Genomic DNA, 72,089 nt, shown 5'->3' with positions numbered 1-72,089 from the left:
GCATGAATTAATTTCACTGTTCACCTTTCTTATATAAACATACCCATTTGGAAATCTTTCTTGATTCCAAAGGAAATGAAGCCAGATAAGCAAGCCAGCATATGTGATATGTCTTGTAATCCTTAGATGATTGGGTAAACACAAAACCTGAAGTGTTAATTACTTCTAAAACGATTAGGGAAAATAGAAGCACATGTAGCAACTCTCAGAAGGGAGTTGATCGGGTCTGCAGAACAGAATTTGAAATTCTTAAAAAGAGAACCTCATAAAAATGTTGCCTTGCAAGCTGAGGCATTTCAGTGGTACTGAAGTGAAGGGGAATTTCAGATTGTTCATTCTTCAGGCTTCCCACTCAAACCTGTGTGGTGTATTTTGCAATTTGGCTGAAATGGCCATACTTTCTTTTTTTAATTTTATTTATTTATTTATTTATTTATGGCTGTGTTGACTCTTCGTTTCTGTGCGAGGGCTTTCTCTAGTTGCGGCAAGTGGGGGCCACTCCTCATCGCGGTGCGCAGGCCTCTGACTATCGCGGCCTTTCTTGTTGCGGAGCACAGGCTCCAGACGCGCAGGCTCAGTAACTGTGGCTCACAGGGCTAGTTGCTCCGCGGCATGTGGGATCTTCCCAGACCAGGGCTCGAACCCGTGTCCCCTGCATTGGCAGGCAGATTCTCAACCACTGCGCCACCAGGGAAGCCCTGGCCATACTTTCTTAATAAGTACTCCTGCAAAGCAAAGCTTTACTCATGTGGAAGAAAAGGCAAAGGGGAATCACAGAACCATGTAATTTAAAGCTAGAAGAAAGGGAAGAAAGAGGACAGTACTTTTTTAGTTAACAACTTGAATTCTGGAAGATATTTAAATACATGTAATTTTATAAGTCTTAAGTACACTTTGCGAACTAAGATACAAGTAGACCTCAGTAAGAAAAGTGAGGCAAGGGAGAATGACATTTTACATGAAATATGATACCATAGTGTAATGAGATGCCAGAAGCTTCAGGAAATTTAAATAGCCATATATGACCTCTTGGGAAATATGTGCTTCTGGCATTTGAATATATTGCATTAACAATTACCTGCTTTCAGGTATCTCACCTATTGTACACAGACTCTTTGAAAGGTATGTCTTATTTATTTTTGTAACCACCCTGCCCAGACCTCTGATTAGTTCCCAAATTGTAATTGGTGTTCAACCAAAGTTTGCTGAAAGACTGAATGAATAATTGGATGGAGAGGATTTGTGTAGCCTGGTCAAAATCCATCATGCCTCTGTGCCTAAATTTTCCAAACTGTTGGTGGATAAAGTAATCAAATTAGGTATGAAAGTCAACCGAAGTTTCTGCATTTAGCACAAACTTGGAGTTAGTAGGGTCCAACTTAGAACTCTCTGCATTTACTCATTAGCATGGGACTGCATGAAGACAGAGTTGTAGACACACTCCTAAGTCCCTTGAGTCTTTCTCCACAGTGTGGATAACCTCAAGTCCTGGTGTGCCTGGGACAGTCTCAGCTTACACTCTTATCTAAGTGTCATTATTATTTGTGTCCCATTTCAAAAGTGTCTCTATTGGAAAATAAATTATATGGTCACCCTATTTATAGCATCTTTTACAACCCTATATTCCTGAATCTACATACCCTTCTAAATATTGGAGATTCTGTTATATTGGAATATTACTTTGTTCAACCAGGGTGAACTGTTTTCCCGTGCAGTTCTGCAGAAACGTCTTGGAGCTGTGGGAGAGTCAAATTTTACAGCTTTGGGAGATGACATCTTTGGTTGCCTTAACATGCTAGGATGGTTTTGAATTGAGCAAGACTCCAAGGGACCAAAATATCTTGGTGCAGTTTTTAACAAATCTGAGCCACTCTCTGTTTACTGCTTGACATTTGACCCATTGGAAAAAGAAGAAGTATCAGGTTTCTCTGAGGCTTTGAACATGAAATTCTTCCACACTCTGGCAAAACCCATTGTCAAGAGATTTGACAGAAAAGTGACGAAGGCAATGATGACAGCTTGGAGCTTCATATGATTTCAACTCCAAGTATCAGGTGTGTGGTAAAGGTGGGTTAGAGACCTGTAATGATGACTGCTTTATGCCCTGACCTTTTGTACCTACTTATTCTCCTTCCCACTCCCACCCATTCACCCAACCTGTCCTTATTGTCTGCTTGATAACACTCTTCCTATTAACCTGAGTCATAAACGTTGTTACAAAGTCAGATCTTTGTTCAATACACATTTATCAAATACTTGTCATGTGCTGACATTAGGAACATATAGATTTTTCAAAAGGTCCCTGCATTCTGGGAACTCATGTTCTAGAAAATGAGACTGAAACATAAGTAGATCATTAAATGGTAGTCTATCCATATGGTGGTCTATCCAAAGGGCTATGGAAACATTGAGGCAAGAATGATTGATTAGTAGTTACATTCTTTGAGGTTTTCTGTTTTGTAGTCAAGTACAGATGGCTTGTAGGTAGTTACGAATATGGACCTAGGACTCAAGAAAGAAACTGGTGCTAGAGCTGGAGAATTTTGTCATTGTCAAAGAGGTTGGAATTAGAGTCAACCAGAATGGCACACAGTGTAGCACAATGTTAAAACATCCAGTCTCTAGAGTTAGACTATTTGGAGTAAAATCCTTCTCTGGTAAGATACTAAAAGGAGCCTTTTGCTTCTCTTTTTGAACTGTCTTAATTATGGTTTATGTGAATTCATTTTTGTGGAGGTGTATAGACTTCATGTCATATGTCAACAGATGTATACAAAACTTCCCAGAAGTTTTTCTTTCATTGGGCAAATTATTTGATTTCTATTAAGGGTGCAAATGGATTTACTCTATTATATTTCATTAATGATTCCTTAATGAGATTTTTTCCTCTATCTATCTATCTATCTATCTCTATCTATCAATCTATCTATCAATCTGGAACAGTTGAAACTGTTATTTTCCTAAACAGAGATCATGGAGATAAAAATTCTGGTGATGAGGAAAAAAATCTGTCATATAAATGAATACGTCCTGGAATTAGCTCCAAAATGTCTATCGTTCTATAAATATTCCATCTTACCTCAAGGTGTGTGAGGTAAGGCAATATAGATTTTATCTTGGAAGTGACTCAGGGAGTCTAATCCCGATAGGAGTCCTCTGGCCAAAGAATGCTTATCTCTCTTACCCATTCTTACCCTCAGGGCACAGAATAAGAATGATATTAAGTCTTATACCCAGCATCTCTCAAAGGCCTAAATCATTTGGTAGCTTTCAGTCTTGTAAGCACTATCAGCCTCTCACTCCACTGTCAGGGATCATGAAATTTTCTGGCAGCAGAAGATTAGAGACATTACTTGATCAAAACGACATAAGAAGATATCACAAAAAAAGAAAATTACAGACCAATATCACTGATGAACATAGAAGCAAAAATCCTCAACAAAATACTAGCAAACAGAATTCAACAGCACATTAAAAGGATCATACACTATGATCAAGTGGGATTTATCCCAGGGATGCACGGATTCTTCAATATATGCAAACCAATCAATATGATACACCATATTAACAAGCTGATTAATAAAAAAATGTGATCATCTCAATAGATTCAGAAAAAGCTCTCAACACCCATCTATGAAAAAAACTTCCCAGAAAGTGGGCATAGAGGAAACCTACCTCAGCATAAAAAAGGCCATATACAACAAACCCACAGCAAACATCATTCTCAATGGTGAAAAATTGAAAGCATTTCCTCTAAGATCGGGAACAAGAAAAGGATGTCCACTTTTGCCACTGTTATTCAACGTAGTTTTGGAAGTCCTAGCCACAGCAGTCAGAGAAGAAAAAGAAGTAAAAGGAATACAAATTGGAAAAGAAGAAGTAAAACTGTCATTGTTTGCAGATGACATGATACTACACATAGAAAATCCTAAAGATGCCACCAGAAAACTACTAGAGCTAATCAATGAATTTGGTAAAGTTGAAGGATACAAAGTTAATGCACAGAAATCTCTTTCATTCCTATATGTTAACAGCAAAAGATCAGAAAGAGAAATTAAGGAAACAATCCCATTCACCATTGCAACAAAAGGAATAAAGTACCTAGGAATAAACCTACGTAAGGCCGTAAAAGAACTGTACTCAGAAGACTACAAGACATGGTGAAAGAAATCAAAGGTGACACAAACATATGGAGAGATATACCATGTTCTTGGATTGGAGTAATCAATATTGTGAAAATGACTATACTACCCAAAGCAGTCTACAGATTCAGTGCAATCCCTATCAAATTACCATTGGCATTTTTCACAGAACTAGAACAAAATACCTTAAAATTTGACTAGAGACACAAAAGACCCTGAATAGCCAAAGCAATCTTGAGGAAGAAAACATGGAGCTGGAGGAATCAGGCTCTCTGACTTCAGACTATACTATAAAGCTACAGTAATCAAGACAGTATGGTACTAGCACAAAACCAGAGATATAGATCAATGGAATAGGATAGAAAGCCCAGAGATAAATCCACACACCTATGGTTACCTAATCTATGACAAAGGAGGCAAGAATATACAATGGAGAAAAGACCATCTCTCCGATAAGTGGTGCTGGGAAAACTGCACAGCTACATGTAAAAGAATGAAATTAGAACACTCCCTAACACCATACACCAAAATAAACTCAAAATGGATAAAGACCTAAATGTAAGACTGGACACTATAAAACTCTTAGGGGAAAACATAGGCAGAACACTCTATGACATAAGTCACAGCAAGATCTTTTTTGAACCATCTCCTAGAGTAATGAAAATAAAAACAAAAATTAAAAAATGGGACCTAATGAAACTTAAAATCTTTCACACAGTGAAGGAAACCATAAACAAGATGAAAAGACAACCCTAAGAATGGGAGAAAATATTTGCAAATGAAGCAACGGACAAGGGATTAATCTCCAAAATATACAAACAGCTCATGCAGCTCAATAACAAACAACCCAATCAAAAAGTGAGCAGAAGACCTAAATAGATATTTCTCCAAAGAAGATAGACAGATGGCCAAGAGGCACATGAAAATATGCTCAACATCCCTAATTATTAGAGAAATCAAAAGTACAATGAGGTATCACCTCACGCCAGTCAGAATGGCCATCGTCAAAAAATCTACAAACAATAAATATTGGAGAGGGTGTGGAATAAAGGGGTTCCTCTTGTACTGTTGGTGGGAATGTAAATTGATACAGCCACTATGGAGACATTATGGAGTTTCCTTAAAAAACTAAAAATAGAATTACTGTATGACCCAGCAATCTCACTACTGGGCATATACCCTGAGAAAACCATAATTCAAAAAGACACATGCACCTCAATGTACATTGCAGCACTATTTACAATAGCCAGGACATAGAAACAACCTAAATGTCCATCAACAGAGGAATGCATAAAGAAGATGTGGTACATATATACAGTGGAATATAACTCAGCCATAAAAAGGAACGAAATTGGGTCATTTGTAGAGATGTAGATGGACCTAGAGAGTGTCATATAGAGTGAAGTAAGTCAGAAAGAGAAAAACAAATATCATGTATTAACACATATATGTGGAACCTAAGAAAATGGTACAGATGAACCTGTCTGCAAGGCAGAAATAGAGACACAGACATAGAGAACAAATGTATGGACACAAAGGGGTGAAAGTAGGGGTGGAATGAATTGGGAGATTGGGATTGACATATATACACTAATATATATAAAATAGATAACTAATGAGAACCTACACAGGGAACTCTACTTGATGCTCTGTGGTGACCTAAATGGGAAGGAAATCCAAAAAAGAGGTGACATATGTATACATACAGCTGATTCACTTTGCTGTACGGCAGAAACTAACACAACATTGTAAAGCAACTATACCCCAATTAAAAAAAAATCATGAGATTTCAAATAATGTACACTAAATTGGAATTTTTCTTAAAACAAATAAACAAACAAAAACCCAAAATGAAATAAGAAGGCAGTATGCAACCAGAAATAGTATACAGGGCTGTCTCCAAGATCCCTCTTAAATAATGTTTTTGTTTAGGGTGTGAATGATTGAGGATATAGGAACCATTTGCTTTAAATAGACTTAAAGGAGAAAACAATTGGGAGGAAGCATATCTTTATGTCCTGTGTAGATCCTACATGCAGAAAATAAATTTTTAAATTTCCAGACATATGTACTATTATAGGGAAGCAAAGACATGGATGATGATGATGATAGTAATAATAATAACATTAATAGCTTGCAATTATATAGCAATTACTGTGTTCCAGGTATTAACCACTTACTTAGTTCTCACAATAACAACATTTTACAGTAGGAATATTATTACCCCCATTTTACACATGATAAATCTGGGGCAACATATTCAAGAATGCTCTTGAAGCAAATCTGGGATTCTAATTTGATTAAAATGATTCAATATCAAGACTATGTTTTTTTTTTATATAAGCACATGAGAAATAATAATGGGAATTATCAGGAAAATGTGATACCAAAACATTTTAAAGAAAAGATGTCAGTTTTAAGGCAAATTATTTTAATATATACCTTTAAAATCTTTTTCATCTCTTGATATAGGGTTGTATTTGGCTGAAGAATAGCACAAAGAAACACTTCCTAATTTAGTTGTGAATTCTTTTCTGGATCACTTACTCTTGGGTTTGGCCAAACACAAGCTCTTCCTGCATCAACCTGGGATTTACCTGGGCAGGAGAGAGGAGGACCCTCAAAAAATTTCTTTAGTGGTCAACACCCCAGATACTCAAAGCTTGCTGTATTCCAAATAATATTTATCAAGGGATTGAAGAAAATATCCACTTTTAGAAGTCCTCAGAGAGTTTGAAACTTGGTAGTATATTTAAAATTGAGTCCTGGGGACTTTTAAGCATGTTTTCACTTCTTTTTATAGTTTTGGAAGGGAAAGGGAAAGCCATGTAATACATTTTCCTTACCCTTTCAGAGAAGGATGAACAATTCTGTGCTTCTAATTTAGGCATTTTTCTGCAGTGTTGATAACTGGGTCAAGTAGGTCGGATGAATCAAGCCACAGGTTGGATGGGTGAGAGATAGTTGCCTCAGGAGGCCAACGTGCTGGGTTCCTTGTGCAGAAAGGTGAATGTCAGAATGACGGAGCTCATGCTCTGGGGGTGACTGATGAGAGGTCATCGTGTGTAGGAAATAGAACACCGGGGTTGAAGCCAGAAGCCCAGGGTTGGAGCACCAGCTCTGTAATACAGTGGGTGGAATGGCTGTGAACAAATCATCTGAGGTCCTGGGGCCCCAGATTTTTCATCATGATATGGAAAGAATGTCTAGTTTACTGAAACCACAGGATTAACTGAGATGATACAGGTATTTTAAAACTATTCAACGAACAATTAATGTTTTATTGATGGTAAGAATAGTAACAGAAACTTTATCTGTTCTGCAAATATCTACTGAGTGACTAGTGTGTGCAGGGCAAAGTTCGATGCACTGATGATACAATGAGTGAATGTTAGACTTTCCAGTGGGGAAGACAGAAAATGAATAGGTAAAGATATATATATATATATATATATATATATATATATATATATATATATATATATATATATATATATATATATTTTTTTTTTTCTTTTGTTAAGTAACAAATTACCTGAGTACTTAGCAGCTTAATCCAACAACTATTTATTAGCTACCACAGCTTCTGAGGGCCAAGACTCCTGGAGTGGCTTCACAGGTAATTCTGGCTCAGAGTTTCACACGAGGTTGAAGTCAAGTTGTTAGCTTGGTGACCGTCATTGCAAGGCTTGACTGGCGTTTTTTTAAAAACATCTTTTTTGGAGTATAATTGCTTCACAATGGTGTGTTAGTTTCTGCTTTATAACAAAGTGAATCAGTTATACATATGCCCCCATATCTCTTCCCTCTTGCATCTCCCTCCCTCCCACCCTCCCTATCCCACCTCTCTAGGTGGTCACAAATCACCGAGCTGATCTCCCTGTGCTATGCGGCTGCTTCCCACTAGCTATCTATTTTATGTTTGGTAGTGTATATATGTCCATGTCACTGTCTCACTTTGTTCCAGCTTACCCTTCCCCCTCCCAGTATCTTCAAGTCCATTCTCTAGTAGGTCTGCGTCTTTATCCCATCTTGCCCCTAGGTTCTTCTGACTATTTTTTTTCTTTCTTTTTTTTTTTTTTTTTTTTAGATTCCATATATGTGTGTTAGCGTACAGTATTTGTTTTTCTCTTTCTGGCTTACTTCACTCTGTATGACAGACTCTAGGTCCATCCACCTCACTGCAAATAACTCTGTTTTGTTCCTTTTTATGGCTGAATAATATTCCATTGTATATATGTGCCACATCTTCTTTATCCATTCATTTATTGATGGACACTTATGTTGCTACATGTCCTGGCTATTGTAAATAGAGCTGCAATGAACATTTTGGTACATGGCTCTTTTTGAATTATGGTTTTCTCAGGATATATGCCCAGTAGTGGGATTGCTGGGTCGTATGGTAGTTCTATTTGTAGTTTTTTAAGGAGCCTCCATACTGTTCTCCATAGTGGCTGTATCAATTTACATTCCCACCAACAGTGCAAGAGGGTTCCCTTTTCTCCACACCTTCTCCAGCATTTATTGTTTGTAGATATTTTGATGATGGCCGTTCTGATCGGTGTGAGATTATACCTCATTGTAGTTTTGATTTGCATTTCTTTAATGATTAATGATGTTGAGCATTCTTTCATGTGTTTCTTGGCAATCTGTATATCTTCTTTGGAGAAATGTCTATTTAGGTCTTCTGGCCATTTTTGGATTAGGTTGTTTGTTTTTTTGATATTGAGCTGCATGAGTTGCTTGTATGTTTTGGAGATTAATCCTTTGTCAGTTGCTTCATTGGCAAATATTTTCTCCCATTCTGAGGTTTGCCCTTTCATCTTGTTTATGGTTTCCTTTGCTGTGCAAAAGCTTTTAAGTTTCATTAGGTCCCATTTTTTTATTTTTGTTTTTATTTCCATTTCTCTAGGAGGTGGGTCAAAAAGGATCTTGTTGTGATTTATGTCATAGAGTGTTCTGCCTATGTTTTCCTCTAAGAGTTTGATGGTGTCTGGCCTTACATTTAGGTCTTTAATCCATTTTGAGTTTATTTTGGTGTATGGTGTTAGGGAGTGTTCTAATTTCATTCTTCTACATGTAACTGTCCAGTTTTCCCAGCACCACTTATTGAAGAGGTTGTCTTTTCTCCACTGTATATTCTTGCCTCCTTTATCAAAGATAAGGTGACCATATGTGTGTGGGTTTATCTCTGGGCTTTATATCCTATTCCATTGATCTATATTTCTGTTTTTGTGCCAGTACCATACTGTCTTGATTACTGTTACTTTGTAGTGTAGGCTTGACTGGCTTTTAAGGATCAACTTCCAAGCTCACTTATATGACTGTTGACAAGCTTTGATATTTCAGCATGTGGAACCCTCCATAGGACTGCTCACAACGTGGCACTTGGTTTCCTCCAGAGCAAGTTATCTAAGAAGGGAGAGAGGGAAAAAGAGAGCAAGATGGAAGCTGCAGTGTCTTTTACATCTAGTCTCAGAAGTGACATATCATCACTTCGATATCCTACTGGTATGCAGATCAACCCTGGTCTAGTGTGGGAAGGAACTACAGAAGGATGTGAATAGCAGGAGGTGGGACTCATTGGGGGCCATCTTATAGGCTGGTTATCACAATATCATAATACGTGCAGTAAAAAGTGATACGAAAGTAAAGTGCTGTGGTAAAGAGTGGAGGGGGGCATGGGACCTAATTTAGATAGCCTTCCTAAGAAAGTGACTCCTAAACTGGGATCTTAGAGAGAGAAGGACGAGCCACAGGAAGGTCCAGGGAAGAGCACTGGGGCCTGGGTAGAGGCAACAGCAGGTGCAAAAGCTCCGAGGTGAAAGAGGTTAGCATTTTCGAGGAATTGTTAGGGGGTTGGTGTGAATGAGTGATGGTGACAGGTAGAGAGTGTGGCTTGAGATGCCACTGAAGGGTTAGGCAGAGTCCAGATCACATAGGCCATGGAGCCCTGGTAATAGTTTGCATTTTTTCCAAAGAGTAGCCAAAGGTGATTCAAAGGCTTTAAGTGGGACATAGGTATAACCTGCATTTTAAAAAGAACTTTCCAGACCTTTCTGGAGACTGGATAGAGGGAGAGTGGTAGTGGAAGTAGAGAGACTAGTTTTCAAGTTATTTCAACAGTTCACAGTCCAGGTGACAGGGAATGGTGCCAGATACAGGTGACAGTGGAGGTGAAGAGAGGTGGGCAAATGAGAGCTGTATTTTGAAGGAGTGGCTTTCAAGATGTGCTGATGGATTGAAATTATTCTGTGTGTGGGGTGGTGGATGGTGGGTAAGGACAGGATCAAGAATGATTGCCAAGTTTCTGTTGGTATCATTTACTCAAATAGAGAACAGTGGACGGGAGAGTTTGGCTGGTGTAGGGGATCAGTTAATGAGTGTCCAAGTGGGTCAAGAGCAAATTTTTGGCTGTGGTATCTTTGAAATAGCTATGAGATACAACTAACAAGAAGGCAGTGGTACCTATGAGACTGAAACTTTGAAGACAGATCTCTGGATTTGGGAATCATTAACATAGACATGTTTTTAAAGCCATAGAATGAATGAGATCCTTTAAAGAGGAACTAGGTGGAGAGGTAAGGAGCCCAGAGAATTCTAACTTTAATTCTGGGGATAAATAGATGACTCCAGCCATCAGCACTGTCACTCCAGTCCTTCCCATGAGTGCCAAGAACATGCATCAAAGAAAGAAGGAACTAAAGAAAGAATGAAAGACCAAAAGGAAAGGAAAAGAAAGGAAGGAAAGGAAGAAAAGATGCATGGGAGGAGGAGCCATCTTTATGGAACAGATCCAAAGCAGGAGGAATTTCTGTGGACTGAGTAGAAAACACAATGAGAGTAGCCACAGGGTAAAGGAGAGAAAAGACAGCGGTCCACCACATCAAAGACTGTTGAGACACCGAAGTGTTCTTCAGACATGTTTATGAGGAGATCATTGGTGACTTTGACAAGGGAGGTTTTGGGAGATGATGGGTAAAATCTTCGTTGAGGAACGAGTAGAAGGGAAATGGAGAAGAAAGGATAGGAGAAATAGACAACTCTTCCAGAATGTTTGCTGCAAAGGAAAACAGAGAATATGGTGGTAGATAAAGGAGAATATGGGAATGAGGGAGGAGTGTGTGTGTGTGTGTGTGTGTGTGTGTGTGTGTGTGTGTGTGTGTTGAAAATTAGAGAGTATTTCAATGCATGAAAGAGCAAAAGCCAGAGTAAGCAAGAGAGAAAGAAGAAGAGAGGATGACATCCAGATAACATATGAGAGGTAAAATAGACGTAGACAAAATTAAACATTAAATCCCTTTATCCCCTTCATCAATACATTCCCCCACCCTCCCCAACCAAAGAAGATTGTAGAAGTTGATTTTTTGCTTTTTTAAGATGTGGTGGTACTTTCTTCTTTCAGTTTGAAAGTAATTTTTGCCTAGCAAGCTGAGTTACTCATTCTCAGTCTGACTCATGCCTGGATGGGGGAGCTTGAAAAATGACCCAGCAGGGTGTGGAATAATATCTTCTACACAACACAAAGGGCCTGTGATACTCCGTGTGGTAGAGTGAAGGGACCATCTGAATAGAAAACAAATAAGATTTTCTTAGTCTAGTGCCAGCCCAACACTTGTGGGCAAAAGGCAACAGCAAGGAGGGAGAGAGAACCTGTTTAATGTATTGGAGACCCTCTATATTCCTGGCATGATGCCAGGGTCCTTGCTCCTCTGTGTGATGTGTTACATAAATGCCAGTCAAGTTATGAGGAGAAGAATTAGTTTGTGTAGTAGCTTCTTCAACAAACCAGTTTTATTATTCCTCTCCTCTCTCCTCCCCCCTTCCTTCTTTCTTTTGTTCTTTCTTTCTTTGATACATGTTCCTGGCATACATTGGAGTAACAGTGCTGACGGCTGAAGTCATCTATTTATCCCCAGAATAAGCACAGAATAGGCGAGAGATTACGCAAATTAACACGGATCGTGCATCAAAAAATACTTTGGCCTTAATTGAGAAGAAGGGCTGTTGTCCCTAGTCTTGACCTTCCCCTAGACTGCCTGGACCACCCCAGGTCAGTGGGAATAGTGCTAACTTGTACTGAGGGCCGGGCATCGTGCTGGCAGGCGTTACCTCATTTAGTCCTCCTCAGAATTCTGAGGCATAAGTCGTACTATGCTCATGTTACTGTTGAAAAGAGTTGTCACCAAGATATGTTAAGTAACTTGGCTGAGCCTGGATTATACTTATTTTATATAATTTATATATGTATTTACATGCCTAATGTCTTTCTTGAAACATGTAAGGTGGTGTTAAATAATGGTGGACAAAATAGTATTGAAAGGCAGGATGGTCGTTGGTGATTCATCCACTCAGGACTCAAACCTACTAGCTATCTGTGTGTTTGAATCATGTGAGTCCTTCTCTTCTCTTATCCATCCTACTTCTCCACTCCCACCAAAACAGGCTGGTGTCAAACAGAGTTGCTCAGCCTCAGGCAAAAAAGTGATTTAGGCACAGTTTTTATTTCCCTGTGTCCCTGGCTTTTAATTTCTTCCTCTGGTGCTGTCCTTATGCTCTCCCCCATTTGTATGTGCCTCCTAAACCTTTCCCTCTTATTAAATCCTATTCCTGAGAAAGTAACAAACTCATTCTCAGTGAGGTGCAAATTGCTCATCAGTCTTCTGTATAGAGCCTCTCCTAGGGGAATTTTCTTTATTTAAGAGAGGAAGCTAGTGGGAAGCAGCCACATAGCACAGGGAGATCAGCTCGGTGCTTTGTGACCACCTAGAGGGGTGGGATAGGGAGGGTAGGAGGGAGGGAGACACAAGAGGGAAGAGATATGGGAACATATGTATATGTATAACTGATTCACTTTGTTATATAGCAGAAACTAACACACCATTGTAAAGCAATTATACTCCAATAAAGATGTTAAAAATATAAATAAATTTACAAAAAAAAAAAAAAAAGAGAAGAAGGAAAGACTTAAGCAAAAGGAGTGAAAAGCTCTCCTGGCAGAACTTTTGTAATCAGTGGGCAGTTGGGCAATTGAGGTACATTTTCACTTGGGCAACTTTCTCGGGCCCAGTGAGCATCACACCCCTGAGGTAGCTGCTATGGGAAAAGGCCAGCCTGGCCATGGCAGGACACACCTGTTGAAGAAATTTCCCTTCATCCTCCTTTGGCTTACTCACACTCTAAGATTTTCAGGTTTTTAAATATGTCCTTAGCTTTGGATGTATTTCATTTACATATGTGTTATTGATAATCCATACGAAGAAAACTGCAGGGTCCTCTAAACTGTAATTTAAGGGAACTGAACTATTTTTTGAAGATAAGATAAGATAAGGAAAGGTAAAATAACCTAAACACTTTCTAGTTTCTGGCACATAAAAAAACTTTCTGAGGTTGTATACCTTTATATAGGGGGTTTGGCTACCGATGGTCAGTGTTCTTTTTAAATTCACCGTTTTTGTTAGATTTTAAAAAAATATCACTAATATATACTCATTGAAGGAAATCATCAAATACAGTGGCTTATAAAAAATCTTCCCCCCCTTGAATCCCACTCTCCTGAAGGTATTAATTTGATGTGTACCCTTTCACAACTTTCCCTGTGTTCTTACAAACATATCTATTTTATATATGTGATCTATTTTATATATATGTATGCATATAGATACATTTACATATATAAAATAAATGTTCAAATACATTTGTATATAATTAATAATTTATAGGTAATAAAATGTATACATGCATATATATATTTATATATTTATGTTTATATACATATATACACATATATAAATGCACATAGGACGGTTTATTTTCTAATTTCTATAAACAAAAATGGTATCATACTAAATATATTATCTATAACTTGCATCTTTTCACTGACAATAGGCCCCAGACCCTCCAGGTCAATACAAACGGACCTAACCCATTTTTTAAAATACAATATTCCAGAGCACGGCAGTGTCATAATTTATTTGACCAATGCTCTATTGATGTACATTTAGTTATGTCCAGTCCCCCCTCCTCAACCCCAAGGGGTGGAGATGATCAGTTCTAAGTATTAAAAACATCCTCAAGTTGGTCAGAAAAATAAAATCCAATAGTAAATGGGCACAATTTATATTCACAAAGTAGGAATTGAAAATGTCCAAATATATATAAAAAGATGCTCAGCTCTCTAGAGACATAGATCTGCAAACGGAAACAATTCACTATATTTTCTAGTCATTAGATTAACAAAAATGAAAAACTTTGTCAACACTGTTTGGTGGCAAAAATTAGGCAAATGGATACCTCTGTGTACTGTTGGTGGGAATCTGTATTGAGCCTAGTAGAGTCTTTCAAAAGCAGGACTGCTTACCTTCCAGACACTGAAATCCCATGTTTGGAATTCTAGCTGACATAATAAGAGCACCAGGATGTACAAATATATGTTCAAAGGTGTTTACTGTCTGGAAGACCTTCATATTCGGTAACTTTATCTTACTCTGATGCTCACATGACCCACAACTGATTTCAGAAACCTTAGAACGGTACCAGGTTCATGCAAAGTGCTCAATAAATGTTTACTGTTATTATTGGAAAACTAGAGATAAAACAAAAAGTAGAATACAAAAGACAACAATAACAAAAGCTGGAAAAAGAAACCAGAAGAGCTAACCAACCATGAAAAGACATCAGTGAATGTTTGTGGAATATTTGTGAGCCTGAATTCCATACAGATTTCCCACTCTCTAGAGAAATATAAGCCCCAGGAAGGTGGGAGAGTCATGTGTGTGCTCTGGCTACCAGGCAGCATGCTGCGATTATGTAGTGAATGTCGACCAAAAAGAAAACTCCTCCAAAGGATGGCTCTAATTATTTCTCAAATTGTGTATATCCGCACTTAACTCTGATTTTGTCCATAGAAAGAAATACAAGATTTAATCTCTTCCTTACTTTTCTTAAACTACTCACCCACTGATCAAGTTGAAATTTCAGAGTGCTAATATTCCAACTTCCTCCTTTGAAGCTTTGGACAAATCACATAAATCCTACAGCATCATTCATCAAATGTAGACTGTGAAACCACTACATTCACTGAAAAGGCTGGAATGATGTACAAGATAGGTGTCAGCTTTAGAAGCTTTATCAGCCCCATCTCAGATGTGAGGGATGCAGGGCAGGAAGGGGTGCAGAGGAGGGGGTGGTGAATTATTAGAAAGTAACGTGATCACGTGCTAAATGAAAGAAATGAGTTTCCTGAAGAGGCGGTGACATTTGAGTCTTGAAGGATGAATGGACTTATTTCATCAGGGATGGGCATTTCATAGTGGGTAAGGACATATGCAAGCACACGTGGGTGGGAAATAGCTCCTGGCAAAGCGATGGTTTTGGAGTGATCGGCGTAGTGCTTGATGGGAAAGGAGATCTGGATGTTACTTTGCATCTAGATCACAAAAGGCCACAGTGGCTCTAACCAGAGAAAGTCAATGGGGACATAGTGGTGGAAAGGATCAAAGTTATACTTTTGTGAAGCAAATTCTGGAGAATTTCTTGAGACTGGGTAGAGAGCCGCTGGGAGGAGGGAAGCCACCAAGGACACCACTGCAATTGTATTGTAGGGACACCATGGTGTGAAACCTGGAGCCAGACTGCTTGGGTTCAAATCCCAACCCCATCATTTATTAGCTATGTGATTTTGGTCAGGTTACTTATTTGCTCTGTGCTTCAGTTTCCCCATCTATAAATTGTGGATAATACAAATCCATCTCAGGGCATTGCTAGGAGAATTAAGTGAGTTAATATTTTTTAAAGTGCTTAAAATAATGCTTGGTACATAGTATGTGTATTACTGGATAATTGTTAAGTGAAAATAAATAAATCTTAGTAAGAGTTACTGAAGGTCAAGACCAAATAGGAAGGGCTGCCTGGAATTGAGAAATATTTATTTTTGAGGTACAGTGTAAATGGTTTTGGTGACCAGTTGGATGTGGGAAATGTGGAGACAGGAAGCATGAGGCTATGGTGAGCAGATAGCCTCTGAAGTAACACAGCCCTGGGACCCACGAGCAGGTGATTTAACATCACTCTAAACCTTATTTTCCCTGTCTATGAAATCAGGCTGCTGCTGCATTGAAACCTTATATGGCTGTTTTAATGCTTAAATCAGAAAATGTGTCTAGAATACTTAGCACATTGCCCGAAAGCTTGTAAGTTCTCAATAAATATTACTTATGTTACTCTGTGTCAAAGTTAAAAATGTAGAGAAAGGGAGAGAAAGAGAGAGAGATTGGTGGGGAGAGAGGGAGAGAGAATGACCGATGATGTCATCTGTTAAGATGGTGGGCATGGTGTTGAAGAAATGGAGGAAAGACAGTGAATTCCATTTTGAACAAAAAAGTTTGAGATACCTGCAGGATGTTGTGTGAGATAACTAGTTGGAGAACGGCTCTGGAGCTCCTGTGAGAGGTTTTGATATTGTCAGTACTTAAGTCTTGGGACCTGATACAATCACTCATAGAGAGTAGAGGGAGAAAAGAACAAGACAGCATTTCTGCAGACCCCAACATTCAAGGGTTAGCTCACTGGAGGAGGTGCCAGCAAGGGAGACCAAGCATATAATTGTATTCCAAAAACAGATACAGTGATAGATGTGTCCTGTAATACTGTGAAAGTTGGACATCTAGTATGAGAATGGTCTGTCTGAAGGGTTATTAACAGCACTTTCACATTCTTTTACCTCTTTTAATGCTCTTATCAACCCTTCCTCAGTCATTAAACTGAAGCTCAGGTTTTCAAATGGCAGAGCTAAGACTTGAAAGCTGGTCTTTCTGCTCCAAATCCAATGCTCTTTCAACTGTCCCCAGCTTATACAAAAACAAAAACAAACAAAAAACACAAAACAACTCCCCAAACAAAAACAAAACAAGCCAAGTGAAATGTAGAGTTGAGCTATTTTGTTCATGTAATTCTTGAGACTAGATGAGATTCTTTGATCCTCTACTTATCAGTCTCTTTAATCCCACCAATGACTGGAAATCTCTGATGGCAGCTGCTCCTTGGCATGGCCCCGGAGACTTGGAAGAGCAGCCCTGGGGGGTCAGAGAGCTGAGAAATTGGCCTCTTCCTCGGGACAGGTTAGAGAGAGGAAGGATGCAGTGCAGAGGTTCTTTCAGGAATCCCGAAGGTGGCTGGGATTTTTTTTTTTTTTTTTGCACCCATTTGCCCCAGATGACGGACAAATGTTGGTTTCTTCATCATTTCTATCCATTTCTCCTTCACTGGATGAGAAGACCTGGGCTTTAAAATTGAACCAGTCTCTTTTTAAAGTCTAGTTCTGCCACTTGCCAGCCATGTGACTTTGAGAATGTCACTTCTTAAAAGACCCAGTTTCATTTCCCAGGACATGGGTCTAGTAATATCTTCCTAGGGGAAGAATTATTTGTGTTCGGCAAATAATTGAGGCTCAGTAAAATTGTTTGAGCCTTGATTGAGATTAACATCCTTTATTGGCTGCCCATCTGGGATAAGCACTACTGCATCTTAACTGGGCTAGAAAGCCCTGTGAGGCCTAGACTCTACCTTTCACTCCAGCGTCCTCTTGCCACATGGACCTCCTATGCCCTCATCCCCACCCCTCCTCACCATATACCCTCTTACCATAGGGCCTTTGCGTATACTGCTCCCTCTGTCTAGAATATTCCCTCCTCCCCTTCTTGGCAACTTAACTCCTACCCACCTTTGAGAACTCAGTTCATGTGTCCCTACTCCAGAGAAGCCTTCTCTGACTTCTAGACTAAGTCGACCCCTGTAGACTTCTTCTCCCTCATTGCACTTATTCAGGTACAATTTGTGCATTGATTTTGTGGTTTTCAGCTCAGGTCTGGGAAGGCTGAAATCTAGTCTCTTTTTGTTATCTTTGAATTCTTAGTCATTGGTGCACTGGCTGTAACATAGTAGATTCTCAATATTTGTTGACTGAATGCATGAGGTACTGTACACAAAATGCTAGACAATTATACATGTTCAATCAATTTTCAGTTGGTTTCACAGCTCCCAGAAGTGTGTCAGAGGCCTCTTGTGACTGCAAAGCTCTGGATTCTTCTGGAAGATAATATTGTGTTTTGAAGTTATTCTGGCATTTAGAGTTGTACTGAATTGAATTTTAATCTCAGCTTTGTTTACTAACTGAACAAATTTTGTAAACTCTCTGACCTTCACTTTCCTCCTCTACAGAATGGGACAGTAATCCCTTGCAGGGCTGTTGCTGATAGTCATTCAAATATTTATGGAGGATCTTCTGTGTGCCAGGCACTGTTCTGGGCACTCAAATACAGCAGTGAACAACACTGATAAAAATAGCTGCCCGTATTTTGGTAGGGAAGACAGAAAATAAGGCAAATTAGTAAAATATCTATGTGTCTGATGGTGATAAATGTTAAGAAGAAAAATGTAGCAGGAAGGAAGTGTTCAATTTGAGAAAGTGATATTTTTTTTTAAATTTTTTTTATTAGTCTCTGCTTTACAACAAAGTGAATCAGTCATACATATACATCTGTTCCCACATCCCCTCCCTCCTGCATCTCCCTCCCTCCCACCCTCCCCATCCCACCCCTCCAAGCGGCCACAAAGCACCGAGCCGATCCCCCCGCGCCACGCGGCCACCCCGCACCATCCATCCACCCCATGCCCGGCAGTGTATACACGTCCATGTCTCTCCCCCGCCCCATCACAGCCCCCCCCTCCCCATATCCCCAAGCCCACCCCCAGTAGGTCTGTGTCTCTATTCCTGTTTTACCCCTAAGTTCTTCATGACATTTTTTTTCTTAAATTCCATATATATGTGTTAGCATATGGTATTTGTCTTTCTCTTTCTGACTTACTTCACTCTGTATGACAGACTCTAGGTCTATCCACCTCATTACAAATAGCCCAGTTTCGTTTCTTTTTATGGCTGAGTAATATTCCATTGTATATATGTGCCACATCTTCTTTATCCATTCATCCGATGATGGACACTTGGGTTGTTTCCATCTCCGGGCTATTGTGAATAGAGCTGCAATGAACATTTTGGTACATGTCTCTTTTTGAATTATGGTTTTCTCAGGGTATATGCCTAGTAGTGGGATTGCTGGGTCATATGGTAGTTCTATTTGTAGTTTTTTAAGGAACCTCCATACTGTTCTCCATAGTGGCTGTACCAATTCACATTCCCACCAGCAGTGCAAGAGTGTTCCCTTTTCTCCACACCCTCTCCAGCATTTATTGTTTCTAGATTTCTTGATGATGGCCATTCTGACTGGTGTGAGATGATATCTCATTGTAGTTTTGATTTGCATTTCTCTAATGATTAATGATGTTGAGCATTCTTTCATGTGTTTGTTGGCAGTCTGTATATCTTCTTTGGAGAAATGCCTATTTAAGTCTTCTGCCCATTTTTGGACGAAAGAAATTAAAGATGATACAAATAGATGGAGAGATATACCATGCTCCTGGATTGGAAGAATCAATATTGTGAAAATGACTCTACTATCCAAAGCAATCTACAGATTCAATGCAATCCCTATCAAACTACCACTGGCATTTTTCACAGAACTAGAACAAAAAATTTCAAAATTTGTTTGGAAAAACAAAAGACCCCGAATAGCCAAAGCAATCTTGAGAACGAAAAATGGAGCTGGAGGAATAAGGCTCCCTGACTTCAGACTATACTACAAAGCTACAGTAATCAAGACAGTGTGGTACTGGCACAAAAACAGAAAGATACATCAATGGAACAGGATAGAAAGCCCAGAGATAAACCCACACACATATGGTCAACTTATCTTTGATAAACGAGGCAGGAATGTACAGTGGAGAAAGGACAGCCTCTTCAATAAGTGGTGCTGGGAAAACTGGACAGGGACATGTAAAAGTATGAGATTAGATCATTCCCTAACACCATACACAAAAATAAGCTCAAAATGGATTAAAGACCTAAATGTAAGGCCAGAAACTATCAAACTCTTAGAGGAAAACATAGGCAGAACACTCTATGACATAAATCACAGCAAGATCCTTTTGGACCCACCTCCTAGAGAAATGGAAATAAAAACAAAGATAAACAAATGGGACCTAATGAAACTTCAAAGCTTTTGCACAGCAAAGGAAACCATAAAGAAGACCAAAAGACAACCCTCAGAATGGGAGAAAATATTTGCCAATGAAGCAACTGACAAAGGATTAATCTCCAAAATTTATAAGCAGCTCATGCAGCTCAATAGAGAAAGTGATATTTAAGTGAAGAAATGAAGAAAGTGAGAGAGCATTTTAGACGGAGGGAAGATAAGTGCAACGGCCTTAAAGCAGAACTATGCTTGGCACAATCGAGAAATAGAGAGTAGGGCCATCTAGCTGGCTGGAGAGGAGTTAATATCCAGGGCAGGGGCTACGGAAATAGTAATCAATGAGGTCTGAAAGGTGACAAGGGCCAGGTCATGTAGGGTTTTATGGGTCACTGTGAGGTTGATTGAGGAGAGTTCTGGGTAGAGGAGTGATATGTATTTTAATGGATCACTTTGTCTGCTATGTTCAGAAAGGATTGTAGGGACACAAGGGAATTACAAGGGAGAACAGTTAGATGGGAGATGCTGGTGGCTTGAATCAGAGCAGTAGCAGTGGAAGTGGGGAGGAGTGGTTGGATTCTGTATGTATTTTTAAGGTAGAGCTGATTTGCTAATGGTTCGGATGTGGGGAGTGAAGAATGAGGGGAGTCAAAGGTGAATTCTTAATAACAGGAAGAATGGAAATGTTATTTACTGAGATGGGAATATTTAAGGAGAAGTCAGTTTTGCACATGGAGTGGGAATCAGGACTTTGTTTTTGGACATCTTAAATTTAAGATGCCAAGTAGAGGTATCCAATGACAGTTGGATATATAAGTCTGGAGTTTGTGAGAGAGCTCTGGAATGGAAATAAACGTTTGGGAATCATCTGCAGAGAGGTGGTATTTAAGGCCATGAAACTGGATGAGAACAATATCAAGTCTAATGTTGATAAGTACAGATTTAAAAACAGAGAGATTAGATGCAAATACTGACATTTAGAGGCTGGGATGGTAGGCGATGCCAGCAGAGGAGTCTGGTAGGCAGGGAGGTAGGAGGAAAATCCAGTGGATGAGTGTGGTATCCTGTAAGTTAAAAATGAGGGAAGGTGGGGGAGGGATGGATTGGGAGTTTGGGATTAGCAAATGCAAACTATTATATATAGAATGGATAAGCAACATGTTCCTATTATATAGCACAGGGAGTTATATTAAATATCCTAAATAAACCATAATGGAAAAGAATACGAAAAAAGAATGTATAAATATGTATAACTGAATCACTTTGCTGTACAGCAGAAATTAACACAGCATTGTAAATCAACTACACTTCAATAAAATAAATTTTAAAAAATGAGAGAAGTGTTCAAGGGGGAGGGTATGACCCATTAGAGCCAAATGCTACTGAAAAGTCAAGTAAGATGAAATCTGAGAATTAACCCTTGGAATTAGCAGTGTGAAGGCTAATGGTTTTGTTGTTATATGCATTTATGTGTGTAATAGAGGAAGAAAAAACTGAGCCATAATGACCTTCTAAGAAGGCTGTCTTTCATTGAAGGGAAATCCCTTTGGGTCAGCTGAGTCTGGATTAATATATGCAAGTGTGTTCCTGGAGTCTTAGGTAGTAGGATCTGAGGTGAACCAGACCCTTTTCATTATGGAGTGAAAGGGATTTGTATTGGGGATTTGGCTGGGGTGGCCTGGAAGGAAAGAGATGAGGAGGAGGGTTGAAAGAGTGTGGGAGGATGATCTGAGGCTGAGTTTGTAAGGAGGACCACCAAAAAAATCCTGATGGTCAGGAGCCTTGAGGAACTGAATAGTGTTTAAATTAGGTAGTGAATTGCTGGAATGAAACCATCTCACCTCTGGCTGAATCTTTGATCAAGTCTATCACACACACATTTTAAGAGTGTGACTCTTTTTCTTTGGGGTAGAAACTGAGGGAGGGATTGCATTTCATGCTTGAGTTAATGAGAGGTGGACCACATGCGGGGTGGAGAAAGATGATCCATAAACTGGTTGAGTGCAGCAGGGACAGGGATTCAGAGCTGCAGATGACAATGGGAACACCATCCTTGCCTCTGGAAATTTGCAGGAAAATTTGCAAGGAGGGATTTGGACTTCTCCAGAGTGTGGAATGGGAGGCTTGAGGTGATCTTACCTATCTGACAATATCCAGGGACATCTGTATTTCAACTTATAAGGCACCAGGCATATAATAGAGTCTATATAAATGTTACTTCCTCTCGTCTATCTCAGCTCCTTTCTATCCAAATTATGCAGGTTTTCCAGATATTTTATTCACTAACCACTACGGTTAACTACTCAAAATGGTGCTAGTTGCGGTAGGCACTGTACAGTAGAAGATAAGACAAGGACTTTGTTTTCCAGATGCTTGAAGTTGTGATGTGGAGGCGAAGCTAATGCAAGGCAAGTGGGATGCAAGGGCTCAGTGGCATGCTTCAGACTATCAGAGCTGGGGAGTGGCTGGCTTAGTTGTCTTGTCTGTTTTTAGCTTTCCAAATTTTCAAGTGCTCTCACAACAGGGCAGTGAATTCAACTGGACAATATTCAAGTTGGATAATATTCAACTTCTCTCTCAATAGGGCAATGAATTAGTCGATGGAAGTAATACTGTAACAAGCAGCTCCCAACTTTCAGTGACTAATCTAATGAAGATTCATTTATGGCTTAAGTCCCGGTCCAATGTGGATCAGCTGGAGTTGGAGGCTCTGCTCCATGCTGTCACTCAGGGACTCAGACCCTTCCTTTCTAGTGGCTCCTCTGTCCCTTCAGGACTCTGGGTCCTCTGCATCTGGTTGGCCAACAAATGAAGAAAGAATGTGTGAAGGGTCCCTTGATGTCAGTTATCTCCATCCAATAGTGGAACATGACTTCCATTCATGTGTCAATGATGAATGCTGCTCATGTGGCGTCACTTTCATACAAGAGAGGTGGAACATGTGGTTTAGCTGAATAGTCAGGAAGGGGAAGTGGGTCTAGTGAACATCCAAATTTTAGATAATCTCTGCCATAGGCCAGAAAGGGGAAAATAGCATAATTATATAGAGGATTTTTAAAACAGAATGTCAAAGGCTGGATACAGAAAAAAATTTTTTCAACACATTTTACTTCATAGGAGACAAATTAAGAACACAAATGAGATGGTAAAGGCATTAAATCTACTTTATAGGTCAGTGCCTGATGTTAAAGGATCCCATCTAGCCGCTTTCATTAACATTTTAGCATTTATTTATAGACATATTTTGTGCCTGTCTAGGTGGTAAAAGCAGCCTTTTCTAAATAACCTACTGGACCAAGCACTTTTATCATTGGATGAACACTGGGGAAGCTGTAGTTCCTTAAGACAAATTTGGGAGCTTTGAGGGAATTTTCAGTATAAACTTTCTATAGGAAAATGGAACTTGAGCATGGGAAAGGATAGAGTAAGGGTAAGGGCATGTGTTTTTCCCTCCTTTTTAGGGGATAGATCAGGTATTTAATTCAACCCAAGGGATAATTTTCAAGCACAAACCCAGTGCTACTGTGGATATAAAAATGAACAATTCTTGTTTCTAATCTTGACAAGAGAATGATCATTATGAATAACATACAAATAAGAGGCTTTATAGTTGGCTAAGATAGCATGGTTAGCCAAACTTTTTCATCCTCAAGCAAAATGTAAGGCATCTTTCTACTTTCTGTGACTGAGCCAGACTATTTGAGGAGAAGCACGAGCAGGCACTGTAATAAGATAGGTGAGCAGGAGAGGAATTTTACAGATGGTTTATAAACCACACATACAGTTTTCAAAAGAATACGGACATCTTGGGGTATATTTCTGTTGTGTATTGTTCATATACCCTTGCTTGAAAGTGTATCACCCGTACAGCCTTGAAATTTGAGATTTCTTTTAATTAACATCCTCATGAGCCTTATCACCAGGTTCAGTGTGATTTTTTTTTTTCTTGATATGCTCCCTCTTTAGCCTGAGGCTGCCTACAGGAGGCCGTGTCCCAACGTTCCCATAAAAATGACTTCCACATTCCACATCCCAATTACTCTGAAGGACCTGCCCAAGATGCCTATAAAACCGTACTACAGTCTACACCACCTTCTAACTAATATTCTACATGTGTTTTTGATCACTGAATCAGATTTTCAAAAGTCGGAATGGTTTTCCACGTGGAGTTTGAGTAAACATATAAACCTTTGTTATTTATATACGTGGTTCAAAAAATAATAAATGAGGCCAAAATTGGAGAAGGAGTATTGGATTTAGAGTTGGTTGGGCTCAATTCTCAGTTCAGCCACTTATTCTCAGAGTGACATTGGGAAGGTTAGCTAATCTTTTTGAGTCTCAGTTTCCTGATTTGTAGTTACCTCCAGGGTTGTTGTGAGATGTACATGAGCGAATGAATGCCAAGGGGTCACATAGGGAGGTGCTTATAGTAGATGCTCAGGAGATAAACTTGCCCTTTGTTAGGTACTTTTAGGTGCAAGAAAGAAACACATTCCAGTCAAACCATTATTGGGAGTACTTTTAGTTACAAGTGACAGGAAGCTTAAACCAAACTGATTTAAATCATATAAGAAATGTATTGGCTCATTTAGCTGGAAATTCCAGAAGTGGGATATCAGGCATGGTTTGATCCAGATTCAGAATGTTGTCAGGGTTGCAGGTCTGTTTTTCTGTGGCCCTCCTCCATGTTTTGGCTTTATCCTTCAGTTGGCTTCTCTCATGTCACATAGCTGCCTGCTGCCCCAGGGCATATTTTCTTCATTCACATCCAAGGGGAAAGAAAGCTTTCTCTTGTCCCAGACACCACACAGCAGTTATAAACTTCTCTCTGGTTGGGCCAGTTTAGGTCATGGGCCCATCACTGAACCTGTCTACTACTGTGACTAGGCAAATATGATTCCTTGATTGGCTTAGGTCAATCAGGGCTAACTTCTGAAGCTGGGAGGTGGAGTTAAATCTTCTCAAACCACAAAACTGAGGAATTTCTTGTCTTATTAGGAATGAAGGAGAGAAATGGATATTGAGGAGACAATCATTGACAAATTCACTCCTTGAATTTCTCCTTTCTTCCCATACAGACATCTTCAAAAGTTTGTGCCTGCATGAATCATACATATCTTTTCATCAAAGGGAAACCCCTCAAGCCTCGTCTTGAGCTCCAAATCTAGGATGTGTGGCTGACGTGTCATCCTCTAGGTCAGTTTTTGGATGGAACTCTTCACAGTCTAGTAACTCACAGTTAAATAAAATTATCCACTCCTGTGGAAGAGCCTGCAACTAGTCCATATTACCCAATCTCCCAATCCTTCCCTTAGTTATAAATTCCTGAATTTTAACTGGGCATATGGCTGCCCAGCTAGATGCTACACTTCCCAGCCTTCTTTGCATTGAGATGCGACCATAAATCCAAATTCTCAACAATGGAAAGTGAGCAAGTGTCATATGTGCAACTTCCCCATCACATCCTTAAAATATATTATTTGTCCTCTATTTCCTCTCAGCCTCCCTTCCTGACAGCAAGAATGCCATGTGGTGGTGAGCCAACCAGGCAGAGGAGCAAAACAACTAAGGGAGAGATTCTCAAAGAGCATCAGCATGGTCTGGGAGCCCATTAGAAATGCATATTTGGGGTCCCACTCAGACCCACTGATTCAGAAACTATGGGACCAGAAATCTCTGCTTTAACAAGCTCTCCAGGTTATTCTGATACATAACTAAGTTTGAGAACCATGGCCAGGGTTGACTTTTTCCCCCCACGCCCCAACATTTGCTGATATTTTTGACTGTCACAATATGGGGGCGGAGGGGATCATGCTACTGGCATATAGTGCGTAGAGGACAGGAGCACAATGGTTGTGTGTAAGGACATGTTGTACAATGCACTAGGCAGTCCTCTACAGCAAAGATTTATGTGGTCTCAAATGGCAACAGTGCTGAGGGTGAGAACCGCTGTTCTAGAATGGAGTTATTCTGTAGTCTAATGAAATAGAAGCATTATGGGTCCCTGTTTAACCCTGAGGAGCAGACTGCCTACTTGCCCAGGACTGCACTCCTTCATCTACCTCTGTACTGTCCAACATGTTATCCACTTGCCCCATGTGGCTTTTGAGCACTTCAAGTTGACTAGTCTTAATTGAGATGGGTTATAAATAAGTACCAAAAAGAATGTAAGATACCTTTATGTCTTATATTGACTACATGTTGAAATGATAATATTTTGGCTCTATTAGGCTCAATGAAAAAAAATTAATTTCACCTGTTTCTTTTTTTCAATGTGGCTGCTGGCTAATTTTAAATTACAAATGTGATTTGCATTCTATTTCTATTGGATAATGTTGCTCTTTACTGGTATATGAAAGAGAAAGAAACTTCTGGGTTTTTCTGAGGCACTGTATGTTTAGGCCTTTTTGTTGTAACTACTAAGCCTAGACCTCTTAATACAGCATGTTAAATGTAAAATGGTGGAGGAGAACTGCAAGAAAACTTTCATTTGAAGAAGTGGACAATAAGAAAATAATACCTAGCATTTGCTGGTTCATTGCGTATATCACAACCTGCTTGACAGGGTCAGTGCCTGCCTTGGCAATGCAGTGAGTTCTTTGGTCAGCCAAATGGGCAAACCCTGGCTGTGCTCTCTGGAAGGATCTCCCTTGTTCATTGCCTTTCTTCACTTATCTGAGATGGATATTGGTGCATATGCCGTTTCTGGGATCTGTACTTCTTTGGAGCTCATTACCTTTTGGTGCAAATTTTGGGGGCCGGTGCCTGGGAATTGCCTTATGAGTAGAGTAGTCACAGGCTGTTGTCAGCCAAGTTTGTGTTTCTTGGGTTGAAACAAATTCCTTAAAAACTTAGAAGGCTTCCTGTCTATTTGCCTCCTATCAGTTCCATGAGCTGGTAATCAAAGCCAGAGTTCTTGTCTAGCCATCACTGAGTCTGGGAATTTCTGTCTCTTAGCAACAGGCTTCTGTGCTCTGCCCTGCCAAGATGACCAGGGATGAGCGCTTGGCCAGAATTCAACCATCCATGACTGTCTAGAAGCCTGGGAGGCAGCCAGCCCAAGGGGGCTGCCCCGCAGAGATTGTTGGTATTGCGTGGTGAACTGGCAAATTACAAGGATCCTCCCTGTGAGTTTCTGTTCAAGGTGTACAGGGAGTCAGTTGGTCAGCAGTGGCAGAAACAGAGGTGGCAGAAGCCAAGAGGTGGTGGGGTCACTGCAGTGACCAAGCACTCGAATAGGAAACAGTAGCCCCCCGCTGCTGAGGGGCAACAAGGTCAATAGGCATGAGAGTTTTTTATATCTGAATAAGGCTCCCATTTCTGAATACAGTTCTGCGTGCTCTAAAGCCTGGTGTTGTGGCCAGGGTGGTGGGTTTCACGACTGAGAGCAGAGAGACCTCTCTGTAAGAAATCACTTATAAGATCCTTTCTTGGCCTGCACAATATCACCCCACGTTAGCATCTCAGTCATGGATCCCTGCCATGTGTCTGAAGTGCACCCTGTACCCGATGGGTATTTGTCAGGCACTCTGGGTCCCCTCCCTTTGAAATTGACAGAATACAACTCTCTTCTCAGATTTGTGAGTAGACTTTCCTGGCAGAATAATGAGCCCCGCTTGCCATTAATCTTAATAAGCTTTGGGGCTAACAAAATCCATGTTCCCAAGGTCAGAATGATTCTTAAGTGGACTTTGGGAAACATTTGAACCTTTTTGTCACTCAGACTAAAGAATTAAAATACATTTCTGGAATTTTTTTCTGGGGTTACTAGGAAGCCAGAGTGAGGTGTGGCTACCTTTGTGTATTTTTCTTTACAAAAACCTTGACATCAGGAGACACAGGCCCTTCTTAGCTCTGGTTTGTATTTGTATTTCCATATAGTGCAGGTCCTCAATGAATAGTTCTAGGAAAAAAAAGAAGTGGCATAATTATGGACCAAGGAAAGTAAAAATACTTTTATGAAACAAAAAGATTAAAACTGAAGAAACAAGAATGACACTGATATGCTACCCTGGTTCTAACTCAGGCAGCTTGTTACTGGCTTTGTGTTAGATTCTCAGACTAAATTCTTCTAATGTAAAACAGTGCATGGCAACCAAACTCCCCATTTTCTCCCAGGTAGAGTGACATAGTAGGAGATGTCACTTTGAATACTCCCCAATGAGGAAGAAAGATGACAGATTCCACTGAAGCATGATTCAAAGATGCAGGAAATGGATACGATACATGGTGTCGTTTAGGTTTAAAATAAGGGTACTTGAGTGTTCACTGTTACTTGCAATAAATATATTAGATTTAAGCCCCAGTTTGAACCTGACCATAACTGGACCCTTAGCTATCTGGTTTAAATGACTGGTAACATGAGGCATTTCATAATTTCTGGTCCATCAGTTGCGATCATGTCCCAATTAACATTCCAGGACCTAGGTTTAGCCAACCTACATGGAAAATTTGAAGGAGAACATATTTGGATAGCCTGTGCCTTCAGTATGGTGTCCGACATGTTGTAGATGTTGTAGTTTGTAATGTTTTCTTGCTTTTTTGGTTTTTCTTGTTTGCAGGGTTGGACTGGTGGATGTCATCTATATTTTCCTTCTTTAATAATAACCTGGGCTGGAGAGACCTTCAAGATGGCAGAGGAGTAAGACATGGAGTTCATCTTCCTCCCCACAAATACATCAGAAATACATCTCTGTGTGGAATAACTCCTACAGCACACCTATTGAACACTGGCAGAAGGCCTCAGATTTCCCAAAAGGCGAGAAAATCCCCCACATACCTGGGTAGCACAAAAGGAAAAAGAAAAAACAGAGACAAAAGAATAGGGACAGGACCAGCAAGCACCTCTGGGAGGGAGCCGTGAAGGAGAAAAAGTTTCCACACACTAGGAACCCCTTCACTGACGGAGACAGGGTTGGGGGGAAGCTTCGGAGCCATGGAAGAGAGCACAGCAACAGGAATGCAGAGGGCAAAGCAGAGAGTTTCCTGCACAGAGGTTGGAGCCGACCAGCACTCACCAGCCTGACAGCCTTGTCTGCTCACCCGCCGGGGCGGGCAGGGGCTGGGAGCTGAGGCTCGGGCTTTGGAGGTCAGATCCCAGGGAGAGGACTGGGGTTGGCTGCGTGAACACAGCCTGAAGGGGGCTAGTGTGCCACAGCTAGCCGGGAAAAAGTCTGGACCTTCCTAAGAGGCAAGAGACCATTGTTTCGGGGTGTGTGAGGAGAGGGGATTCAGAGCACTGCCTAAATAAGCTCCAGAGATGGGCACGAGCCGTGGTTGTCAGCATGGACATCAGGGACGGACATGAGATGCTAAGGCTGCTGCTGCAGCTGCCAAGAAGCCTGTGTGCAAGCACAGGTGACTATCCACACCTCCACTCCTGGGAGCCTGTGCAGCCCGCCACTGCCAGGGTCCTGTGCTCCACGGACAACTTCCCTGGGAGGACGCACGGCACGCCTCAGGCTGTTGCAACATCATGCTGGCCTCTGCCACCGCAAGCTCACTCCACATTCAGTAACCCTCCTTCGCCCCGGCCTGAGTGAGCCAGAGCCCCCTAATCAGCTGCTCCTTTAACCCCATCCTGTCCAGACAGGGAACAGATGCCCAGGTGACCTACATGAAGAGGCGGGGCCAAATCCAAAGTTGAACCCCAGGAGCTGTGTGAACAAAGAAGAGAAAGGGAAATCTCTCCCAGCAGCCTCAGGAGCAGTGGATTAAACATCCACAATCAACTTGATGTACCCTACATCTGTGGAATACCTGAATAGGCAACGAATCATCCCAAAATTGAGGTGGTGGACTTTGGGAGCAACTGTAGACTTGGGGTTTGCTTTCTGCATTGAATTTGTTTTAGGTTTTATGTTTTTCTTAGTTTACTATTTAGAGTTTATTATCACTGGTAGATTTGTTTATTGATTTGGTTGCTCTCTTACTCCATATATATATATATATATATATATATATATATTTATTTATTTATTTATTTTCCTTTTTCTCTTTTTGTGAGTGGGTATGTGTATGCTTCTTTGTATGATTTTGCCTGTATAGCTTTGCTTTTACCATTTCTCTTAGAGTTCTCTCTGTCCTTTTTTCGTTTTTTTTTTTGAGTATAGTCTTTAGCACTTGTTATCATTGGTGGATTTCTTTTTTGGTTTGGTTGCTCTCTTCTTTCCTTCCTAACCTTTTTTTCCTTTTTAATATTTTTTATTTTTACTAATTAAACATTTTTTATTTTAATAACTTTCTTTTCTTTGCTTTGCTTTTTTTCTTTCAACTTTTCTCCCTTTTCTTCTGAGCCATGTGACTGACAGGGTATTCACACTCTGGCCAGGTGTCAGGCCTGTGTCTCTGAGGTGGAAGAGCCAAGTTCAGGACATTCGTCCACCAGAGACTTCCCAGCTCCATGTAATATCAAATGGTGAAAGCTCTCCCAGAGATCTCCATCTCAATGCTAAGACCCAGCTCCACTCAATGACCAGCAAGCTACAGTGCTAGACACCCTAGGCCAATCAACTAGAAAGACAGGAACACGACCTCATCCATTAGCAGAAAGGCTGTCTAAAATCATAATAAGGTCACAGACACCCCAAAACACACCACCTGCCCACAAGAAAGACAAGATCCTGCCTCATCCACCAGAACACAGGCACCAGTCCCCTCCACCAGGAAGCCTACACAACCCACTGAACCAAACTTAGCCACTGGGGCAGACACCAAAAACAATGGGAACTACAAACCTGCACCTGTGAAAAGGAGACCCAAAACACTGTAAGATAAGCAAAATGAGAAGACAGAGAAACACACAGCAGATGAAGGAGCAAGGTAAAAACCCACCAGACCAAAAAAATGAAGAGGAAATAGGCAGTCTACTTGAAAAAGAATTCAGGATAATGATACTAAAGATGATCTAAAATCTTGGATATAGAATGGAGAAAATACAAGAAACATTTAATAAGGACGTAGAAGAACTAAAGAGCAAACAAACAATGATGAATAACACAATAAATGAAATTAAAAATTCTCTAGAAGGAATCAATAGCAGAATAACTGTGGCAGAAGATTGGATAAGTGACCTGGAAGATAACAGTGGAAATAACTACCACAGAGCAGAATAAAGAAAAAAGAATGAAAAGAATTGAGGACAGTCTCAGAGACTTCTGGGACAACATTAAAAGCACCAACATTCAAATTATAGGGATCAAAGGAGAAGAAGAGAAAAAGAAAGGGTCTGAGAAAATATTTGAAGAGGTTATAGATGAAAACTTCCCTAATATGGGAAAGGAAATTGTACCTCAAGTACAGGAAATGCAGAGAGTCCCATACAGGATAAATCAAGGAGAAACATGCCAAGACACATATTAATCAAACTATCAAAAATTAAATACAAAGAAAAAATATTAAAAGAAGCAAGGGAAAAACAACAAATAACATACAAGGGAATCACCATAAGGTTAACAGCTGATCTTTCAGCAGAAATTCTGCAACCAAGAAGGGAGTGCAGGGCATATTTAAAGTGCTGAAAGGGAAAAACCTACAACCAAGATTACTCTAACCAGAAAGGATCTCATTCATATTCAGCAGAGAAATTAAAATCTTTACAGACAAGAAAAAGCTAAGAGAATTCAGCACCACCAAACCAGCATTACAACAAATGCTAAAGGAACTCCTCTAGGAAGGAAACACAAGAGAAGGAAAGGACCTACAATAACAAACCCAAAACAATTAAGAAAATGGTAATAGGAACATACATATTGATAATTACCTTAAATGTAAATGGATTAAATTCTCCAACCAAAAGACATAGACTGGCTCAATGGACACAAAAACAAGACCCATATATATGCTGTCTACAAGAGACCCACTTCAGATCTAGGGACACATACAGACTGAAAGTGAGGGGTTGGAAAAAGATATTCCATGCAAATGGAAATCAAAAGAAAGTTGGAGTAGCAATTCTCATATCAGACAAAATAGACTTTAAAGCAAAGAGTATTAAAAGAGACAAGGAAGGACACTACAAAATGATCAAGGGATCAATCCAAGAAGAAGATAAAACAATTGTAAATATTTATGCACCCAACATAGGAGCACCTCAATACATAAGGCAAATGTTAATGGCCATAAAAGGGGAAATCGACAGTAACACAATCAGAGTAGGGGATTTTAACACCCTACTTTCACCAATGGACCGATCACCCAAAATGAAAATAAATAAGGAAACACAAGCTTTAAATGACACATTAAACAAGATGGACTTAATTGATATTTATAGGACATTCCATCCAAAAACAACAGAATACACTTTCTTCTCAAGTGCTCATGGAACATTTTCCAGGACAGATTATACCTTGGGTCACAAATGAAACCTTGGTAAATTTAAGAAAATTGAAATTGTATGAAGTATCTTTTCCGACCACAACACTATGAGACTAGACATCAATTACAGGAAAAAATCTGTAAAAAATACAAACATACGGAGGCTAAACAATACACTACTAATTAACCAAGAGATTACTGAAGAAATCAAAGAGGAAATCAAAATATACCTAGATATAAATGACAATGAAAACACGATGATGCAAAACCTATGGGATGTAACAAAAGCAGTTCTAAGAGGGAAGTTTATAGTAATACAATCCTACCTCAAGAAACAGGAAACACCTCAAATAAACAAACTAACCTTACAACTAAAGCAATTAGAGAAAAAAGAACAAAAAATCCCCAAAGTTAGCAGAAGGAAATAAGTCATAAAGATCAGATCAGAAATAAATGAAAAAGAAATGAAGGAAACAATAGCAAAGATCAATAAAACTAAAAGCTGGTTTTTTGAGAAGATAAACAAAATTGATCAACCAGTAGCCTGACTCATCAAGAAAAAAAGGGAGAAGACTCAAATCAATAGAATTAGAAACGAAAAAGGAGAAGTAACAACTGACACTGCAAAAATTCAAAAGATCATGAGCAATTACTACAAGCAACAGTATACCAATAAAATGGACAACCTGGAAGAAATGCACAAATTCTTAGAAAAACACAACTGTTGGAGACTGAACCAGGAAGAAATAGAAAATATAGACAGACCAATCACAAGCACTGAAATCGAGACTGTGAATAAAAATCTTCCAATAAACAAAAGCCCAGGACCTGATGGCTTCACAGGCGAATTCTATCAAACATTTAGAGAATAGCTAACACCTATCCTTCTCAGACTCTTCCAAAATATAGCAGAGGGAGGAACACTCCCAAACTCATTCCACAAGGCCACCATCACCCTGATAACAAAATCAGACAAAGATGTCATAATGAAAGAAAACTACAGGCCAATATCACTGATGAATATAGATGCAAAAATCCTCAACATAATACCAGCAAATAGAATCCAACAGCACATTAAAAGGATCATACACCATGATCAAGTGGGGTTTATTCCAGGAATGCAAGGATTCTTCAATATATGCAAATCATTCAATGTGATAAACCATATTAACAAACTGAAGGAGAAAAACCATATGATCATATCAATACATGCAGAAAAATCTTTTGACCAATTCAACACCGATTTATGGTAAAAACCCTCCAGAAAGTAAGCATAGAGGGAACTTATCTCAATATAATAAAGGCCATATATGACAAACCCACAGCCAACATCGTACTCAATGGTGAAAAACTGAAACCATTTCTTCTAAGATCAGGAACAAGACAAGGTTGTCCACTCTCACCACTATTATTCAACATATTTCTGGAAGTTTTAGCCATGACAATCAGAGAAGAAAAAGAAGTAAAATGAATCCAAATCGGAACAGAAGTAATAAAGCTGTCACTGTTTGCAGATGACATGATACTAGACATAGAGAATCCTAAAGATGCTACCAGAAAACTACTAGAGCTAATCAATGAATTTGGTAAAGTAGCAGGATACAAAATTAATGCACAGAAATCCCCTGCATTCCTATACACTCATGATGAAAAATTTGAAAGAGAAATTAAAGAAACACTCCCATTTACCAGTGCAACAAATAGAATAAAATACCTAGGAAGAAACCTACCTAAGGAGACAAAAGACCTGTATGCAGAAAACTATAAGACATTGATGAAAGAAATTAAAGATGATACAAATGGATGGAGAGATATACCATGTTCTTGGATTGAAAGAATCAACATTGTGAAAATGACTCTACTACCCAAAGCAATATACAGATTTAATGCAATCCGTATCAAACTACCACTGGCATTTTTCACAGAACTAGAACAAAAAATTTCACAATTTGTATGGAAACACAGAAGACCCCAAATAGCCAAAGCAATCGTGAGAAACAAAAATGGAGCTGGAGGAATCAGGCTCCCAGACTTCAGACTATACTACAAAGCTACAGTAGGGCTTACCTGGTGGCGCAGTTGTTGGGAGTCCGCCTGCCGATGCAGGGGACACGGGTTCATGCCCCAGTCTGGGAAGATCCTGCATGCCGCGGAGCGGCTGGTCCCGTAAGCCATGGCTGCTGAGCCTGCACGTGCGGCGTCTGTGCTCCACAACGGGAGAGGCCACAACAGTGAGAGGCCCGCGTACCGCAAAAAAAAAAAAAAAAAAAAAAAAACAAAACAAAAAAAACGGCTACAGTAATCAACACAGTATTGTACTGGCACAAAAACAGAAATATAGATCAATGGAACAGGATAGAAAACCCAGAGATACACCCACGCACATATGGTCACTTTACCTTTGATAAAGGAGGCAGGAGTATACAGTGGAGAAAATACAGCCTCTTCAATAAGTGATGCTGGGAAAACTGGACAGCTACATGTAAAAGAATGAAATTAGAACACTCTCATACCATACACAAAAATAAACTCAAAATGGATTAAAGACCCAAATGTAAGTTCAGACACTATAAAACACTTAGAGGAAAGCATAGGCAGAACACTCTATGGCATAAATCACAGCAAGATCCTTTTTGACCCACCTCCTAGAGAAATGGAAATAAAACAAAAATAAACAAATGGGACCTAATGAAACTTCAAAGCTTTTGCACAGCAAAGGAAACCATAAACAAGAAGAAAAGACAACCCTCAGAATGGGAGAAAATATTTGCAAATGAAGCAACTGACAAAGGATTAATCTCTAAAATTTACAAGTAGCTCATGAAGCTCAATATCCGAAAAACAAACAACCCAATCCAAAAATGGGCAGAAGTCCTAAATAGACATTTCTCCATAGAAGATATACAGATTGCCAACAAACACATGAAAGGATGCTCAACATCACTAATCATTAGAGAAACGCAAATCAAAACTTCAATGAGGTATCACCTCACACCAGTCAGAATGGCCATCATCAAAAAATCTACAATAAATGCTGGAGAGGGTGTGGAGAAAAGGAAACCCTCTTGCACTGTTGGTAGGAATGTAAATTGATACAGTCACTATGGAGAGCAGTATGGAGTTTCCTTAAAAAACTAAAAGTAGAATTACCATATGACCCAGCAGTCCCACTACTGGGCATATACCCTGAGAAAACCATAATTCAAAAAGAATCATGTACCAAAATGTTCATTGCAGCTCTATTTACAATAGCCAGGACATGGAAGCAACCTAAATGTCCATCAACAGATGAATGGATAAAGATGTGGCACATATATACAATGGAATATTACTCAGCCATAAAAAGAAACGAAATTGAGTTATTTGTAGTGAGGTCGCTGGACCTAGAGTCTGTCATACAGAGTGAAGTAAGTCAGAAGGAGAAAAACAAATACCGTAGGGTAACACATATATATGGAATCTAAAAAAAAAACAAAAAAGTTTCTGAAGAACCTAGGGGCAGGACAAGAATAAAGACGCAGACATAGAGAATGTACTTGAGGACATGGGGAGGGGGAAGGGTAAGTTGGGACGAAGTGAGAGAGTGGCATGGACATATATACAGTGCCAAATGTAAAATAGATAGCTAGTGGGAAGCAGCTGCATAGCACAGGGAGATCAGCTCAGTGCTTTGTGACCAACTAGAGGGGATGGATAGGGAGGATGGAAGGGAGATGCAAGAGGGAGGAGATACGGGGCTATATGTATATGTATAGCCGGTTCACTTTGTTATAAAGCAGAAACTAACACACCATTGTAAAGCAATTATACTCCAATAAAGATGTTTAAAAAAAATAACCTGGGCTGTACACATTTCCTTTCCAAAGTTGCTCTCTCTGTATAATGCAAGAGAAAACTCTTCTTCAGGGTTTCTTATCTATTGATCAGTCAGAGCTGAAAGCTGGACTCTATTTCTCTGCTTCACTTCCATGCCTGAGGGAGAAGTGAGATTCTCTGCAGCTTCATCGGGAAACCCCATGCCACACACTCCTCACTCCTCCAGTATGAATCCAGTCTACTCCTTTGGGGCCCACTGTCCCTCTCATGGAAAGCTGGTAGGTTTTCTTAAACTTGAACTCATCACAAGGCTACCTATCTACCACTGTGTACAATAGCCAAAACACGGAAGCAACCTAAGTGTCCATCAACAGAGGAATGGATAAAGAAGATGTGGTACATATATACAATGGAATATTACCCAGCCATAAAAAAGAATGAAATAATGCTATTTGCAGCAACATGGATGGACCTAGAGATTATCATACTAAGTGAAGTAAGTCAGACGGAGAAATACAAATATTATATCACTTAGATGTGGAATCTAAAAAATAGTACAAATGAACTTATTTACAAAACAGAAACAGACTGACAGACATAGAAAACAAACTTATGGCTACCAAAGGGGGAAGGGGCGAGGGATTAATTGGGAGCATGGGATTAACAGATGCACACTACCATATTTATAATAGATAAGTAACAAGGATTTACTGTAGGTAACACAGGGAACTATATTCAATACCTTGTAATAAACGATAATTGAAAAGAATAGAAAAAAGAATAGAAATATATGCATATATATATAACTGAATCACTTTGCTGTACACCTGAAACTAACACAATATTGTAAATCAACTATAATTCAATAAAAATATATGGGGGAGAATTCACTGGTGGTCCAGTGGTTAAGACTCCAAGCTTCCAATGCAGGGTGTACAGGTTTGATCCCTGGTCGGGGAACTAAGATCCCACATGCTGCGTGGTGCAGCCAAATAAATAAAGAAAAAACATTTTAAAAAATTAAAAAAAATTAAAATAAAAAGGGGGGGCTATGTGTCTAAGTGACTCGAAAGAGAAATATCAAAAGGATTCTAATACTGCATCCAGAAAGATCATTCAGACAGGGTCAATCCGGGTGAGCTTTCCCCAGCAACAGTGATTAAAGTGGCCAAAGCTAGACTTGAGAAGAGGTAAGTATTGCCAGTGGTTGACTTGGCCTGAGAATTCATAACCCTGCAAGGCTGCAGAAAGTTATCCTGATGCAACTAAAAAACAATATGTTTTAAAAAAGAGTAGCTTCCTCCCTCAGTCTCTGGGTCCACTGTGAGCCCTGTTCTCAGGGTAAATGCACAGCACACAGGATCTGAGGGCATAAGATTTTGGTTCTATGACAGGCTTGTCCAAAAGTATATTCCCGAATTTCCAACTTTCACTGAATACACTCGATTGTTGCAGAATCGACTACTAAATCTCATGCCGTTCCTTGACTTCTAAACTAATTTTAGGCCTGGGTTCATCCACTGGATTATCTGTATGTTAAAAGAGAGCTAAAACCTGGAAGGTCAAGGATTTTAGGTTTACAGAGATGAATTCAGGTGGGAGGGGTTGGTATATCTGGTCATGGAAGAATACACTAAACAGGATTAAAGTAAAATTGCAAATTGGACATTTAAATGAAATGTCCAATAGCACTTGTGTTCCTTTGGGTCTAAAATGGGATGGGAGAGGGCCTGTGGTTGCTAGGATGCATCTCATCTCTGGATGTGGTTTGACAATCATCCTCAGCTGGTGGCTATGTTCTAATGCGTGTCTTGCATTTTTGTGTGGCTTCCTCATTTGTCACTGGAAAGCTTCTCTGTAGGTTCATACGTGTCTCTGGCTTTACTGCATGCCATTTTGGAAATGAGATGAAGATCCTTGTTTGTCTGCATGAGACTTCTTTCCTGATGCCTGACCAACTACTTACTAGCTCCAATGGGAACAAGAGGTGGAGGATGCAGACACAGGACTGCAGGCAGATATTTGCTTGCCCATATGAAACCTTCTGAATGCAACTCATATTATAATCAGATCTCCAACTTCCATGCCACAGAGTCTAGATGGATGGTATGGGAAAGGAAAAAGACACCCCCCCCATTTTTCCCAGCATCAGGTAGAGTCAGACACATATCTCACTTTCATCAAAGTAGGTAACTGATACCCCTGCATTTAGACAAATGCATCTAGAGAGACAAGAACTTCCATCTACTTCTAAAATAATATTAGTAATGACCATATATCATTGTCTCTGTCTTCCAAATAATGATCAGAACATCATGATGTGTTTTGTACAGACATCCCAGAAACAGATATAGTTCCTTTTATTTGGCTGTCAAAGGATAGGTAATAACCCATAAGCTGCTAACTTCTCCTCTTACCCACAGGAGATGAATGGGGAAAAAAGACTTCTGAGCTATAGGTAGAAAAAAAGAAAAGCATTCGTTTCCTTTTCTTTCTCTAGCCTCTGATGAATTAGGGTACAGATATGAGTAAACATGAACAAGAGACTACTCGTTGCTTATTCCAACATCTATTCTCACTTCCTTCTTAGAAAAAGAACTTGATGTTTAGCGAGTCACATTGCCTCCAAGTTAAAGGGATATATTTTCAAGCCTCTTTTATAGCTAGGTACAGTCATATGATTAGTTTCTAGCCAATAACATATAAGCAAAATATTGTGTGGGACTTCTAGGAGCTCTCTTTAAAAGAGAGAGCATGTACCCCTCTTTCCCTCCTTTTTCCATCCTGCTGACTGGAACTCACATGTTACGGCTGGAGTTCCAGCAGACATTTTGGACCATGAGGACAGTGGAGAAGGGAACTTGAAGAAGCGTGGGTCCTTGTTGTAGGTCAGCTCTGATTTGACGCATTTCCAGTCTTCTTTTACATGAGAGAGAAATAATCTTGTGTAAGTCACTGTATGTGTGTAATTTTACACACTGTGTGTAAAATCTAAGGCTGACTGTTACACTGTGAACAGGGAAAGAGTGAGTGACATGAGTTCTTGCTCTTGGGACTCAATGTCTGCTTGCAGCAATAACATTTTCCTGGAGCACACTTTTTTCCTGGGCAATATATAAGTTCTATGTGAGGTAGATACTCTCTCCTCACATGGGTCAAAACAGCAAATGTACGATTGTTTGTTTGGGCTCTGTGTGGTGCTTATGGGGGTCTGGGCTTTCTGTCTCGGGCTAGGGGCACAGTCTTGTTTCCATGAGAGAAACACATGAAAGGGGTGTGGATATACTTTGGGCATTTCACAGGATGACTCCAGTACAATAGGTGTTTTTAAAGGTGCTGCTATTTTGAAATTTAGTCAGAACTACTGGTATGCTAGAGCTGGTTTGTGTTAGCTACGAGAGCATCTCTTCCCACCTCTATGCTCAGCGATGTCATGTTGGTAGCTTGAAATTGTCCTTGTTGGGAGTATTTACATCATGAAAATCAACAAATGCTAAAAATCATTCGTTGTTGTTTTCAGACATCCTGCTTATCAGCAGGCCACTAGCTAACACTGGACTAGTGTTCTAAAATTCTTCCTCCTTCTTGTTGAACTATCAGAGAAGAGTCTAGGGCATAATCGTTACTTACACAGTTCAGAGTTTATGAGCTACAAAATACTTTCCCGGACATTATATAATTTGAGCATTATGACAACCCATGAAATAGGCTGGACAAGTCGCATCATGTATAAGGGAGGGCTGAGATTTAGCGATGCACACAGCAAATGAGAAGTGAAATTGGGATCAGAAGCCAGTGCTGTTGTTTCTTATTTCTGCTGATTCCACAGGAATCAACTGGATTTCCCCAGGAACATAGGATAGGGAAGAAGATTAGGAAAATCCAGTTCTGAAGGGGAAGATGAATCAAGGAAGGTAGTCATTTTTTCATTTTCAATGTTATTTTTTCTAAAACAGGCCTACTTGAAAGATAATGTACAAGGAATTAATGCAAGAGCTTGGAAAACTGTTCTTTTTGAGTACTAGTATTCAATGTAGTCCTTTATGAAGCTGTGGTGGGAATCTGTGTGCTATCAAGGAAACAGTATGAGTTTTGGAATCAAATGTCTCATGCCGGACCTGATCTTCTCATTTTACTGCTGTGACAACTTAGGCAAATCACTTAACTTCAGCATGCATCAGTTTTCTCATCTGTAAAATGGGTATAATGATGACCACTCAGGGCTTTGTGAGGATTAAATGAGATAACTATATAAAGCAAGAAGCACACAGCCTGGCACCTAGGGGATACTCATGAAATAAATTATGTTCTTCTTTGCTTTTAGATTTTGAGATAATAATTATCAAAAGTAAATCACGAGCTGTGATTCATACCTGTAGTTTTCTCAGAATCGATCAACATGTCTCTAATCTAAAACCATATATATTATAAATGTCCCAGAAGAACTTCTGGGCATCCAGAGCCAGAACTAGCATTACAGGTTAGTGGGAAATTGAGAGTTCAGAGAAGAATTTTGTGGGAAAAGACCAGCAGTTTTTAATTTTGCTCTCTGTAGTACATTCTCTGCTGGCTTTTGAGACCAAAACCAAATCTGGCAGCAGCAGGCAATCATAGAGTTTTCATGTAATTTAATAATTTATCACAAAGAATATTCATTTGTAAGCAATGACTTGTTTTGGAATGATAGCAGCTGTCAGTTTGGAGGCCTTGTTTCTCCCCCCTGGGACAGAAGTCTGGCTTCCCCTTTGCTAACTCATGCAGGGTCACTGGGTTTGGAATCTGAGGCTGAATGTACTTTACAATGTGTTTATGTTTTGGTATGTGCATTATTTCATTTTTTCTTTGTGGTCATGAAATCCATGTTGCCAGATGCTGAAAGTGCCTCTATAAAGCCCGCCCCTGCTCTAGGAGAAGAAATAATCAAGCTCAGAGTTGCCATTGCACCTGAAACTTGGACCAGAAGAGGTACAAACGTACCCCTCAACCATGACAGACACACAACGTCCTGATGCTCCTCTGTGTCATCACTTAGATTTGCTTCAGCAAAAAAGAATCCTGAACCCTTTGCTTCTTGGAAACTCGGTTGCCAGAATGATTTGTACATCTGAAAGTTGTGATTATGTCTCTCCAGTGTCTTGGGAAATTCAATGTTTTGAGTTCAAGAGAGCAGACTGCCTGCTGGGAACCAAGCATTCAGGGTCCCATGAAAGCACTTGATACATTGTATCACTTTTTCACAACTTTACATCTGTTTCACAGAGAGCTAAAGGTCCCTGACTTCTCTTGGAGCTCCCCAGGGTCTCTTGAGAGCTTGGAAAGCTGTTGAGTAAATAAAGAGGGGATCTTGCCCATGAGTTGGAGGTCTTCTACTTCCAGCATCCATTTCCATTGCCTGCTTGTGTCATTTTCACTGGCAAGTTAGTCTTTCAAAGTTCACTCTCAGTGGCCACTTAACTAACTGTAGCCAACCAGAAGACGTATGACATAGTCTACTGGGAGGTTGACTGAGAATTGAATTGTGTCCCTCCCACCAAAAAAAAAAAGAAAAGAAAAAAGTTTAAGTCCTAACTCCCAGCACCTGTGAATATGATCTTATTTAGAATTAGAGTCTTTGAAGATGTAATCAAGTTAAGATGAGGTCATTAGAAAGGGCTCTCATCCAAGATGACTGGTGTCCTCATAAGAAGGGGGAAATTTGGACACAGGCACACAGGGTGAATGCCATGTGATAGCAGAGGCAGAGCTTGGAGTGATGCAGCTACAAGAAATGTCAAGGATTGATGCCCAGCATGAAAAACTAAGAAGAGGGAAGGAAACTTTATCCCTTACAGGTCTCAGAGGGAGTAGAGAACTCTGCTGACACCTTGACCTCAGACGTTTAGTCTCCAGAAAGGTGAGACAATCAAATTCTGTTCTTTTAAGTCACTCTACTTCGGGTACCAAAGTCTGTGTTAGTTTTTTCCTAGGGCTGTCGTAACAGTGTATTACTGACTGGGTGGCTTAATTTTCCCTGTGTATCTTAAGGAGCAGAGAAGCCCAGTGGAATTCAGCAAATCACATTCTCCCATCCCTTTAACACAAATCCCCATCCCTCCTCCTTTTCCCCCAACATCTTACAATGTTCTTCCCAACTCTGCTGCCGACACTGATTGCCTCATGTCACCACCACTCCAGGCAGAGGTGCTCAAGCTCCTGATTTCTTGTTGCCATCCATTGGCCCTCTACCAATGAGTAGCAATCATTTAACAGGAAGAATAACTTCCCAGTTGGGTGAATTCTCCATGAAATTCCTTCTGAGGGTTATGCTGATTTAACCAGACATCTTAAGAATTTTCTCAAGAAGCACAAAAGAAGTCTCTCAAACACTGTGATGGGCTAGAGGTGGTGCTGTATTTTTATTTCTGTTTCACAAAGGAAAAGATAAGTCAAGGGAGAGTCACCTACTCAAGTTCTCTCTCTTAGTAGTAACGCTTCAATCAGGGCTGGTGTTGCCCAGATTTTGTCTCAGGAGAAGGGAATTTTCCTTGCAGTCAAGAGACCATATGTGGTTTCTAGTAAGGAGACCCTTTTAATGGTTTATTTTTTTGTTAACGGAATAGATCTTCTATACTGATAAATGTACACCTTTCCTTCAAGGAACTTCAAATGAGTTGTAAATTTGTGATGATGTTAAGCCAGCCCCTCTCATCCATTTCTTTCCCGTAAGTTGGGCTGCATTGGGCCCCCTTCCTTTGGTCTCTCCATATGCCATGAATAGTCTGTGAGAACCACATGGCACAGGGAGGCATGTGGTAAGTTTCCACTCCTGTTTCTCCTTAAATAGAAACTTTCAGCTGGTTCTCCCCTTCTGAAGTTTTACTCAACTTAATTTCAAATTATTAAGCTGCAGTAAGCAATCTGGCACACTTTAGAATGCATATAGGGATAAAATGGGGTCGAGAGAGAGAAAGAGAAAAGAGCATCTGGAAATCTGGAAGAAAGTGGTCCATTTGAAACCAGATAAACTGTTGTTGGTGTTACCAGACCTCACGGTTTATAACAGCCATGCAACACTTACGGCTAAAGACATGTGCGCCCTTTACACAGGTGCACCACTCACACTCCAGGGAAGACCAGGGACACGGCACTGTAGATTTGAGCCTGGGACTGGCTGAGCCTTCTGTTTTGTGACTGTCTCCTATCAGGAGCAGGCCCAGCCACCCTAGCCTGCAGCAAGCACCATGTGTCGGGGCACAGTTGGGTTGACATCTCCAGCAGACCCATTTTAAGTAGCTGCCCAATCTATAGGTGGAGGATACCCGGGAAAGGTGACAAATGGGAATGAATGCAGAAGAGACTGAGGAATTCCTGAATTCCTTCTAAGGATCGTATTGTAGGGAGTTGCAGGTGGACCAGGTGCTTTCTCATTAGTGATCATAGCTAAACTGGTAACCATTGATGAAAGTTTCCTATGCATCTGGCATGTATTATCTCATTTAACCCTTACAACAACCCTATGAGATATGTTTTATTATTTATGTTCTTTTTTATAGATGCAGGAACTGTCTTAGAGCTTAGCACAGTGCTTGTCACATAGGTAACCATTGATAAATACAGAATGACTAGGTGATGAGAGGTAAAAAATGTGCTTAAGTTCACATAGTTAGTAACTGATGGAGGCCACATTTATATTCGCTCTGTGTGGTATCTTCAATTGTACAAACCAGTGTACTCTGGACATAATTTCAGATGGAAATAGCAGAGCTGGAACTAGGACTTGCTCACATGAAAGTCAGGAATCCAAGAATAGGAGCACTGATATACTATTTTTTTTTTTTTGGTAGAGTAAAGGAAGGAGGGTTGGAGTTGACTGAGGCGGTAGATTAGGGTAGTCAAGGTAGAGTTGTGAATAAGGCAGGAAGGTTTCAGAGGACAGACTTGAACCTGTAGAGGGGCCCATGCTGAGGTGAGGGAGGAGAGCTTTTGGAACCTTACAGGATATGAAGATAGGAATGAATTAGCTGAATAAGGACAACCCTGGACCAGCCAATGCCAAAGGATCAGTGATAACAATTTTGGTTCCTTTCTTCTTTTGCTTGGAAGAAACTGCTATGTCTACATGTTAATGAATGGTTCTTCAACCCTAGGTCCTATTTTAGCATCATAAGGGCAGTCAGGGCAACAGAAATCTGATTCCAAAGAGATTATATCACTCTGGCCAATCTGAAGATGACCACTTCAGAGTTTGGAAACAGTCTGTGTCATCGTAAGCAAACATGGCCCTCCATAAAGCAGCTGCTACTTGAGTCAATGGAAAGATTATCATGAGCAGGAAAATGTGAGCCATGTGCCTGTGCCCTGCCCAGTTGCCTACCCCATCTGAGGAATGGCCAGCACTTTGAAATACTAGGAGTGAGGAGTTTGCATGTGGAGGCCTGAGTGCCTTGCGACATGGGAATGTAGAGTTGGCCACTTCTCTAGGAAGGGAGCTTAAGTTCGGGAAAGCTTCAGGCTTGGTTGTTACTTCATTATGTAACTGCTGCCCAATGGGAGGGGAATGAAGCCAAAAGACCACAATACCTTTCAGATGTGGTGTCCACTGGTCAAACAAAGCTCTCTGGATTCTCCTTGAATCCCAAAAGGAAAGAGAGTAGAGCTTCACAATTAATTAATTCTCATTTATTAGTTACATCAATGTATCCTCTAAACAGTTAAAGGGAATGGATGCAGAACTTAGTATGGAAAATACCGAATATCTCTAGTGGACTGTGTTGATTGCCTATACTCAGCATCCACTCTCTGCTTTATTCACAATGATATCTCAGTTTGGTTCATATGATTTAGGGGGAAGTTATCCCATTTCCACCTTCAGAAGTGAGACCCGATTAATCCTGGCCAATCAAAGGAAGCTAATCTACTTGTCAATGAATGCTTTGTGAATTGGCATATGACCTAATTCTCGTATAGGAGAGGGTTGCTGGAGACTTCAAGGAAAGTTTTCCCTTGTCCTTAAGAGAGTGGGACAAAAGTCAGCTTCTTCTTTCAAGGGATAGAAATAAGGGAGGATGTTCCATACCTCTTGCTGCTGGCTGACATCTTATGGCTGGAGGGGAGGTGAGATTCAGGATAAAGGTAACAGGTGGAAGAGGGCAGAGGCTCACAGAAAATGGAGCCCTGAATGTATCATGAGCAGAATCTCTCTACCTCTGGGTTTGCAGTCAACATAATTCTTTGATGTTTTAGCCAGTTGGATTTCTGCTATTAGCACCTGAAAGCCTCTGGACTGATAAACCATAAAACTGGTAATAACATGGGAGAGAGAGAAGGAAGTGGTAGTTGATGGTTAAGGTGATAGATGAGTATGAGAAGGAAGAATGGGGGGCATGAAAGACAAAGGAAAATTCACCTTAAATAGCTGATTGATACATTTGGGACTCTAAGTCAACCTTACCCTGTATTTTTCTTTACTAATGGTTGTAGGTGAAAAGAGGAATGGTAGATTTCAGAGTTCCTACTGTCTAGTGGATATTGCCCAAGCATTTGCCCAAATCTAAAAGTACAGTCTCTGTATCAAAGTCAGACAGCAGTAAAGAACAGAGGTGATGAGTGCGTACGGGAAGAAGAAACAGATGAAATGGCCTGCTTATTGGCCTGGAAAACTTGTATGATCCCTTTCCTCGTCTGGGTGCATAATATAACCTGGGTCTACAATGTGGATTTACATAGCTCTCTAGAGCCTTGGAATTATTAACATGCCACTGCAGAGAGCTTTCCTTTATCTTGTTGGTAGTAGGTGTTTTTGATTATAAGGAAGAGTTTGAGTAGCATTGAGTTCCCAGTGATACATACCAATTGTCAGGTTTGATCTTTTGGTCTAGATTGTGAACATAGGATGTATTTGGAAGATACAAGCTAAAGGGTGGGATAGGGGTGGGGCTTAAGGGCCCGCAGGCTATGGCTGTGGCATATTATAAAGTGGAATAATCTCAGTACCCAGACTGAACATAGAGCCATGACACTGACATCATTAGCACTCCATCTAGGGCGGATCTTAGACACAGTTGTGCCTTTGGTTCACAGAACCAGAAACTTTTTCTACACTAAGCAACCAATCAGCCACGTGCACACACACACACACACACACACTCACACACACACACACATAGAGTCAGGGAGGGAGAAAGAAATAGAGAGCGGAAAATGAAATTAATGGCAGTGCTGTTCATTAAGTCTGCTTTACTATAAGATCATGCTGTGTAGGAACACTGCTTTGGCCACTAAAACTCTTGTATATCCCTTTCTGTGTGTAAGTGTGCTTTACATAATGTTCAGGGCTAAAAAAGAACAGTGGAATGGAATACCTATACGTTAACAAGTAACAAAGAGCCATACAATTCTGACCATGACGTGTACTGAGACTGTGAACAGAGTGATATCCAACTGTTTGCTGCCACAGCATGCGTGATGGATGATGTTTACACGCAGGACACATTCCCAGGAGTGTATCCCTTGTGTCTCTCGATTCCAGGGGTCCTCGAGGTAACACGAACACTTTCTCTCCAACTCAATAAAATTTATCTGGGAATGTGGTGATTTAAAGTGACATGACCTTAGGGATAACCTCAAGGCTACTTCTAAGTTTTATTTAAAAATGAATCATTCACAGACGTCAGTACTTCAACTATTTTTAGCAACAGATCACTTGCAATGCATCTCACAACTGATTGTGGTACATGAGCATTATACTACATCACAGTTGAGAACTGTTTCCAGAAGGAAGTTGTTTTCCTTATTTAACCCCAGCATCTGTTTATTAAGTTAGCAGAGAGTGTTGCACTTGATTTCTAGCAGTCTTTTCCTTAGGAACTCTAACATGTAAGTCCAAATATCCCACATCACTCCACACATGTAACTTTGTGTTCACTTTTCTACATGGTACATGACTTACTAAAAAACTATGAAGAAATAAAATAATCTATGTTTATAGGAAAAGAAAATTTCCTAAACAGAAAACAGTATTGATAGAAGCAATTGAAGCCATTGCCCTGCATACTGTAAGTTGCAGAATGCCGAATAACTAAGATTTCAATAGGCTTTGTTTTTAAAGCAAATTTTGTGTTTGATAGAGTTTAGATGTCAATGGCCTCTCTGTCTCCTGAGGAACAGGTAGGGGAGAGCATTAACCATTTGACATGGCAACTCTTACCCAGGCTGTGGGGCAGCCGTAGGTGGCCCTGTCTTTTTCATGGCTTCCATCTGGGGAGGTTCTGGGTGGACTGGCATGATGCTGTATCCAGCACAGCTGCAGTGTTGGTGATGACTCCTGTTACTGTGCTGAGAGTGAATCCACCCTGTGGTCATCTGCGTGTCCTTGCCTCATCTGGGAATAAATCTGCCTGGACAGGAGAATGCTGGGAGAACTCCCGGAACTGGAGTTCTTCCTCCTGTTTCTGAGAGCCCTTGCTTCTCATTTCTCTGCTCCTGGTTGACAGGTGGATAAAATGTAGCGCAGTGGAAGTCATAAGAGGAATTTAGTCCAGTTCCTCACTCTCGAAGTCAGCCAGTTGGTCTGATTACAGAGAAAAGAAGCCCACCCATAGTCTGAATGAATGCCACAGGACATGTTTAATCACAGCCAATGTCCACACACACACACACACACACACACACACTCACAAACACACACGTTTTCATTTGCACATCATAACAATAACAGCTCAATCAAGCCAGCACTGTGAATGAGAGGAGACATTTCGCCAAGCCCACAGTGGACGGAAGCTCCTGAGGGTTTGGAATTTGGAACGCCTTTCTTCTCACCCGTGCCCTGCTCACTGCATTCCTTCAAGCCCGGGGAGTGGAGCATGTCATCACTTGGCTAAACCAGACTTCTTGATAGTCCGGGAAGAAGTGTTCGACATGGCACACCAGTGCAGAACCTGGGACATGACAGCCCTGAGAGGAGATTTGATGAGTTAAGTGTAAATGAATCAGAAACAGATGGATGAGATTTTTGCTAAAATGCACATGGGTTTTACAATTAAGGGAGGAGGGGGTTTGGGGAGAGAGCTCTGGCAAAAACGCCATGGCTCTGTTGGACCCTACTGAACTGTTCAATGAACCCAGGTCACACTGGGGTCAAGTTTCCATCATTTATGGATAACATACAGTCCATGACCACACACAAGCCATGAAATAGAAATGGTCCTAATAAATACTGCCATGCATCAGCAAGATTTTCAGTTTGTGACAAGAATAAAATGGCTCGTATTATGTCACATAATTATATGACATGCATCCCACAGCCAGCAGTTGACATGATCTTGGAACATGAAAAGGATGGAGATCTTCTCTTTACCTCACCCCTTCCTTGGGTCCAGGCACTCACGTGTCACAGTCTTTCACAGGGTTTGAAGAAGCAACGCTTTTGAATTCTAACTGGCCCTCCTTTTCTTTTTGCCATGTCTCTCTACTAATTGAAAACTGACAGCAAAAATGCCCTCAGCCACGAATACCTATAAGAATGTGGAGACATTCAAACAGGCTGAAATACTTTGACTTATATGAGTTTTAAGAAGGTTAATCAAGTCTCTGTAAAGAATTTTGTTTCATGGTGGACTCAAGAAAACAATGAGCTGGGCCCTTTTGTGATTTGCTAGAGGGGGTGGCCTGGGAGCCAAGGCCCTGATGAACTGCTGGTCAAGCTGGGTGAAGCCAGGCCGCAACATCTCTCCACGGTGATGCAATCATGGCGGCACTTGGACACTATCCGTTGCTTGGCCTTCAGACTAATGTCTCTGCTCCCCTGGGAGTCCTAAATAAGCCTCGTCTGAAGTTCTCACAGCTGAGTTTCTCCCTCAGGGAATTTGTTTTCTGAGGAGTTTTATCTCAAGTGGAGGCATGTTTCTCTACCTCATTTCTTTCTTTCTTTCTTTCTTTTTTTTTTGCGGTACGCGGGCCTCTCACTGCTGTGGCCTCTCCCGTTGCGGAGCGTAGGCTCCGGATGTGCAGGCTCAGCGGCCACGGCTCACAGGCCCAGCCACTCCGCGGCACGTGGGATCTTCCCAGACCGGGACACGAACCCATGTCCCCTGCATCAGCAGGCGGACCCCCAACCATTGCGCCACCAGGGAAGCCCCCTACCTCATTTCTTGATGATGATGTTATGTAATCTAGGCTGCAGTGTGCTTTGGCTGGATGAGGGGCAGACAGGAAGGGCTACGCAGCAGGAATAGCAACAGAGAAAGCGGGGTTGAAAAACCGAGAGGGGTGGTTGCATCCAGGTATTAGTGCCGGTGTCAGGTCCCACACAGGCTGTGAAGGGGAGTGAAATTCTCTCTCCCCCACCCACCTTTCATCCCCTCCAGAGGGGCTCTTAGGGAATGAGGAAGCCAGTGGGCCTGAGGACAGACTGAGTCTGAAAGCCTCCCTCTTAGCAACAAGGCTGCTCTGGGTGGGTAGGCTTTACCTTTACCTGGGCAGGTGCTACTCTCATGGGGGTCTCCACAGAGGACCAGGAGGAGCGGGACTTTATCTTCATGTCCCCTGCCTCCTTTCCTAAAGTGCTCCCCACTTTTCTTCCCCCAAGTCTCTTTTATGATTTTTTTTTTCTGACATCCTAGGAATTTCCTCAAAGTCTCAGGGGAAATAGATAACAAGCTCTTGGGATGGGGGCTTATATCTAATCTAGTTTTGTAAACTTTATTCCAATACAGTACCTAGCACAGCATGAATGTTGGGAAACTTCTAAGACTATGAATCTCCCAGCACTCGAAGCTCAGCGCCTCCGCTGTGATAGGGGCATGAAACGTTATGGTCTGATGTCGTTTTTTAGTCCACTGACATTTTTCTTCCATTTTTTCCTCCTCCAGGTGTGTGTTCACGTGCTCCCACTACTGTATTGGGCAGGTTCCCCCTGCACTCCCAACAGCATTCAATAAGACAGTCACCACACTCTCACCCCCAGGAGTGCGCTCAACTTGAAACATCAGGGTTTACCTGTGCCATGTCTCATTCCCGATATTCTGGAGAAGAAAAAAGTGTCCAGTAAGTTCTGACTAATGTGGCCTAAGTGCTAATGGATTTTATAGCCATGTCTCCCAGATAACATACTTCCGTTAGAGATAACGCCCTAAGTCAAGGGGTGGCTCTGGTGGTGGGAACTCCAGGCCCCGCACTGAGGCCCTCGGGGCGAGCTTTCCAGAGCCTTCCATTCAGTGGGGAAGTGGTATGGGGCATCAGCAGGGCATGGTCTTTTGGTCAGACAGATCTGGGTGTGTGCCCTGGCTCTCCCACATACTAGCTGTGGAAAAGTAGGCAATTTATATAAACTTCCAGAGCCCATTGGACACAAACACTCATCCTTAGGCATCGTCGTCATTATTATCACCATCTTTGGGATTACTGCCAAGATGAAATGATGCATGTAAGCCTAGCACAGTGCAAGGTGCACAGTAGGCACACAGTAAACCCAAGTTGCTTCCCCCTTTTTTTTTTTTTTTTTGCGGTTCGCGGGCTTCTCACTGTTGTGGCCTCTCCCGCTGCGGAGCACAGGCTCCGGACGCGCAGGCTCAGCGGCCATGGCTCACGGGCCCAGCCGCTCCGCGGCATGTGGGATCTTCCCAGACTGGGGCACGAACCCGTGTCCCCTGCCTCGGTAGGCAGACTCTCAACCACTGCACCACCAGGGAAGCCCCTCCCTTTTATTTCAGTTACTCATTTGCTGCTACAATAAACTATTACTAGAATCCTGCCCTTGCCAAGCCCTGTGATTGCACTGCCGAGATCCTGCCTGCCAGCGTGGCGTAGGGTTTGTTTCCCACCGGCCTTAGAGGCCTGGGGCTCTCCACTTCTCAGGCAGGCCCCGCCTTACCTGACGATCTCTTTGCCATCTCTTCGGCTAGGGGGGCCCGGTGGCCACCCTCCAGCGAGTCCTCCTCCGCGGATGCCTGCCTTTCTGGGCTCAGTCCTCAGTCTCCAGGCTCTGGGGCGCTCTGAGGTTTTGAGCGCTTTCCTCGCCCCTCCTGCACAGCTGCGGGTCCAGCTTCCTGGGTGGAGGGGAGCACCCTACTTCCTCTGCCCAAGAGTTACGGTCCTCTGTGCCCTGGGGCGCTGGCGGGTCCTGTCCGGGAGGAGCGGGTGGGCTGGAGCAGAGGATGGAGCAAGCCTGGGGCTGGACCCGCAGCGCATCCCCTGGAGCGTGCATCTCTGCTGAGCAGCCCGCCGCCGCGCTAATAAATATCGAACCCTTCAACGGGGAAATAAATGATCCCCCCACTGCGAGGCAAAACAGTCGTGATAAATTGTCGTTTTAGCCAACAGTGTTTAAAGTAAAATCAGTAAAGTGTGAGTAATGATGGCTGAGTCAAAAGTCCTGTATTAAACACAATGGGCTGACGAGGGCGAGGGAGCGTCGAGAGGAAAGCGGAGGCCGTTTTAACTAAAACAACTCTTGTTCGGAGGGGGAAAAAAAGGACTTGGGATTTATTACCCTATTCGTTTTTTCTGTAGGAGCAGCTCTCAGGGTGTCCCGGGCATAAAGTCAAAATCTCCATTTACCAGAGATGTTTAGAAAACATGCTCTCAGAAGTGGGAACTACCAAGTTTTCGACTGGACAACAGACATATGGTTGAATTCTTTCAGTATAGTGAGGAATCCTGAGGGTTGTGAGGGATTCTCAACCACGGTTCTTAAAGGGGCTGGCTGGGAAGGATTTTCTGAGGCAGGGAAATCTAGAGGATTTTTTGCTTAGAAAAAAAGGCATAGTGATTGGTTACTTACATGAAGCTGTTTTCAATATTTATACATTATACTGTATAATAGACAGTGAAACCTCACTAATTCCAACTGGAATTAGACAAGAATCAGAATGATGGGAAGCTGAGGTATGTATTAAATGAACTGGCTCCAAAGTTGTAGGGCCGTGGTACTAACAACAGATAACACTTATTATTGAGAACTTACCCTCTTCTAGGCTCTCTGTGGACCTTTTATATAAATTAAACACTAAGTAACTTTCCTAGGGTCACATAGGTGGCAAGTGGTGCCAATTGCCACCTGTGTGGAAACACAAGCATACCTGAGCAGAAACTCAGGTCTGCTTGTTTCCAAATCTGCATCCTTAACCACTGTGCATGTGGCCTCTAATCTATAAATCCTATTTGATTGTAGCCTGGCACATAGGATTACTCAAGATAAATAAATGAGTGTGCCACAGGAGCATCACATGGGTTCATGTTCAGTGATGACAAATTTTGTTATAATATTCATAATTTTCACATTAGCTGCTGATCAACAAGTGTGCAAGTTGCCAAGATGCTAGATGCTTAAAATGGTTTATTTTGAAGGACACAAGGCCCTTGTACTCTTAGTTATGTTATAGATATTATTAAGTTTAATTAGTTAAGAGTTTGAGGGGGCTAAGTACATATATAGATTACAAAACAGCATGCATCCCTCCTCTGATCTAAAGTTAGCTCCTCCCCCTTTACTATTTAGTGCCCTCCTTCAACCTTCTCAAAGGGAACTCTGCTCAGTAGACCAGCTCCTATCTCTTCTTCATCTCTGCCCTTTCTCTCTGTGATGGTCAACTGTAACATTTTTGTCTGTCCCACATCCCTTCATTTCGGGAACAATTTTAACCCCACCCCATATGAATTAGTCGGGCTGCCAATCAAAAGACCCTGTCTTCTCTGCCATGGGTATGGGCACGAGATACAGTATGACCAATCAGAATAGCATGTATCTATGGACACTGTGATGATCTGTAGATGACCATATGTCCCAAGCATGACTAGAGTCTTTTTTGACAGGGATTTATATAAATGCTAGTATGGGGGGAGGGCAGAGAGAGAGAGAGAAAGAGAGAGAGAGAGGGAGACTCCTTTTTTCAGTCATTTGGAGTTTCAAACCCTTGTAAAACTCGAGCTGATTATGGTTCTCTGTAAATATATATGAATAGATCATAATCTTGAAGCTGAGGACTGAAAGATGGAGAGAGGGAGCCCTGGAAGCATTTTTGAACAGTCTCCTCCATGCCTTACATTCAAAGAGTTCTTCATTTCTGATGACCATAGGAGATCATTTAATTAGCTCTTATGCTAGATTACTATCCCTGAATACTAAAGGAATTTTCACAGGCTTCATCCCAGTGAGGTTAGATGTCCAAACCTGAATTTCTTCCATGTCCTTGAGGGTCTTTGCACATTACTCCCAGACACCAATTTCTGCAGGGCTCCAGGTTCTTGGTTTTGAGAACTGTAGCAGGGATGAATTTATTGTTCAGGTTCTTGGTTGCTAAATTTAGCAGAAGTGTATTTATTGAAAGACCTTTGGTTAATTTGCAGAATTGACCAAAAACTAGAATGTCAAATTAAACAATGGGTAGAACCAAGGGAAACTTGGCAACAGAGACAGCCAGTGTCTTCTTCTAGGGGTAGTCTGGTTGGAGAGTCATCATCAGCTTGTGGTTGGGCAGTTGCTGCCTCTGTAATTTCTCTGCAGTTGGATGAATAGCCTCTAATTAGCCTCTAATTATTAGTGAGTATAGTAGACATTCTGGATGGAAACAGGTGTGTGCTTCCTATCTGTTGTGGGCACAGGACCACGACCGAGATGCGCAGGGCGGGGGCTTCTGCAGCAGTCACCACAGGCCCAGTCCTGCTTCAGCAAGAAGGCTGTGCTCCACTCCGGAAGCTTTGACCACTATTACAGATAAGCTCCTGGAAGGTAGACAGGCTTGGCACGTCAACTAAAAGCTTCAACCCTTAGAGTTGCAGAGTGAAATAGGCTGCTTTTAAGAGGCCTCCAGAAAGGGAAGTCTCAGAACATGGCATTGCTTGACTTGGATTCATTTGGGCCTTCTGCTGTCACTGGAAGACCAACCTTTCTTGCCACTTGGTGAAGCTCTGGAGAAGGGTGAAGTCTTCTGAGGTAACAAAAGTCAGCAAGGACCCTTTGGAAGGGCCAAGGCTCTATTATAATATAAAGAGATTTTATAAGAGGATTTTCCAGCAACGCTTTTCAAAATGTGGGCCCTAGACCTGCACTATCAGCCTTCCCTCAGAAATCGTTAGATATGCAAATTCCCAGGCCCCACTCCAGACCTGCGGAATCTGAAACTCCATGAGGGTGGAATCTAACCAGTTTTAGTTTAACAAACCCTCCAGGCGATTCTGATGAAAGCTTCAGCTTGAGAACCACTAGTTCCTAACGTATGGAGACATTAGGTTAACTGAAAAATTAGGCTGAATTTTATCCATTTCAGAACTCTACAACTATATTATTGTGGCTAAAAAATGTGGGCTTTATTTTTTTTAAGGTATTATAGCTCTGTTCTTATAGATGTTTTAAATAATATTTTGTCATTCAACAACTATCTTTTGAACAACAGCTGGGAGCTGGGCACTATACCAGGTACTTGACAATGAACCAATAAGTACCCCAAACTCCCCCTCCCCAGGCTAAAGAAGTAGGGCTTTATTAGATAGTCCAAAGTTTCATATTGGTGGACCATTGGGCCAAATTCACCCAGGAGATATGATATATTTGACCTGTAGTGTCTTTAAAAAAAAAAAAAACTACTGGTCAAAATGTTTCACTTAAGAGTTTCCACTTTAGAAACTGGAATTCTGGCCTCTTTAGAAAAGGGAAAAGCTCTAGCATGCTGATCCATGCCCTCCGCTGAGCACAGCCAGTGGGAGCGGAGTCCTGGCTGTTTCCTACCAATGGGCACTTCCTTTCAAGTTTGCCCAAATGTACCATTTCCTGTTGTTTCCCAAGGGCTGGTTGTCATCGACCATTGTTTTGGGGTTGTCTTTTTCTTATAGTGGAATTAAGAAGGAATGTATGGGAACAGATGTATATGTATAACTGATTCACTTTGTTATAAAGCAGAAACTAATAAAAAAAAGAAAGAAAAATATTTCTCATCACACACACACACACACACACACACACACAAAGAAGGAATGTAATATTTCTTATACTCAAAATGATCAAAAATGATAAAGTAAAAGATTTAGAGAATAGCATGTTTCAAGAAAAAATAGGAAATAGCAGATTTCTTTCTTGGCATGAAGAGTATACCTATCTTAACTTGGGTTCCATAGAAATCAGAGCCTGAGGCAATAGCCTATTTTATTAATAAGTACAAATCCAGGAAAGCAGAGGCAAAGGAACCCAGAACTGTTTATTGGCCTACAAAACCAGTGAACAAATGTGAGGATTTTATCAGCTGATGATTATATCTATCTTAAATATGCAATCAAGGACCAGAGCCAAAATTCTGTTTCTGGTATGAGCTCCCACTCTCCTGGAGGACCATGATGGCAGTTTAGGTCTTCTGGTTTTAGTATCATCTCAGGACATCTAAAAGTCCTCATGAAAAGTCTGGGCATTCCCTTTTCCCCAGTGCAGATAACCTGGCAAATGGCCACAGACAACTCATGCAGAAGGATTGGAGGACTATTGACCAGATATTTGTGGTGGCACTGAATTGCCCCTTTTCAAGGGAACCCAGCCTGCCACCCCTCTTTAATCAATAGGCTCTGGGCCTGTGAGCTGACTGAGATGTAAAAACTGTTTTTCACTATGGTGGCTGCTGTTAGCCTTCTACCTATCATCCCTGAGTCATACCTTAGTAGTTCTCCATTGATCTTGCTTCCAGAAACATGATGATCTATTTTCTATTGCCAGATACCTGTAGGTTGCATCATTATGATAATTACACCCATCTTACCTCTAACATGTCAGTGCTCCTACCTGATCTCTGCTATTCTAGAATCCCATCATTCTCACTGATACTCAGTACCATCGATCGCCTACAGTTAATACTGGCTTACAGAGAACATCCTGCCACTAGTCTCTCAATTATGTCAATGCCCTCCTTACCAATATATTCCTTATTGCTTTAGTGAACTGAGTATTCTCTGAGCCCTGCTAGGAACACTGTCACATAGAGAGTTACCAGGTAACTTACGTAATGTTAGCATAGTTGATGCATTCTTTTTTTTTTTACAGCTTTGCTAAGATATAATTCACCAACAAAGTATACAATTCAATGGCTTTTAGTATATTAACATAGTGTATTAACCTGAATCTATTACCTTGATCAATTTTAGAACATTTTCATTGCCCCCCCCAAGAAAAACCTGTATCCTTTAGCCATTACCCCCTAATCTTCTCAATACCCCTAGCCCTAGGTGATCACTAATTTTCTGTTTTTATAGATTTGCGTGTTCTGTACACTTTGTATAAATGGAATATCATAATATGTGGTCCTTTGTAACTGACTTCTTTTACTTAGTATAATGTTTCCAAGGTTCATTCATGTTGTAGAATGTATCAGTACTTCGTTCCTGAGTAATATTCCATTGTATGAATATACCACATTTTATTTATTCATTCTTCAGTTGGTGGACATTTGGGATGTTTCCACATTTGGCTGTTATGAATAATGATGCTATGAACATTTATGTACAAGTGTTTGTGTTTGCATATGTTTGCATTTCTCTTGACTGTTTACCTAGGAGTGGCATTGCTGGATCATATGGTAACTCTATGTTCCTCTAAGTGTTAGAGGGACCATCAGACTGTTTTCCAAACTGGCAGCGCCATTTTGCATCGCACCGATGGTGTATGAGGTTTCCAGTTTCTCCATAACCTCAGAAACACCTGTTATTGTCTGTCTTTTTGATTATAGTCATTCTAGTGAGTGTGAAATGTATCTCATTTTGGTCAAATTCATGTCTCCATGGGCACTAGCTTCCCCATCCTTTGGTTTGGACGTGCATGGAGCATATATAGATACCAGATGGGTCCTGTGTCATCTCCTGCCTCTGCAGCAGCAAGGACATCCTAAGGCTGGAGGTGAGAGGCAGGTGACATGGGGATGAGTAAAGGTGCTGTTGGATTTGTGCTCTGGTGAAATTCATTGCTGTGGTGGCAAATGAATGGGATCCATGCAGAGATGATCACTGATGAAGAATCTGGGGTGAAACAAATGGTCACAGATCCCAAATATTGGTGAAGCCAAGAGGAAATGAGGTGGTGAACATGAGATAGAGATACACCGCCAATATAATCAATATGCAACCAAAATGTGTCGTCTTAAAGAATGTAATCGAGCATCCCATTATGAAGCAAACCATGATAAGTTTTATGACTGTTATGTACATGAAAAATACATGGGATAAAAAGCTTATTGAACTGAAAAAGGCCAATATTTCAACAATTGTTCTTGAATATGAATGAACCAAGAAATGCTGCTGTAAAATGCAGCTTTGTATTTGAGGAAAAAAACTTGCCCAGGCTCCTTCACTCATTTATATTATTTCTCTGGCCCCTTGAGGCATTCCTGTTTCAGACTCCTATGAAAAGGAATAATAATAGTGTGTGCCATTTACTGAGAGCTTATGGGTGCTTTATGTAACTTATTTTATCTTCTTAACAGACTTAAACACTATGTATTGCTTCAGTTTTAAAAATAAGGAAACTGAGGCATAGACAAATGACCTTAACTTGCCCTAATTGCACAGCTAAAAAATGTCAGAGCAGGAATGAAATCCAGAAACATCTGGCCACAAAACACATCTGCTAAGCAGCTACTGCATGCACTCAGGGATAGATAACACACTGTATTAGTTAGGGTTTTCCAGAAAAACAGAACCAACGTTTATTTTTATTATAAGGGGTGGGTTCAGGTGATACAGAGGTTGGCAAATCCCAAGATCTGCAGAGTTTGTCAGCAAACTGGAGACCTAGGAGAGCTAATAATATAGTTTCAGTCTGAAGGTTGTCAGGCTGAGACCAAGGCAGAGCAGTTGTTTCAGTTTGAGTCTGAAGGCAGGGAAAAAGGCCACTCTACCAATCAAAGGCTATCAGGCACGAATAATTTTTTTCTTACTTAGGGGAGATCAGTCCTTTTGTTTTATTTAGACCTTCAACTGATTAGATGAGGCTCACCCACTTTAGGGAGGTCAATCAGCTTTACTCAGTCTATGGATTCAGATGTTAATCTCATCCAAAAACACCTTTACAGACACACCGAGAACAATGTTTGATCAAATATCTGAGCACTTCATGGCGCAGTCAAGTTGACACATAATATTAACCATTAAGCGCACCTTGCCTTACTCAGTCCTCACCACTGCCTATGACTCCTATTTTATAGCTGAGATATGGAGGGTGATAGAGATTAAATAATTCTCCCACAGTCACTCTGCTAGTCACCAGTGGAGCTGAGATTCACACTCAGCACTCCCAAAAGCCAATGTAGGGGTCATTTCCCCTGCATACCACACTTCTTTCAACAAGAAAATTTCTGTTCTACAATGAAGGGCTGCTAAGGAGAAGATGACTGGGACGAGTGTTGAGCATGTTTCAGGAAGATTAATTAGCAGGGAGTATGGAGTAGATTTGAGCATTGTCAAAGGCAGGAGACAGCTGGGAGACTAATGTTCATTCTAGAGCCTCACTTAACACCTCTAGGTCATTAACCACGGACGGATTTCCTTGTTAAGAATTTGAAGCGTAATCCTAGATTGCAATACTATATTAACCCTCTTCTTGATTTACTCACAAAGTGGATTTTAAATGATTTTCTTTGAATAGTAAATATATCCTCTATTTCTATATTCAGTTTGTTTAATTTAGCTTAGCTTTATTTATTGAATTGCTTTCACTTTTCTCTTCCAAACACTTAAGATTAAACATGTATTACTATTCACCTTTTACAGATTGGAAGATTAACTAACTAATATTCAAATCTATATTGGCACTTACTATTGAAAAGCATTAGAACACAGTGAGTGAGTCCAGAGCTGGATTCTAGAGCCAGACTGCTTGGATTCAAATCCCAGCTCTGCCACGTACCAGCCGTGTGACTTTGGACATGTTACTTAACCTCTCTTTAGTTTAGTTTCTTCATCTGTAAGGGGGTTGTTATAAATGAGTCATCGTATAAAAAGCACTTAGGACAGTGCCTGTCACGTACTAAATCATCCAAGGGTTAGCAATTTTTATCATCACTATATGGTAGACACTATTCTAGGTACCATCAACAGAATAGTGACTAAAACAAATGAAGTCCTTCTGTCTTTTGCTTTTGTGAAACTCACATTCTATTGGGGAAGACAGACACCCACCCTTATTGTTTATCAAAAAAAAGCAGTTTTAGCTAAATATATTATTTTTACAATTGCAGAAACACACATGGCACATAAACACAAAACACACCAACCTCAGTAGTAATGAAGAAATGTAAAACAATTTAACATTTTTTGCTTATCAGTTTGGCAAAGAGGGAAAAAACAACACTGGTAAGGTTGTGGGGAAAAAGAGTTTATGGCACACTATTGAGTGCCATGACTTTTTAATTTTTTTATTTTTTTGCAGTACGCAGGCCTCTCACTGTTGTGGCCTTTCCTGTTGCGGAGCACAGGCTCCTGACACACAGGCTCAGCGGCCATGGCTCACGAGCCCAGCCGCTCCGTGGCATGTGGGATCTTCCCGGACCGGGGCACGAACCCGCGTCCCCTGCATCGACAGGCGGACTCTCAACCACTGCACCACCAGGGAAGCCCCATGACTTTTTTAGAGGGTATCCTCAATTGCCTCTATTTCCCTCATGCTTCACACCTATTCCATCTGGAACTCCTGCCATCTCTACTTTGAAATACACATTCTGAAACCACTTGTTATCTCCCTCCCCCAGTGCAAGCCACCCTCATTTCTTTTTCTTTTTTTTTTTTTTTTGCACGGTATGCGGGCCTCTCACTGTTGTGGCCTCTCCCGTTGCGGAGCACAGGCTCCCGACGCGCAGGCTCAGCGGCCATGGCTCACGGGCGCAGCCGCTCCGCGGCATGTGGGATCTTCCCAGACCGGGGCACGAACCCACGTCCCCTGCATCAGCAGGCGGACTCTCAACCACTGCGCCACCAGGGAAGCCCCACCCTCATTTCTTGTCTGGACTATTACAACACACATCTAACTGTACCCCTGCTTCCCATCATCCAGTCTCCACCCAGCAGCCAGTGATGTTATTAGCCGGTAACTATGATCACATCCCTCTGTTGTGCAAAAGGCTTCCTAACACGGGTAAAGCCTTCATGAGCTGAGCTCTGCCTGCCTCCCCCATATTCCTCCTCTTACCCATTCCACTCCAGCCACTTCAGCCTTACAAGACCTCAAACCCACCAAGCTCAGTTCACCCTGCATGTCTCCCTATTTGTTGTCTCCACCTGGAGCAAGTTCCCCCAGGGGTGAACTCCACAAATGCTATATCCTCTGAGATACCTCCTGACCACCCTCTCTAAAATACCAGCCTGTCAATGTACTCTTGCCTTCTTTATTTTTCTTCAAAGTGCTCATTGCTCTCTGAAACCACATCATGAATTTAATTTTTCATTGGTGAATTGTCTGCTTCCCCCATGGATGTAAGCTGCATGTGGGCCCAGACTTTGCCTGACCGGTTCACAGCTGTATCCCCAGAGCCTGGAGGTGCCTGGGATTCTGTTTTCCCTCAATAAATATTTGTTGAACAAATGAATGAGTAGCAAAACCTTAAACATATTATTATTCTTCTACTCAGAAATTCTACTTCTGGGACTTTAGAGAAGCAGACAAGGAGGTGCTAGAGGAATGTTCCTTGTAGCATCATGTTAGTTCCATAATGGAAAAAACCTCTTAGTCCAATAGGAGGGTATTGATTTATAAATACTCTATAATCATATGTTAAATACTCTGCAGCTGTTAAAATATACATGGTAAAATGTTACTTGATAACAGTATGGTAGAAATAGTCACAATATATTATTGAGTGAAAAAGGTCGGTTATAAGACACACTGTACTGTAACAGTCCATTCTTTAAAATAGTATATATTTATTGTATATTCAGAAAAAATTCGAGAGATATACACTTCATCAAAACTTCAATAGTGGTTATATCTGAGATATGGGCTTATGGTTCATTTTAAACCTTTTTCTTTGTATTCCTCTGTATTTTTCAAATTTTCTACAATGAAAATGACACATTTATAGTTTTAAAATTTAGTAAAATATATTTTTGCCCTCTTATTAAAGAGTATATTTCTCAGGGTGATCTATGCAGAATCTACCGTCTTTTTTTCTAATTTCTCTTACTGAACTTTGAGTGCTATTTTTGCTTTGAGGCAGGTGATTGTGATCTTGGGATATATCAGACTGCTTAATGCCTTGGCTTCAAAGGAGACAGAGGACTCTGGTGGTCAGCACTGTCAGCCTTCTTCCCAAGTAGAGAATTTTGTGCAACCTCCAATAGGCTGTTGAGCCAGCCAGCATGTACAGAATGGTATTGCCATATTTTAAGCTCTCAAGAGCTCATATCCAGAGTTCTAGAAACTTTAGTATTGAGGTCCCCTGTCAGCCAGCTAAGAATTTGGTTGGTGTCCTGGACTGAATATCTGTGTCCCCCCAGAATTCATATGTTGAAATCCTAACCCCCAAGTGATGGTGTTGGGAATTGATTAGGACATGAGGGTGGACCCCTCATGAGTGGGATTCTGCTTTGATAGAAGAGGCCCCAGAGAGCTCTCTCACCCCTTCAGTCATGTGAGGACACAGCCAGAAGACAGTGTCTAAGAACCAGGTATTGAATTTGCCCGTGTCTTGATCTAGGACTTTCCACCTTCCAGAACTGTGAGAAATAAAGATTTGTTGTTTAAGCTACTCAATCTGTGGCATTTTTGTTGTAGTTGCCTGAACAGACTGAGATTGTGGGTTTTGGGCAAATTAATGGGTTGCTCTACATAATCCACTCTAGGTCACAAGTATGAACGTCCTCTGCGCAACAGTGAAAGAGCTGGGCAGGAAGTAGACATTTTACAAGCCAATTAAAACAGTGGTGTATCATGCTTTGTAGGGAGAGAAGAGGGAAAGAAAGAAGAAGACAATGTAGGGAAGGTGGGGAAGGAGCTTCTTGTTCTCCAGAAATAAGAACATAGAGATTATTTACCTTAATCTTAAACTCATCATGAATTCATCCAAGCAGACTGATTAGCTTAAAATGAAACCACATTTCTCTCTTCACTTCCCCACATCCATTCTTTTTTTTTTTTTTTAATTTATTTTTGGCTGCATTGGGACTTCGTTGCTGCACCTGGGCTTTCTCTAGTTGTGGCGAGCAGAAGCTACTCTTCGTTGCGGTGCACAGGCTCTAGGCGCATGGGCTTCAGTAGTTGTAGCACGCAGGCTCAGTAGTTGTGGCTCGTGGCATCTAGAACGCAGGTTTAGTATTTGTGGCGCATGGGTTTAGTTGCTCCGTGGCATGTGGAATCTTCCCCGACCAGGGCTCCAATCCGTGTCCCCTACATTGGCACACGGATTCTTAACCACTGCGCCACCAGGGTAGTCTGCCAAATCCATTCTTATGTTAACCTGAAAGTGTTTTGGCCAGGATCCCAGTGGATTCTGTGAAGAATGGATTTTCCCTTCAGCTTAAGTTTGTTCTGTTGATATCACAGAATGATACTGCCTTGGAAGTAGATATAAACCTGGGATAGGTTTATAAAATTTGTGAAATGTATGGCTGGTGTGAATAAGTGATGATGCCATTTCTTATGAGACCATCTCCTCAAGGTGGCATAGAGAAGTTTCATTAAAAAGTATGTAAATGTCTATATTTTAAAAATCAATTTTATCCTCTATTATAGCATGATTTCTTGAGCATTTTTCTCTACATGGACTATAATATGAATCCTTTTCTCAAAGAAAAGATTAGTTTTATAATAGGGCTTACAATTGAAATCAAAATCCTCAGTTGTATATCCAAGTTTGTAAAATGTATTATTCTGTGCATAAAATGATGCAGTAAGAACCCAAGGTCCCAATTTGAATGCAGTTAATGGGAGTATTGGGGGGGTTCATTTTGTGGGCAATAACTGTCATAAAGAATCCCATTGTTGTGAAGTATAGAAATGAACAACATTCAAGTAAAAAGAAGTATGTATTTCTCCTTGCTGTTCTGTTTCTAACAGAAACAAGGAAAGAACTGGAACTCCCTTTTATAATTAGTTTCATGTGAAAATGCCCAGCAATTGCAAGGGGGTATGCAACATGGGTAAACAGTGGGTCACAAGTGAACTGAAAAGAGCCTTGAAGGGCATAGTGCTTAGAGCTGATATGTAGCCACCCGATGGAAAAGAATGATTAACTTTAGGAAACAGAAGTCTGCAATCAATTTCATTCTCTTTCTTTAGAGATGTTCTGAGCTGATGGAAGAAAGTCTAGGAGGGAAAGAGAGCATAGATCTTCCAAGAAGGTCTGGCTCCTGGATGACATAGATGGAATCTTCTTCCTCTAGTGCGCTTGGAATACCAGGCTTCTCATGCTCAGGGACATCAGGGTGATAGAAGCTTTCCTTGGGGGTGGAAGGCTCCCCTTGGGGCAGCTGCTACCTGAGGGCTGAATGTGCAAGGGCTCTGTTGACTCAGCATGGCCTGGCCATCGCATTCCCTGCTAGACAAATTTTCCTTTCAGGATTCAGTTCACATGGCACATGAAGACCCAGAACATACACACACACACACACACACACACACACACACACACGGGGTCCCTCATTTTTCACTTCTGCAGAAGCCCTTAGAGAACTCGGGCCTGTCTCTCGAGTCCCACCAGCAGATGTCTCTCCTGGGTCTGAAGACCAGTCGTCCCACACGCTTGTGTCTGGAACCACCTTGGGTCTTAATCCGGTTTGACCCTTTCACCAGTTCTTGGTCAGAGGGTCAGTGCTTTGCACCATGCATGCTGTTCTGCTTTTAAAGACGTTTTCCCAAATAAGACCCTGGAAAATAAGACATGTTTTGAATTTTTAAATATGTCTAACTAGAAAAGACAGTTTCCTTCATTTTCAAGTGACAACATAATCATTTCAGTATGTTTTGCCACATAACATTCTCAACAAAAGAACCATGAGCAGAAGACTTAGTTTCAAGAAGAATATCTGCTTTGTGACTCCAGGTAGGTCTAAAATGCACATTTGGTTAGGAAGTTCCTCTGCTTAAAACCTTGTCCTGCCTCCTCATTGCCCAAAGCTAACATCAGAAGTTAATTAACACTAATATTATAATGAAATTTAATAATATTTTATGTAATAATGATATAACAATATCATTACGTTATTTTTCTGGATTTTGTGGTATTTGCCACCTTTTAAAAATTGTGATTTGTTAAAATTACTTTTCTCATTCTAAATGTTCACTATTCTATACATGTTGTATTATTTTACAAATAAAAACAAAATATTTCTTCAATAAAAACAATATTATTTAATATTTAACATTTAATATTATATAAAATGATAAAAACAATTATATTTTTTTAGTGAAGTGGGATTCCCAACTGTATTCAGGCCCCACAAAACCTGGATCCACCCATTATACCTCAGTCAGAATTCACTTAGAGTAGATCCTGTAACTATAAGCATCTGGAAAATCTAGAAGTAGGAAAAAAGACAAAAACCCAAAGGAAAGAAAGTTCCTCACTTATCTTATCTCTCAATGAGAGGAAATTACTTTGAGTTCCTTGGGAGGATGCTTTAACCCACAGTTTGTTTCCTTTGGGGGTTCTTAGGAATTACTTTTTGAACATGACCTTCTAATCCCATATCCAAACAGTGAGCAACCCTGGGGTTTCCACCCATGTATATTTCAGACTTACAGTTGTGTCACAGCCAAGGGACTTTCCTCATTTCAGTGGTCCCACTTCACTATCTAGCTATCCACATCCTCTTGAAGGAGGTTGCCTGCTGTTATCTAGTCCAAGCCAGCTTGTCTCCTCCAATTCAGTCCCTGAACCAAGTCCATGTGATGCTCAGAAAAGATAGAAATCTCCATGTTGAGAGACTGACAAATCCTGGTCTATTGTGGTGAGTTCCTCTTTTTAGAAGCTTTGAAATCTTCTCATTCTATACTGAGCCCCTGTTAAATAATAGAGGAAGGAATCAGCTAAATTTATATTATTACTATTACCCAGTATCTTTTTTCCTATTTAGCCTCCCAGTCTGTGTTAAACGTTTCCCACTAGAGTAAAGCTTTAATAACCCAGAATGTTTTACCTCCCAAAATAGTAAATTCAACACAAAGCCATAACAAAAAGGCCCTCCACCTCAAAACTTAGGAAAACTTACTTTGTGTGAGATCTGTCTTCTGAGAACATCAACTTTCCCTAAGGAATAATTCTGCAATGTTTAATTAATCTGAGTATAGCCTTAGAAGTGCATGTGAGTTTACTAGTCTGTTGAAATTGAGACCTGGTTGGTTGTGTCTGCCCAGTCAGCCCAAGGGAATCGGCTACATAAAGTCTAGAAAATGAGAAGTTAAAGAGGTAAAATCTGGGCTTCCCTGGTGGCGCAGTGGTTGAGAGTCCGCCTGCTGATGCAGGGGACACGGGTTCGTGCCCCCATCTGGGAGGATCCCACATGCCACGGAGCGGCTGGGTCCGTGGGCCATGGCCGCTGGGCCTGCGCGCCCGGAGCCTGTGCTCCGCAACGGGAGAGGCCACAGCAGTGAGAGGCCCGCGTACCGCAAAAAAATTAAAAAAAAAAAAAAAAAAAAAAAAAAAGAGGTAAAATCTTCCAGAGCGTCCCCATCACTGTTTGGAGAAGATGGAGCTCTGTTTGGCCTTTGGTCATCAAGGATAGAAAGCCTGTGCTGAGTGACTGCTTGGATGAGTAAATTGGACTGACTCCTTGCTTATTCCATGCTTATCAAGCCAACCTTCTGATTACAATCTTGTTTTCCCTGTAGATTTTCCTACTGAGAAAGTGTTGACTATAGAAAGCTGGCAATTAAGGTCTTGGCAGTTACACTTTTATGGTTAATTAATAAATTGGCATTCTCCCAAGCCTGAGCACCATAGGGCACATAGACCAAGTGGAATTTCTAGGATTGCAGACAGATCCTGGATGGCGGATAGTGATCGCATTAGACTCTGGTTCGAGGGTGACAGGACCTGAGTGGCTACCGGGCTCTGTAGAAGAACTCTTTATCTCCTTCTCCCTAAATGTAAAAGAGTTAAACATCAGTTTGTTTCAAGTCTGTTGAAATTATGGTTAGTTGGGATTCAGTTCATAAGTATAACTGTATTCATGTTCTAAATGTTCTTTATCCATTCCTTCAATTATCTGTGTAACAAATCATTATTGATGACCCCTCTGTTCAGGCATTTTATTAGATACTGGGGATACAATGATGCATACAGCACCATCCCTAGAAGCTTTCACTCCAGTTGGAAAAACACATATTTTAAATAATCATAATATGCTAAGTCCTGAAACAAAGTTATAGGAAAAAAAGGTATAAGAATGCTTAATTGGGCTTCCCTGGTGGCGCAGTGGTTGAGAGTCCACCTGCCGATGCAGGGGACACGGGTTCGTGCCCCGGTCCGGGAGGATCCCACATGCCACGGAGCGGCTGGGCCCGTGAGCCATGGCCTCTGAGTCTGCGCGTCTGGAGCCTGTGCTCCGCAATGGGAGAGGCCACAACAGTGAGAGGTCCACGTACCGCAAAAAAAAAAAAAAAAAAAAAAAAAAAAAAAAAAAAAAAAAAAAGAATGCTTAATTGTTCACATAGCAAAGTCAGAGAAGGCTTTCCCTAGGAGATAACATTTGTACAGAGTTGCAAAGGTTGGCCAGGGGTTTGCCAGGCAGATGGGATAATCAGAAATTTTTCTGGAAGAGTGAAGAACATCTTCGAACAAGTAGTTCAGAATGGAATATGGGTATGAGGGCATGTGGATTGGGGAGTAGAAAAGAGGAAGGTTGATGAAGTTAGAAAAATAGGCAGGTGTCAGGCAAAGGGCTTTGCATGTTGGGCTAAGGAATGTATATCTTTATTTTGAAATACTCGCCAGAGAATGTCATGGATTGCATAACATTTGTCGGATTATACAGGATGGATTAGATGGGCGTGGGCCTGGCAGCAGGAAGACCACTTGGGAGACTGTTGAGGGCTGAGGGTTGGAATCGAGGCAGTAAATATAAGCCTGGGAAGTTGAAACAGATTTCAAGTACAATTAGTGTGGGAGAAGGGTCAGCAGGCTAGGATGAGGGAGAAGTCTTGCATGAGTCCCACGTTTCTGACTTGAGGTGATGGGAATGCCCTCAACCTCAACAAGGAATAAAGGAGGAAGGGCAGGGAATTTGTTATGGGGAGACGCAAGATGTGCTTGTATGTGTTGAAGTGGACCTGTCTGGGTAAAGGTGTTCAGTTGGTGATTGGAAATAAGCATATGAAGGTCAAGAGAGATATCTGGGCTGGAAATAAAAGTTTCAGAATTAAAGAATGGGTAATAAATGAAGGTGTGAGAATGGATGACATTGCCCAGGAAGATCTTGGAAGGAGAGAGGAGAATAGGGCCAAAGACAGGACTCCGGAGAACTTTACCATTTAAGGAATGAGTTGAAGAGTGAGGGAAGTGGAGAACAAGGGGCCAATTGATGATTTGCTTTGGGATATTCTCATGTTAAATTGTCTTGTCGATAATTACCAGGACTATGCTTCCTTTCCTTTTTCCTTTCTCTTCCTACCCTCCCTTTCATCTCCTCCGCCACCACCACTTTTTCTTTTTCCATTTCCTCTTCTTCCTTTTCCTCCTTCTCTCCCCTTCCCCCAACCTCCCCTCCCCTTCTCTCTCCTCCTCCTTCTTCTTTTTTTCTTAATGCTTGACTATTCCAAAATAAAATCTAGGGACACTGAAGAAACATTTTTTTTTTCCTAGCAAAATTTTTTTCCCTACCCAGTCTTGGAATCTTAATACAGACAAAACATCATTTACTTACTTTGCAACTGCTACATAACAGCTATTAGTCAGAAAAACTAACATTACCGAGCATTTATTCGGTTCCATGAATTATCTCACTCAAATCTCCCCAAATCCTGTGGGAGAGGTGTTCTAAACACCCTCATTTTAAAGAGGATGAACTGAGTCTCAGACAACTTCCATGGCTTCCCAAAACCACACACCAGATGTGTAGTCAGGATTCAGACTTAAGCCTGTGTGTCTAAGGTCACACTTCCCTTCCCCGTTACTTGCTCCTCTTGTCAGTTACAGTGTTGTGGTGTTCAGTCCCTTTGTACCCAGCCTCTCTTTGAATTCTTCAAGTCTTAACTTCTATTAGGTCAAGAGAAAAAGTCCCCTCCAGTCTTTTTCCAGTGTCTGCAATAAGGGTTATTGGCTGCTGGGTCTGTTCTGACTTTTCCTGTCTCCTGTCCACTGAATGGTTTTGGATTCCTATCCTGATGGTTGATTTTGCCACCAAGACAGGTGACCTCACTCCTGAATAATAATAATAATAATAATAATAATAATAATAATAATAATAATAGCAAACATTTGTATTTATTATGTGTCAGGCATGCACTAGCTCATTTTATACAGCAGCTCTATGGATCATTGATGGGGCTTGCTGTATTCATCACAGCTCCTTTGCATCTGAACTTGGCCCTGGCTGACCTTCTTGGACTCTGACATGGGGTCGACTCCCTACTCTGCTAAGTCCATGGCTAAGTCCCAGCTGGTCCCCCTTCTGCTGGCAGCTAAGATTTTCTCTCAGGCTGGGCCCTCCTGCTTAAACCCCAAGCATGTGGTCTCTATTCCCTGGGACTTTTGCCCTCAGCTTCTACTGCTTTTGAAAATAAACACCCCAAAATCTGCCTTAACAAGTTGCTGATAATGCTACAAACAGAGTATTAATGTGTCTCACTGTCATAAACAGAGTCATAAAGAGAGACAGCTTATTCTAGCACAGAGTGCCTGGGAGGCAGGACTGTCCCATTAAACTTATCATCCCAATTTTCTGGAGACAAACATTTCTGGACTAGTTGAACTTTATTTTATTTGCTTGGTTTCTCTGGCTGTAATAAACTGGGTAGCCTCCCAGTCCTTTCATGACCTGGATGGGGTTGACAAATAAGTCCCACCTCTGAACTCCCAGGTGTCTGCCTCTGGACGTGGAGCATCCCATCTCAGAGAGAAACCGATGTGGGCTAGGGTTTGCAGACCACAGGATTAACCAACATGATGTATCTTCCTGTAACAACAGGTTTACTCCATGGCAGAAATGAAACTGTTACCGAATTAAACTGGGGTCTGCTTGTCCTCACGCAATAAAGCAAATCTACTGACACTGGTTGTGGTGAAGGAAACTGTAGCGTTCATTGCAGGGCGCCAAGCAAGGAGTTTGTGTCTTTTAAGAACTAGCTGCCCTGGACTCCTTGCTTGGCGCCCTGCAATGAACTCTACACTTTCCTTCACCACAACCAGTGTCAGTAGATTTGCTTTATTGCTTGAGGACAAGCGGACCCCAGTTTGGTTCGGTAACAATTTTATGGAGGACATGGGGGGAGTCCTGTTCTGGGAAGACCCCACAGAGTCCTACTTGGTTACAAAACCAGTATATATGGAGTAAAACCCACAATTCACATTTATTTTTAAGATTAAATGAAATTTCAGATTTCCTACTTGCTACAGACTCGATTCCTGGGGGTCATTGTCACTCTCCTCTGAGGGCAGAGGTACTTTGGTGGAAAACTTTGTGAGGCTCTGGTCTTGGGTGGGGGTGAGCTGAGGCTGTTCAATAACTCTTCCTTTCCTCCTTCCCACTTTCCTCTCTCCTTCCTTCTCTATTTTCCTCTCCCCTCCATCTTCCGTCTCCCTCCTTCCTTCCCTTCTTCTTTGCTCAGGCTCTAGTTCTTAGTTTCTGTCAATGAAATGCTCTCTCTAGTGGGAACAGATTGTCACTGGCATTTTCCAAGCATAAATGAGCTTCAGAATTTGTATAGCTGTCATAGACTCTTAGGATGCCATTGCCTGCTGTGACCACAAAAGTCCATCCTTTTTACATCTTAGGTGAGGAATGGAAAGTGACTCAATAGACAGAAAGAGGCAGAGCCAGACTAGACCCCAGGGCTCCAGGCTTCTGGTCCTGAGCTCTCAGTGACATAGGGAGAATTGTCAACTAGGCTTTAAACCAAGGCACCAGCTCTGATTTCATCAAGAGGTTGTGGGATTTGCAGATCATTTGTTGCTGGTGCTGTTGTAAGAACAAGATTGTGGTGATGACAGGAGGTGTCTGCTCCAGATTAGTAATAGAACAGCCCTTCTGGAAATGCAGGGTTGGAGGGTGACTCTTGCCAAACTGTAGTATCCAGTGCCCAGGGATCCAAATCCAGCCAAAACCAGGGCCAGCTGTTCCAGGGGAAGAAACAATCTGTTCTTTTCCTGCCCATCCGGGGAACTGGGCATGTCCCGAGGCAGACACTGTCAGTTACCACAGCTGCTCTCCTGAGAGGGAGGACTCTGTGAGTGCCCTCAAATTTCTGCATCCTTTTTCTCCTTGGCAACTGGTTAAATTATTTTTCCCAAAGATGATATGATAGATTGATAACTTAACACTATTTTTAAAAATTATATGGGTAAATACAGATCTCTTCCTTCAGATAAACTATTGCTACATGAACCATTGACCCAGAAGAATACAGAAAATATAGATGGACAAATAATTTTGTATCTTATCTTTTCTTCAACAAAATTATCTGAGAACTACTCCAAGAAAAGTTTTGTGAGAGGAGCTTGAAAGACACAAAGCAGAGCCATGATCCCTGTCCTCAAGGATCTGACTCTCTACTGGGTGATCATATTCATTTCCTATTTCTGCTTTAACAAATTCCTACAAACTTAATAGCTTAAACAGCACATTTTATCCTCTTACAGTTCTGGAAGTCAGAAGTCCAAAATGGATCTCATTGGATCAAAAACAAGGTTCTGGCAGGGCTGTGTTCCTTCTGGAGTCTCTAGGGCATAATCTGTTTTCCTGCTTTTTCCAGCTTCTGAAGGCCATCCATATTCCTTGGCTTGCAGCCTCTTCCTCATTCTTCAAAGACAGCAATGGCCAGTCAAATCTTTCTCCCATTGCTATTTTTCTTGTTCTCACTCTTCTGTCTTTCTCTGCCAGTTTTATGCACACTGTGGTAATATTGGACACATTAGGTCATCCAGGATAATCCCTTCATTTTAAAGCCAGCTGAGTAGCAAGCTTAATTCTCCTTTTCTATGTAACATAGCCTAATTATAAATTCTGGATATTAGGTTATGACATCTTTGGGAGGCCATGATTCTGCCTGCTCTAGAGATTTAGATTTAGATGTTCCTAGGTAATCATTAAGCACTATGATTTCTGCTCTGATATGGGGGTAGAAGAGGCAATTATGGGAGCCTATAGGAAGAGCACTAGTATGAAAGGATGATGCAGTGGTGGGGCAGCAGTGAGGGAGTCTTCCTGGGAAAAGTGACATTTGAGTTCAGATTTTTAGCTTGTGTGAGAGTCTGGCCAAGAAAGGGGAAAAGACATTCTAAGAAAAGGGAAAAGTGTACAACAGAAGCATGGATATGGTGGCATGACAGGGAAAGAAACTATGGCTGGAGTGTAGGGTCGGGGAAGAGAGTGGTGGATGATATAGGAGACTGGAAAAGTCATGCACTGGAAGGTTCTGTTGGGAAATAGATGGCACTTTCAAAGAGGGTGATTAAAGTGCCCTTTAACAATGTTTGAGTGAAGGAGATTTGGCAATGTTTGGGTTGGGTTAAGGGAAAGCGACAAGGAGTGATGAAGTACCCCAGGATGGGCAACAACCAGAAGTGTCATGAAACCTAAGCCTGGGGGCAATGGGAAGGAGTCTCTTTGAGATGATGGGAGTTATGACTATAGAGGGGCCATC

The sequence above is a fragment of the Hyperoodon ampullatus genome (assembly GCF_949752795.1).
Source record: "Hyperoodon ampullatus genome assembly, chromosome: 17".
Classification (NCBI taxonomy): domain Eukaryota; kingdom Metazoa; phylum Chordata; class Mammalia; order Artiodactyla; family Ziphiidae; genus Hyperoodon; species Hyperoodon ampullatus.
This window is presented reverse-complemented; position numbering follows the sequence as displayed.